Here is a 72,089-nt window from a genome sequence, read left to right on the forward strand (position 1 = left end):
ACTAACCAGGGAGTTTTGGAGAGAGTGGGCCCTGCAGAAAGTAAGGTCTATATTGCTCTAACCTTTCCTCCATAATTCCCTGAAAATGGGAACACTGCTTGATAGAGTGGAGAAGAAAGTAGATAGTGTAATGGGCACAAGGATATAAGGAAAATAGGTGTTTATGGATTATAAAGGAGGTTTATATTGGTTTCCACAACATTGTGGGCTGAAGGGACTGTACTGTTCTGTGTGGCTTGCATTCTTCCAGCAAATAGAGAGCATTCCAACATACTATGAACTTGTAGGTAGCAGAAGGGTTCTTGCATTAGTAACATGATGTCCAAACTCCTATGCTCAATGCCTCAGGCAATGAGGCCAAGCACACTATCTGCTTTTTTTTCTCTACTACATCGACCTGTTTTGCCATTTTCAAGGAATTATGGATTTGTACAACCAGTGTCCTGCTGTTCAATATCACTTTCCAGCACCCTGCTATTGACCGTGGATGTCTGGTCAGGTTTAACTTCCCAAAGTGACTCATTTCATGTTTGTCTGAGTTAAATTCCATTGGTCATTCCCTCGCCCATTCTCCCAGAGTTTATCTAGATCCATATGTAACCTTAGACAACCTTCTTCACTGTCCACAATATCACTTCAAACTTTCTAATCATGCCACCTATATTTTTTTCACATCATTAATCTTGATGACTAACAATAAAGGAACCAGTACTGATTCCTGTGACACACCACTAAAAAGCAATCACCTCTTCCACCCTTCATCTCCTTCCACCAATCCAGTTTTATATCCAATTATCCAACTTTCCATCTACCCCTGATTCTCTGAATGTTCACCTTTAGGAACAGGCTACCACGCAGGATCTTTTTAAAGGCCTTGCTAAAGTTGCAGCAGTAGACAATGTCAACTGCCCTGTCCTCACCAATTCTCAATCACTTACTCCAAAAAAATCTGTAGATGTAACTTCTCCTGTTGCTTTTCAAAATCTCTTATATGTATCACGCTGACTTCCTCTTCTGTGGAACTATTTTCCTCGTACTCTTTTGAAAGAAGAATCCTGTTCGTGAATCTCTCCTTAATAATCTTAAAACCATTCAAAGCAACTTACTTTAGTAATTCCCACAGTCATATGAAGCTATGAAGTAGCTGCTTTATCCCATCAAGCTTATATTGGCGTTGAGCATTGCCATTGAAAATGTCCAATTCCCGCTAATTTCCCTATGATTCATTCTTTCTCTTGTGTTCCCCTCCCTGTAATGGTCTCATCACCCATTTTACACTGGGGGTAATTTTAACGTCTTTGCAATGTGGGAGAGAAAATAAGAGCATGCGGGTTAACCCACGTGGTCACCAGGAGAACTTGTAAACCTAGTCAGATTAACACCCAAGGTCTGGTTTGAATCTCAATTCCTGAAATCATGAGTCAACACCACTGACTGCCCCATCACTGCATTGTCCAATACATCTATTTTTCCTAAGATGGCAATGACCAATAGCAGAGGACATCTTTTTTAGGTAAGTGGAAGAAAGATTAGGGGATCTATCAGACGCTGGGGATAATGGCTGAGGCTGATGTAGTGGTGACATTTAAAAGACTCTTAGATGGGCACAAGGAAAAATAGGTGTTTATGGATTATGGGCTGGAAGGACTGTACTGTTCTGTGAGGCTTGCATTCATCCTGCAAATAGAGAACATTCCATCACGAACTTGTCGGTAACAGAAGGGTTCTGTAAAGGCAAAAAGCAAGTTGCTCTGATAAATCATTGCACATGTACAATGCAGCCAAAGCATATTTATGTGATTGAAACTGTTTAAGTCAGTTGAATAGCTTCATACAGGAATCAAATTACATTAGTAGCAAAAATATTTCGCCCATCATTTGAGAAGTAACAAATGAATCTATATCAGGTCAAGTTAATTTTATTATCATCTGATTGCACAAGTAAAACCTAATACAATGCGTTCTCCAGCCCATGGTCCAAAACTTACAGACACACAACCAGACATAACACACTTACAGACTAACCATGCATATGCAGGGCAAGTATTCACAGATAAAAACAAACAAATAAATAAATAATGGCTTGTAACTATGAGCGTCTCGGCTATTTAGTGTGAGCAGTTCCCTTGGGTCGTTCAGCATTCTCACTGGCCATGGGAAGAAGCAGTTTCTCAGCCTGGTGGTGCTGGCTTCAATACTCCTGCATCTCTTTCCCGACAGGAGTTGCTAAAAGGTGCTGTGTGTTGGGTACAAGCTATCCCACGGATTCTCGCAAGGAGAAAACACTGTACCATGTGCCTTTGGGATCCATTTGCTCTCGTACTTAGAAAACATTTTATGACATTTGCATCTGGGTTTATCCTGCTTATTAATACTGATATATATTTGGCAGAATCCCTGGAGAGGATCCAGTCTAGAATAACTGGGAAAAAAAACATCCAGAAGGTCATGTTGATACAAGAGATTGCAGATACTGGAATGGCCAAATTCTGATGCAGGGTCTCAAGATGAAACACTGACCATCACTTTCTCTCAAAAGATGCTACCTGATCTGCGAGTTCCTCCACGAGTTCAATGTTTGCTGCAAGTTCAAAGAGTAGAACACAAAAATCTGCAGACGCAGTGGTTGAAGTAAAAGCACAAAGCTGGAGAAACTCAGCAGGTCCATCAACGTACTTTATATTGCAAAGATAGATACATAACCAACATTTCAGGTTTGAGCCCTTCATCAAGGTCTGAACAAAATGTAGGCAAGCACTTGAATAAAATGGTGGAGGAGGGCAGTGGGAGGACCACAGACAAGAGGTAGTAGGTGAATAATGGAGGGAGGACACAACAGTAAATGGGGAAAGGGGGGAATGGCTCTGTGAATGGAGAGGGATGGGAGTGTAGAGCTGGAGGAAAGGAGACAGAGGGACAGGGAAGAGAGGGAGAACAGGGAGTGTCCTAGCAGAAACCGAAGAAGTCAATGTTAATGCTATTCAGTTGAGTGCCATAATGGAATATTAGGTGTTGCTCCTCCAATTTAAGTGTGCCCTTGGTTTGGCAGTGCATGAAGCCATGGACAGATATGACAGCATGAGAGTGGGGCAGGGCACAGAATTAAAATAGTTGGTCATTGGGAGATCCCTGTCATTGATACGGACAGAGGGACTGTGATGAGCAATCTCCCAGTCTCTCTCATATAGAGAAGGCCACATTGAGAGCACCCAGATGCAGTAGGTGACTCCCACAGGTTCACGGGTGAACTGTTGCTTCACTCGGAAGGACTGTTTGGGGCCCTTAATACTGGTGAAGGAGGAGGTCTGGGCACAAGGGTGGCACTTCTCATAGTCACAGGGGAAGGTGCCAAGTGGGTGAATAGCAGGAAGGGATGAGTGGACGAGGGAGCAGTTCTTATGAAAGGTGAAGAGGGGAGGAGAGGGGATGATTTGTCTAGTGGTGGGATCATGTGGTAGGTAACAGAAATTGCGAAGGATATGTTGGATGCAGAGGATGGTGGGGTTGGTAGGTGAGGACAAGGGTAATCCTGTTTTTTGTCGTGTCTAGGGGCAGAGGGAGTGGTTTTAATTATATATAGCACTTTAGTTTGTGGTGTACATGAGTCACTCCACAGTGTGTGAAGTCTGCACTAATTGGACTGCTCGAGTGTTGCACGGCAAAACTAGAACTCTTTGTCATTATCCTGTATGAAACTGCAAGTTTTATACACCAAATCTGAATGAGACTCAGCATTGATATTTAGAGTTAAACTTTCAGTTTGTGATATGATATAATGTGGATGTCAGAAGGTCTTAAATTGTGTATTTTCAGTTAGATAAATTTGAACATCAAATCTTATTGCAATCGTGCTATTAATTTTGGAACTTCTGATCTCCACATTATTTCCAAACAATATTTATATTGCTTGGGCATATTTATTTATTTCAAGTATTCCATGATTCAGTTCACATTTATTCAATCCTAATCTCGCCCATCAGTATCTTATTTTCTGAATAGATTTTTGATCCCAAGGCCAGCAAGACTGCAAATGCTGGAAAATGGAAGAAACACAAAATGCTGGAGTAACTCAGAGGTCAGGCAGCATCCAAGGAATGCAACAGACAGTCAATATTTTGGGCCAAAACCCTTAATTGGGATTAGGAAGCGAGCAGAAGTCAAGAGTGGGGGAGGAGAGAGAGAGAGCGAGCAGCACATTGGCAGATGATGGGTAAATAAGGTGCAAAGGGAAGGTGGGTGAAGGAAGAAATGGGAAGAAAATAAAAAGTTTGGTGTCAGAAGGAAGAGGCAGAGGGCTAAGGAAGATGCATCCTGATAGAAAAGTACATTAGGTTATGGAATGAAGGGAAGAGGCAGAGGGCTGAAGGAAAGGTGTAGATTACGGGGCAAGGGTGGGGAAAGACAGATTACAGGAAATTTGAAATGTTGATGACCTCTGGTTGGAATTTGCCAAGACAGAATATAAAGTGTGGTTCTTCTAATTTTCTAAAGTGACTTCCACTTAGCAGTAAAGTAGGCCATGGACAGATATGTTGGTTTGGGAATGGGAAGTGGAATTAAACTTCCTAGCCACCGGGAGATCCTGGCTGTCGTGGTAGATGGCGTGAAGGTGCACAACGCAGCCATCCTCCAAACTGCATCAAGTCTCCCCGAAGGAGAGGAGGCCACACCGGGAGCACCAGACGCCAAAAATTATTCATGTCGCCAGCTTGTTTTACTGTACATTCTTATAACTAAATGATAATTTCAGTGAAAATGGTAAAATTGAAAACAAGACACGAGAAACTGCAGAATCTTCCCTCTTGCTTCTTTATGGGGGTATGCATTCTGAAATAAAAATCAGAAAAATGCCAAACCAAGAATCCCAGAAAGTGTACATCATGGGGCTATGCATTAAGCTGGAAGATGGGATGAAAGTTGCTACTACTGAAGGAGAGTATGTAAAACATGGTAGCTGACCATTGGACTCCATTCCTAATTATATAATCAACAAAAGAGAGAAAACTTGGTTATGGAAATAGATTTGAAATTCTTAGGACTCTGAACCACGTTTTAAATGTAAAAAGTACCATGAAATTAAGTTGTATGAGACACAGAGATTGGCCTTGAGCCATTGTCCTTAAATTATGGAGCTGCTTTTCTGAGAGGGTTTTCATTAGAAGTTTTAAACTAAGCATTTCTTCTTGTGTTCCTTGTATGTGAGTTACAGCAAGGCTGTTGAGTCAGCCTTTCCTCCTCACTGGGGTTTAAAACATTTGGTGCCTGCCACATTGACCAACGCCAGTGGGCTGATATCGCCTCAAACTGTGCATCTTGGCGCCTCACAGTTCGGCGGGCAGCAACCTCCTTTGAAGAAGACCGCAGAGCCCACCTCACTGACAAAAGACAAAGGAGGAAAAACCCAACACCCAACCCCAACCCACCAATTTTCCCCTGCAGCCACTGCAACCGTGTCTGCCTGTCCCGCATCGGACTTGTCAGCCACAAACGAGCCTGCAGCTGACGTGAACTTTTACCCCCTCCATAAATCTTCGTCCGCGAAGCCAAGCCAAAGAAAGAGATTGCATCAAAATGCTTTTAGTTTTGGCCTGTGTGTCAATTTTCTGCTAAAAGCAAATTAGGAGGAGGAACTGCATTTAGATACGTTGACCATTTTCAAGAATTGGTCCAGTGATATGTTGATTGCACAAAGAGTCCTGAGAAGCTGAGTTCCAGCAATTTCTTTCCAAAGTGTGACCTTCAACAATTCTATTCTTAAGTAACTGGCATTTTCTGGTTCGCACTTACCTGCTTACCTGAAATAGTGAGTGGACAAAGCTTAAAGGTTTAAATATTTTTACAATTCTGACAAATCTATGAAAAGCTCTTCCATATTTTATGATATTCTTAGATTATTACACTTAAGTTTCCAGTAGGTTATATAAAGCATTGTATTTCCCATTGGGAGGTCATAGAACTTGGTGCTAGATAGCAAAAGCTTATTGGAGAAAAATATTTGACATATTGCACTCAAATTGCCTGCAATGTGCACTGCCACTCTCTTGCTTTCACACAATTCCTTTCATAAATAAGTTGCTCTCATCAATTCAAAACTGAAATCCCTATGTCCTGCTCAACCATAAACCCTGCATGTCAACCGAACCTTCGGTTATTGATGACATCAATATGAAAACATCTTGATTAGTTGTACCATATTGTGTAATTGACTATATGTTGCATGAGATGTAGGAGTTTATAAAGCTTTCCATCACACTGCTTTGGTGGTCAGCTGCTGCATCAAGAATAGTTGTTAGCCTGTTTTAAGTGGCAAAATTGAGGTCCAGCAGAAAAGCGAAAGCAGAAGAAGGGGAAGTGGAACAGGAATTGTACTCTCAATTGAAAGGGTACAGACACACTTTAAAAAGTTAACCATAAAGCTGTAGCTGACTGAGAAGAGCAGAGTAGAAAAAGATTGAGGTGCAATAAGTCAAAAAATGTAGCTGAAGATGAAGGTTTTTCAGTGGCTTTATATAGTATTGCAAAGAGCAGAGTGTAGTTTTAAATGATCAAATGATGGCTCAGCGGATACAAGCTGGTTATACAATTGGACTCCTTTATTTTGATGGACTTGAAAAGAAAATCCATTCAGCATATCCTCTGGGGATGGGGATTACACAAGGTATCCTCCCTCCCTCAAGAAATGATTTACAAGAGATTGAAATAATGGAAAACCTGTATTGTTGAACATTCAAATTCCAAATTGATTTGTTAATTCTAGTCTAACTATAGCTTTGATTTTTCATTTTATCACTAAAGTTAAAATTTATTTTCTGAAGTTATTTTAAATTTAGACATACAGCATGGTAATAGGCTATTTCGGCCCACGAGTCCGTGCTGCCCAATTTACATCCAATTAACCTACAACCCCTGGTAAATTTTGAATGGTGAAAGGAAACCAGAGCCCTTAGGGAAAACCAATGCAGACATGTGGAGAACGTACAAACTCCTTAGACAGTGCAGGATTCGAACCCTGGTCCGGATCGCTGGAGCAGTAAAGGCATTTAGCTAACTGCTACACCAACTGTCCCACCAACAATTGACAAGATTATCTCTGAATAACAATGTTTAGCATTGCAATTTTCAAATTTTTACTTGCTTTATTACACTTAGTGGCTAGTTCAACTAGGAGCTTTGCCAGCTTGTCCATCCTTGTGAAACTGACAGATTACACCAAGACTGTCAATGCCTTTCATATGTTGGGTGACCTGATACGGCCTTATAGCATCTTCTAATTTAATGCTCACATGATGTTGACATCAGGGGCAAAGATGCAATTTTAACATACAAGAATCCCAGCTAACCATAATCATGTGTGTGCTAGTGAACCATAGAAAGTCTCCTGTTTGAATTCGTCATATCTTTGCACAGAAACAGCTCTACCTAGGACCTCAAGAAATTGCAGTTCAGGCCATTACACAAGCTGACACCACTTTCATTGATTCTGTCTACATTCCCATTGCCTCAAGAAAGCAGCCAACATGTTAAAATACCCATTCCACACTGGTCACATAATCTTCTCCATCCTCTTGTCAGGCAGAAGATACACAAGTTTGAAATGACAAACCATATTCCAGAATTAAATTAGAAAGTCTGCAGACACTTTGATTTCAGTGCAATACACAAAAATGCTAGAGAAACTCAGCAGGTCATGCAGCATCTAGAGAAAGCAAAGGGTCACCAATGTTACAGGCCTGAGCCTTTCATCAAGGTATGAAACCAAATTCAAGAACTGTTTCTTCCCACTCAATGTGTATAAGACAAAGATGATCATGGACTTCAGGAGAGGGTGACGAGACCACTCCCTGACTCCATCAATGCGTTACAGAGTACAGACATGAAGTGCAGTCACTAATGGACTGGTGCATAGCCAATGACCAGAGATGATAAGAGATGTTTGTAAACTTTAGGAGGGCCCGGGAGAACCATGCTCCACTGAACATTGACAGCTCCACCATTGAGTTTGGCAAGAGTATCAAGTTCCTGGAGTGCACTGGGTGGAGAATATCACCTGCTCCTTCAACAGCAGCTCAATAGCCAAAAAAGCCCAAGAGCGCCTCTATTTCCTGAAAAGGCTGAGGAAAGTTCATCTCCCATCACTACATTCTACAGAGGATATATCGAGAGCATCCCGTGCAAGTGCATCACCACCTGGTTTGGAAGCTGTACCTCCTCAGACCACAAGACCCTGCAGAAAATAGTGAAGTCAGCGGAAAAGATCATTGGGGGCTCTCTTCCTACCATGAAGGACATCTACCACACTTCATCCAGGCGAAAGGCAATGAACATTGTGAAGGACTCCACACACGCCTCAAGTAAACTGTTCTCCCTTCTGCCATCTGGTAGGAGGTACTGCAGCACTCGGAGCCTTATGTCCAGATTGGACAGGAGCTTTTTCCCCAAGCCATCCGACTCCTGAATTCACAGAATATTTGTGGATATAGTAATATTGACTATTACGATATATGTCTTAATATTTTAAATGTGTTTAACTTATATTTATGTAAATGTGTTCTGTGGTCCTGGAGAAACACAATCTTGTCTTTACTGTGTAAGCATGGCATAATTGATAAAAAAAAGCTGACAAATTAAAGTTGAAAGAATAAGTAGTTTCAAATTGTTAGGAATAACCATCTTCCATAACCTGATCTTGGGGAAAAATCTGGAGCCGAGACAAAATGGTGCTCCGAAAGATTCATTCTAATGCCGGTACCTCCATGCAGGCATTACAGAGACGACAGTGCTTTTAAACTAAAATCCTGCAACCATGGGTGTGTTCCCAAGATAGCAGCACTTGCGCTTGTCAGTGGCCATAAGGGGTGGCAGACTCCACGGAAGCGGCACAGGGCACCAGAAACACCCTTTTTTGAGAAGGAGAAGCAGAGGTGATGACCCTACAGAACAGTGACAATGGCAGCAGACCAGTGAGAGGTTCAGTGGCTGAGGGACCCAAACAGGCTACTGTTACATTACAATAAAGGTATCTTGAATGTTGTCGCCACAGCCAAAAAAGTGCACCAATCCCTCTAATTTCTTAGAAGACTAAGCAAATTCAACATGTCCCTCAACCTCGGTAGTTGCACCATCAATAGCATTCTTGCTGGATGTATCACAGTGTGGTATGGAATCTGTTCTACTCAAGATCAAAGGAAACTGTAGAAGATAGCAAATCCCTATCCTCTCCATAACTAAGCCCTTTGCCTCTCTTATCTCGTATACCCCAATGTCCCTTTCCCTCGTGAATACGGAGGAGAAAAAATTGTTCAATATTTCTCCCACCTCATACGGTTCCTTACATAGTTCACCGGTTCCATCATCCAGTGGACCTATTCTATCCTTAACCCTCCTTTTATTGTTCACATATCTGTAAAAACCCTTAGGATTCACCTTCACCTTAATAGCTATGGACTCCTCATACCTTCTTTTTGCTTTTCTAATTTCCCTTTTAAGGTTCTTCCTGCAATCTAAGTAATGACCATACATCTCCTCAATTCCTTGTTTTTTTATATTTAGTATAGGCCTCCGTCTTGCCCCTAACCAACTTCTTAATTTCACCAGAAAACCACGGCTCCCTCGAACCTTTAGTCTTCCCTTTCGGCCTGACTGGAACTTAAAGATCCTGTACTCTCAAAATCTCACCCCTAAATGCCCCCCAAATTTCCTCTATATCCTTTCCGGCAAAAAGATCAGCCCACACAACTCTCTGCAAATCCCTTTTCATTTCTCCAAATCTGGCCTTCCTGCTCGGACCCGACCTATCCCATTCCATCATTAAGCTAAAGCTAATGGACCCGTGATCACTGGATCAGAAGTTCACTGGATCAGAAGTTCACTTCAACGCTCACCTCCGTCACCTGCCCCATTTCATTCCCAAACAACAGATCTAACACTGCTCCCCCTCTAGTTGGCGTCTCAACATATTGCTGCAAAAAGAAATCCTGAACACAATGCATAAATACTATGAAGTATTATAAAGACTATGAAGACTCCATGACTTCCCACATGTGACACTGAGAGCAGAAAACTGCCCTCACACTCATCCTTCCTCCTTATTCTCACACCTGAAGGATGAATATCACTCCAGGCACACTCTCTTCTCTCTCCTCCCATAAAGGAGAAGGGTCAATAGTGTGAAGCCACATACGAAGAGACTTAAAGACAGTCATTTCTTAGTAGCCATCAGGTTCCTGAATGAAACCCACAGCTTCTCTTGCTTGGTACTAATTGGTCTTTCTTTTCATTACAACTCTATATTCTGCAAGTTTTGTTCTTAAACAGCATTATAAATGTTAGATCTAACCTATTAGATCATTTGCAGAACTGTTCTTATCATACTAAGTATAATGTGACAAATAGAGAAATATAAAACTATTGAATTGACTTCAACAATTAAAAGATTCTGACCTTGTACTAATTTAACTGAACTCTTTCTCACCAACACTGTACTTTTCACTTTGTTTTCTTCTGCACCATTATACGTCAGTATTGGTTGACTTACCTGGATAATAGACAAACAATGTTTTTCCACAGTATTTTGGTACATGTGAAAATAAACAATTCAAACAATATTCAGACCTGACAATGGTAGATTTTGAGGTTAACATGTTAATTATTACAATGATGCAAAATACGGGCAAGGATTTAGTTTATATATTTACAATTCCTTTGACAATTAATTCAGTAGTAGAGTGAAGAAAATTTAGTGATACATAGGTTTACAAAAAAGCTTGCCCTGTATTTGTACTAATTATTCTGGACCTTAACTATTACAAAAAGAAAGTGACAGTCAAAGTAACTGGCTCTTTTACAATTTAAAATAAAGGTGCAATTTACTATTATGTTTTAAATATTACAAAGAAAACCTGCAAATGTGACGTTGAGGAGCACTAGAGGCAGTTGTCTGCCATTCTGATTATGATCACATATAATGCTAGTTATATAACTGCAAAAATGTTAAAATACATTATATGGAATACATTTTAAAATAGTGTATTTTAAATTACTTATTACATATACAATATTATGTATATAGTAACGAGAATAGTTTGCTGCACTTCCACTTTTTGATCCATCCACACTACATAATGTCAATCAGAGGGTGGCTTCATTTGCTTTGCAGCTTCCAGCTTGGTTAGCATTTCTTCCCATTGAACAAATTGTTTTGAAAGAAGCAAAATCTGAGGAACACAATTAAGGTAAATTAAAGGACAATGTAGAGTATTTTTTCACTCTACATCTGAGTTTTATCACAGAAGCAAAATATATGAAAGGTTGAGAATTTGAAATAAAGAGAATTGAGAAAATGGAAACACTGAGTTACACCCCTCCACCCCCATCTATAGAGAGAAATACAAGTTAATTGGTCAAGCTGACATCTTTTAATCTAACAGAACCAGAAAAAGTTAAAACAAATTTTAAAATGCAGGGAAAGAGGAAAAAAAAAGGGAATAACTGTGAAGGGGCATTAAGACAAGAAAAATCAAGAGAGAAGAAATTAATTATATTCTTTAAATCTAAATTATTAAAATGTTTTATCGCCCATCGTTCCAGCAACTCACAACAGCAACAAAACAAAAATGCTAACTACACGTCATTCATGGAACGAAATTTGCTTCTACAGAATTTCCAAATCATTACCTTAAAATTTCAGCTGTTGAATAAAATTTGCTCTTACAGAATTGATTGTAAAGTAATTTTATGCCATGGAAGATCACAACGTGGGCTATTCCTGAGGAATGAAACCAGAGTCCACCAACTCCCATCCTCTCTTCCAGTAATGCTGGATCATCTGCATAGCGCAATTTTGAAGTTTGCCTTGATCACCCATTTACAAAAACCTGTGTCTCTTCCATAAACACTTGAAATGACATGGGCCCAACAGGTGGACAAAACTCAAGTACAGTTTTCATTTTGTCTTGTGGCCACTGAACGATTAAAGATTAAATGCAATTTCAGGCCACATAGAAAATAGTCTGAAATTCCCCAAAGTTTGCTTCAAACTTTTACCAAACCAGAAAAAAATTTTTGGCAGAGTGTCAGCAATGTACAAAATGCTGGAGGAACTCAGTGGGTTTGAACCCAGACGTGACAATAGTATTTTTATCTGCCTGACCCACCCAACTCCTCAATCATCTTCCTGAGCATCTATTCCTATCATCTATTCAACTTATCTCCCTGTACTCTGATACCACCACATAGTCCCCATGCTAAATATTGTCTTGTTAATAATACTGCTTTTCTCTACTCAGCCCCAAGAGATGCCTTTCATAACTTTGGAGCCTTCAATCTATATTCTTTGTGTCAGAAATGTCAATGAATCTTTTTGCAGGACAAAATGATAAGTGCATTCAAGTTTTATCCACTTCTGCTCATCACGTTTCCCAAGATAAGAATGTCAACAATAGAAGCAACTGTAGGTAATTTGGCCCACTGAGACTGGTCTGCCATAAAAACATATCTGATCTGACTGTGGACTCACCTCTATTTATCTGTCTGTTCCCCACAATCCTAATTCCCTATTCGTCAATAATCTGAAACAAGTACATTCAGTGAGGCAGCCTTGGATAGATAATAGATAATTCCAAGATCCATACTCTCTGGGAGAATTTCCATCTTATCTGAATCCCAACTGCACTCTGACAGAACTCTATTTATCCAAAACCAAATGGAAATACAGATGAAACTCAATTTCATTTACAAATTGAATTGTTTAAATTACACAAGGTTAGAACTTACTAAGTTCAAATGCCACATGGAGAAAGTAAGGGTGTTAAATTACGTAGAAAGATTGTCAGCAGTTTTGGAATATAATTTAAGGTAAAAAGCTTACTAAATAAATTAAAAACATCTATCTTTTACCAACAAATGTTGATTTAAAATGGTAACAGGAAGGAGTGGAATCTGTTTCAACTAAAACGTAAGATTCCAAGCCTCAGCTTGAATTCAAAACTCTGTCACCTTTCCATCATCCTTTCCCAACCCCATCGTACTCAGTACGCACAAGGCAACTTGAAAAGACACAGGCAAGTTTTCAATAAGCTGTCTACTGGAGTGCCAATATTATGGTTCTGAATTAAAAATAATTATACACATGCAACATAATGTGAGGAACCAAATACAATTATCAATGTTATAATATAAAGGATACCATTTTGTTATACTCATCAAGCATCTTGGTTACATCTTCTGTGATTGCATTACATTGATCCTGCAGAAAATATCATGAAGAAAAAAGAATGTAGGACAATGGATTGAAAAACATTTCAAAGCTTATAATAGTAAATTGATAAATACAAATAATTTAAGTACAGACAGATGCTTATTGATAATTTGTTGCATTAATAGTTGGCAAAAAAGTACCTGCTCTTGAATTTGAACTTGGGTCAGTGCTTGCACTCTTGAAGAATAATTAGGCACAGCTGAAAAAATTCAAGCAACAAGTTAAATTTTTATTCAATATACACCAAGGCTACATCCTGTAATATTCTTGGAAGAGGGGAAATGATAGAGAGATCTGAAAGATCTGGAAAAAGTTAAAACCAGTTTTAAGACATAGAGAAAGTGGAGGCAAGACAAAAGTGAAAGACTTAAAACACAAGGGAAGGTAAAAGGGGTAAGGTAAAGCATGGCTTAGGGACATGAGGACAGTAAGGCAATGTACAATGTAAGGCATGATCTAAATAAATAAGGAGTATTGAAATTGAAAACAAAGATGGGGAGAAGTGTGATAAGTTTTCATATTTACCTTTAATGTGCTCGCTCTCAAGATAAGGCTGATGCTTTTTCACCAATTCTAAAAGATGCACTTGGGAATGGATAAATTGCTCCTCTGCAATGGAAGAAAAAAACATTCAAAGCTATTAAGGCTTTGGCACATATTCCATAAATTATGCTCAGAATAACACATCACAAAAATGCCTGCACAGTCACTTGTATACTCCAATAATTCTATACCCTTTTGTTTTTACATCTGAAACCATGTTATCACTTTCAAAAGGAATCCAGATATCTTTCATAATGATCAATGAACTGTATGAGAAGGTAATTTACAATTAAGACTAAATTTTGACTAAATAGATAGGTGAGATATGGAAATTTACAATACATAGAAACTTTCTTGCAGCATTTTTTTGATGAGTATAAACACTAGCCAGATAAGTTTCCATTTAATATTCACAATTAATTATCAGTTCTCCAACCCCTTCAATTTTATAGATGCCCCACATTAATATCTGGCAGTGGAACTGAGGTAATTATGAAACTAAGTTTCCTTTCTGATTACAGTTAATCATCGAGATTTCAGGAATTCAAATATTTTGTTCAATATGCAGTTAATTTTAGCCACATCACAGTACAACAATCAAGCCTTTTGAATAAACATCACTTGGCTATTGAGTTTCCTACATCCATTCTGCCATTCCATCACTTTGCATTCAGTCTGTAATGTAATTCCAACCCCTTTACCCTCTTCCTTTAATAGCCTTGGTTTACAAATTTCAATTTTAAAATAAACAGTTCATTTAGCATCAATTGCTATCTGTAAGAGTATTTGCATTTCTACCACTTTCTGCATTTTCATAAAATAATTTGACAATTTAATGTGTGAACAGGCAACATTTTGAGAGAAAATGTTGCAAACTATAATATGAAAATCAGAACGGCATACTCATTTGTATTGTAACTTCTACCCAGCATATATTACTCTAGTCCTATCAGCTCAAAAAGAAATAGCGTTCCATTAGCCTTTTCTGTATCAAAGGCACAGTGGCATAGCTAGGAGAACTCCTGCCTCAAAGAGACAGAGACTTGGGTTGAATCCTGAGCATGCTAACTGTGTTTGGAGACTACATGTTCTCCCTGTGATTCTGTTTCCTCCCATATCCCAAAGACAAGACTTGTTTGCTTAATAGGTTAATGTAAATTGGCCAAAGTCTGTAGGTGAGTGGTAGAATAATGGGAGAAGGGAAATTGATGAACATATGGGAAGAAAAAAAAGAAAGAATATACATAAAAGGGTTGTCAAGATATACAGTCACATGATCTTTAATCATGAACTTTGATAATTTCCTAAACAGAACATGGACATTCACTATTCCTTAAAAACAGATACAGTAAAATTTCTGCTATCTGGAACTCAAGCAACCAGCAGCCCCAAGCAACTGGCAACAACAACAAAAAAAAGAGGAAAACAAATTTTAAAAATAAAAATAAAATAGTAAGTAAAAAAAAAGTATGTTTAAAATTGTAAATGTTTTTTGAGGTAACAAATAAAACTTTGATGATGATGAGAGCAAATATTCAGCCAACCAATTCAGACAAAGAGTGCTTTGGTCATGCTTTGCTTGTGGCAGCTGTTTGAATAAAGTTACATTTGAATAAAATGACAACGCCCAGGATGAAGAGCTGGTTGATGCCGCTCACCATTGGGGTGACACGCTTAAAGAGTCTCCTTATCCCTTCTTAGTATGAATCACTGTGGTCAGAAACTTTTTTCTGTGAACTTAGGGAGGGGTGGAATAATTATCTATAAAGTTGTTGTCCGTCTTTCTGGCTGTTCCATGGAGGGGGAGGAACCTGTAGCTGCAGCGAAGGTTAAATGTTTTCAAAGAATGTGAATGAAAATAAATTTAAATCCTTTAAGGTTTATATATTCATGCAGGTGAAGTTTGTTCAGTGTAAGTGTATAGTAATGTAGTTTTGCCTTTTTACTTTTAAACTTTTTTTATTCTTAATGAAGTTAGACGTTGTAAGAGCAAGTCTCAAGCAACTGGAAAATACATTACCCAGCATCTTCCAATCCCTATACTGGGGGTTTTACTGTAAATATATATTCCGATCTATATAAGAATTAGAAAGGCTCATAAAATTGCATTGCTTTTCTACATACATTTCTATGAGAAACATCTCCAAACCAACATCTGAAAGCTTTAAAAGCAATTAAAGAAATGCATTGGTCTTAATTTCCCCAAAACGTCCAAGATTAAAGGATGGTATTATTTGATTGATTTGATCACCTGCCTGATTTGCTTATACCTGATGAAGGGCCTAGGCTCAAAATGTTGGTCAGCCTTTACTTCATATAGATGCTACATGACCTGCTGAGTTTCTCCAGCACATTTGTGTATTGCCCTCGACCCCAGCATTTGCAGACTTTCTTCTTCAACTCAAGTAAAATTAATATGGTTTTACAAACAGAAAATCACGTCTGATCAGTTTATTGAAATCCTTTATTCTATGGATAAAGCAGAAATGGTTGATATACTACAGTTAGATTACTAGAATATATTGCAGAATCAGAGTTCATTGTCATGAACAAGTCACGATATTCGGTGTTTGCGTCAACATCATAGTGCAAACATTCATATTATAAAACATCTTACAACAATAAATATATTCTTTAAAAGTATCTTTGGTTCATTGATTATTCAGGAATCTGATGGCAGCAGGGAAGAAGCTGTTCTTGTGCCGCTGAGTGTTATTCTTTTGGCTCCTGCACCTATTTCCCCAATGGTAGCAGAGTGAAGAGGACATGGCCTGAGTGGTGAGGGTCTTTGATAATAGAGGCTGCTTTTTTAAGACAATGCCTCATGTAGTTGTCCTTGATGGAGTGAAGTCTGGTACCTGTGATGTTGCAGGCTGAGTTAACAACCCTTTGGATTTTTTTTTCTCGTCCTGAGATTTGGTGCCTCCATACCAGCCAGTGATGCAACCAACCAGAATTCTCTCTACGGTATATGTGTAGAAGTTTTTGAGAGTCTTTGGTGACATACCTAATCTCCAGGTCAGATGTTCGGAGATGTTGACACCCAGGAATTTGAAGTTCTTGACCCGTTCCACTAAAGAACCTTTGATGAGGACTGGGTTATGTTCCCCCGACTTCCTCCTGAAGTCCACAATCATATCCTTGGTTTTGGCTAACATTCAGCGCAAGGTTTTTGGTGTGGTGTCACTCAAAGAGCTGATCTATCTCCCTCCTGTACACTTCCTCATTATCGTTTGTGATTCTGCAAACAACTGTGGTGTTATCGGCAAATTTGTAGATAGCATTGGAATTGTGCCTGGCCACACAGTGAAGGTTGTATAATGAGTAGAGCAGTGGGCTAAGCACTCATCCTTGGGGTGCGGCTACGTTGATAATTAGTGAGGAGGAGACATTGTTTCCAATTCATACTGACTGTGGTCTTCCGATGAGAAAGTCAAGGATCCGTTACAAAGGGTGAGACAGAGGCCCAGAGTTTGCAGCTTCTTGACTAGTACTGAGGGAATAATGGAATTGAAGGCTGAGCTGTAGTTGATGAAAAGTAGCCGTATGTATGAGTTGTAGTTTTCGAGGTGATCCAGAGCTGAGTGGAGAGCCAGTGATATTGCATTTGCTGCAGAGCAAAAGTGTTGATAAGCAAATTGCAGTGTGAATTCCAGATCTTTGGTTAGGTACATGTTAATTCTGGGCATGCACAGCCTCTCAAAGCATTACATCATGGTAGAAGTTAGTGCGACTGGGCAATAGTCATTGAGGAAGCTCACACTCCTCTTTTTGGGGACCAAGATGATTGATGCCCTTATAAAGCAGCAGATGGGAACCTCTGACTGCAGCAGAGAGGTTGAAAATGTCTGTCAACACTCCGGCTACTTGATTGGTTCATATTTTCAGTACCCTGCCAGGTGCGCCATCAGGGCCTGACGCCTTGTGAGGGGTCACCCTCTCGAATGATCTTCTGACGTCGCCCTCAAAGGGTCCTCAGCTTTTGCAGAGATTCTAGTGGGCATTGTTTGGTTCTTATTCTCAAAGTGAGAATCACATTGGTAGTGAAGCATCACAGCTATCTATAGTGTTCCCCCTCACTTTGTAGGCTGTAATGGCCTGTAATGTATCTGTCTCTGTCTCTAGCTTCCTCCAGAATTGCCACTTTGCTTCAGAGACGGCCTTCTGCAGGTTGTACCTGGTCTTCTTGAAGAGATTTAGATCCTCGGCCTTAAATGTTCTGATTCACCCAAGGCCTCTGGCTGGGAAACACCCGGTAGATGTGGGTGGGCACACCCGGTAGATGTGGGTGGGCACACCCGGTAGATGTGGGTGGGCACACCCGGTAGATGTGGGTGGGCACACCCGGTAGATGTGGGTGGGCACACCCGGTAGATGTGGGTGGGCACACCCGGTAGATGTGGGTGGGCACACCCGGTAGATGTGGGTGGGCACACCCGGTAGATGTGGGTGGGCACACCCGGTAGATGTGGGTGGGCACACCCGGTAGATGTGGGTGGGCACACCCGGTAGATGTGGGTGGGCACACCCGCGTCCAAATAGATCTTTATACAGTCAGTGACACCTGTTGCATATGTTTTCAAGACTATTGACATGATATTTGATTAAATACCTACTTCAAAGGCCTGCTGCAGAAAATAAAAGCTCATGATATAGGATAGATCAGCTGTCTTACAAGACCGACAGTAGCATGGATAGTTCTTATCCTGGTTGAAAAGATGTAACAGGTGGTGAATCCCAGAGATCAATGCTAGAACCTCAACATTTTTCAAGTTATATGAATAACTTTGATGAAGGAACTGAAGTTCCCTTGCTAAATTTGCTGATGACAGAGAGGAAGAAAGGAAAGGTCTCAAGGAGTTTTAAAAAAGGGACATTGATAGGTTAGTACATTGACGAAGATCTGGCAATGATGGAAAATGATGTGCCAATTCTGGCAAGAAAAATTTTTAAAAATATTATTGACAAGATTTCAGAGGTCAGATACAGATGGATGTAGACATCCCAATGCATAATGCATAAAAGGTTAGTGTTCAAGATTGAATACACTTATTAGGAAAACTAACAGAATATAATTTATTGTTAGGGAAATCTAAAGGAAATATTTATGTTTTCGTTCAAATAGAATACTGGTGAGACTGCATCTAGAGTACCATACAGAATTGTTGTCTCTGGTTTTAAGAAATAATATTATTTTAAATATTCTACACAAAATCAGGCATTGTCAATGAGAGATCATAAAGGACATGTGGAATACTTTTAGATTTTAGCAATACTTATTGCTTACAATGTTAGTAAGTTGGAGGTAGAAAGTTATCTCACAGCAGTAGACCACTAGTTAAACAAATGAAGGAAAAAAAGTACTAAAAACAGTAAAGCAGGGTAATTTGTGCAGAATAACAAATTGAGCAAATGATAGTTGCATGTAAATTATGTGCATGATCTGTCACTTGTAAGAGAGCAGTCACTAAAGTAAATTGACAGAAAAATATCAACTGGATTTTGAGTTGATATGGCTTGAGCTGAGGAATGGAAAAGTTGTGACCACACTGACAGGGTTTTATTATAGACCGCCCAATAGTCAGAGATAATTGGAGGAGCAAATCTGTAGAGAAATAGCAGACTGATGTAAGAAACAAAATGTTGTGATAGAAGGAGATTTAACTTTCCCCATATAATGACTGGGACTCCCATACTGTAAAAGGGCTGGATGGCTTGGAGTTTTTCAAATGTGCTCAGAAAAGTTTTCTAAGTCTAGAGGTACTGTAGCAATGAGAGAGGATGCCATACTTGATCTCCTACTAGAGAACCAGGCAGGTCAGGTGACAGAAGTATATGTAGACAAACATTTTGAACAGTGACCATAATGTCATTTTTTCAAGTTAATTATAAATTATGGAAAGGTCTGGACCTCAAGTGAGATTTTAAATTGGAGAAAGGCTGATTTTGTAGAAATGAGAAAGGATCTTGGAAGAGTGGTTTGAGTTAAGTTGTTTTCTGGCAAGGATGTGTTCAGTAAGTGAAAGGCCTTCAAAGGTGAAATTTTGAGTGCAGAATTTGCATGTTCCTGTCAGGAAAGGCAAAGTTAACAGGCAAAGGGAACCCTGGTTTTCAAGTAAATACTTAAGAAGGAAATCAGGAAGGCAAAAAGACATGAGGTGGCTTTGGCAGATAATGTGAAGATAAACCCGAAGGGTTTCTACAAATATTTTAAGAGAAAAAGAATAGTAAGGGACAAAATTGGTAACCTAGAACATCAGAGTGGCTGTCTATGCGTAGAGCCTAACAAGATGGGGGGGGAGATCTTAAAGCAATTTTTTTTGCATCAGTATTTACTCAGGAAACTGGCATGGTGTACAAGGAAGGAAGAGAAGCAGTAGTGGCATGGAACATCTAGAGATTGCTGCCTTACTGTGAATAAAAGAAGATAAATTCCCCCGGGCCTGACATGATATTCACTCAGATTGAGCAAGATCAGTGTTGAAATTGTAGGGGTCCTGGCAGACATATTTAAAATGTCCTTAGCCACGAGTGAGATGCTGGAGGATTGCAGCGTAGCTCATGTTGTTCCATTGTTTAAAACAGGTTCCAATAATAAACCAGGAAATTATAGGCCTGGGAGCCTGACATCAGTAATAGGTAAACTATTGGAAGGTGCTCTGAGAGATAGGATATACAACTATTTGGTCAGGCAAGGGCTAATTAAGGATAATCAGCATGGCTTTGTGAGTGGTAGGTCGTGTTTAATGAATTTCATAGTTTTTTTTGAGAAGGTTACCAAGAAGAGTTGAAGGAAAGGTCCTACATGGGAGGTTCAGATACTAGGTATCCATGGAGTGGTATGGACGATTGCTTCTCAGTCTGGAGGCCTGTGATTAATGGTATACCTCAGGGATCAGTGCTGGAACCATTATTGTTTGTTGTCTATATCAATGATCTGGATGATAATGTGGGAAATTGGATCAGAAAGTTTGCTGATGACACTAAGATTGGAGATGTTGTAGACAGCGAAGTAGGCTTTCAAAGCTTGCAGAGGGATCTGGACCAACTGGAAAAATTAGTCAGAAAATGGGAGATGGAATTTAATGCAGACAATTGTGAGGTGTTGCACTTTGGAAGGACAAACCAAGAAAGGACAAACATGGTAAATGGAAGGGCACTGAGGAGTGCAGTAGAACAGAGAGCTTTGGGAATACAGGTGCATAATTCCCTGTAAGTGACATTCAGGTAGATAGAGTTGTAAAGAGAGCTTTTGGCATATTGGCCTTAATAAATCAAAGTATTGTGTAGAATTGGGATGTTATGGTAAAGTTGTATAAGACTAAATTTGGAGTATTGTGTGCAGTTCCGATAACCAAACCACAGGAAGGATACAAGTAAGATCAAAACAGTGCAGAGAAGAGTTACTATGATGTTGCCGGGTCTTCAGGAGTTGAGTTACAGGGAAAGATTAAACCGGATAGGATTTTATTCCTTAAGAGTGTAGAAGAATGAGGGGAGATATGATAGAGGTTTACAAAATTATGAGGGGAATAGACAGAGTAAATTCGAATAGACCCTTTACACTTAGATTGGGAGAGATAAATACATGGCTTTAGGGTGAAAAGTGAAAGGATTAGGGGCAACTTTTTCATTCAGAGATGTGGTAAATGCGGGCTCACTCTTAAGTTTTAAGAATAAATTGGATGGATACATGGATGGGAGAGATCTGGAATGTTATGGAATGGCTGAAGGTCAGTGGGACTAGCAGAATTATGTTTCAACACAGATGAGAAGGGCCACATGGCCTGTTTTGTGTGCTGTAGTTTTCTATGATTTCTAAGGTAATTGAAGATTTTAAGTAATTGATTCATACCTGCTAGAATGAACTCTAGTTTCATTGCATCTGGAACATCAATTCTGTCTATGTACTGAGGGTCCAAGAACTTTAGGAGATCATCAACTGCGAAAATTGATATCACAAGTGTTAAACATGTAATTAAAAAGGAACATACCTTACAAAGCCATCAAAATTGCTTTTGAAGAAAAAAAAATGGACTATTTATTGAAGAATAGCACGATCTTGAAACGAGCCCTTAATTTCATCTGATCTTGAGGAACTTGGACAACTACAAAATTTCTAAGTGAACATCAACACCATTCAGTCACTTGAGCTTATTAAAACTAGAATATATTTGCTGCAATAATCAGACCTAAACCTCACCTACATAATCCAAGCAAAATAATAAAAAATTAGAAATATGAAATAAAAAGAGAAAATGCTGTAAATTTTTAGCCAATCACATTGGATCTGTAGAAATGGAAACAGAGTTAACATTTCAAGTTTCATTTTGGAACTGGGAGAGGTTCAATGGGATACAAGTTTTAATTTCCAGTGAAGGGTTGGGGAAAAAAAAAGAGATCAGGCTAAACGAGACAAAAACATGCAGCGCAGTTGGCATAGCAGGTAGCACGGATGGTGTAATGGTTAGCGGAACACCTTTTCTACACCAGTGATGAGGACCAGACAAGGGTTCGAATCCTGCACTGTTTGTAAGGAGTTTGTATGTTCTCCCCACGTCTGTGTGGATTTTCTCCGGGGTCTCCGGTTTCCTCCCACCCTTCAAAAACGTACTGGGGTGCAGGTTAATGGGGTGTAAAATGGGAGGCACAGATTCGTAGGCCGAATTAGAATGTTACATTGCTATATGTCTAACTAAATTTAAATTTAAATGAAGACCAGGAGAGACAGTACCACATCAATGATGGCACTGGCTGAAAGACGAAGACAAAGGAATCTGAAAGAGATATGAATGGAATGAGTCAAATAAAATCTGAACAAAAAGAAAAAATGCTGAATGCTGAAAATTGGAGGCTGTGATGAGCTATTAGCTGCAGGGGTTGAATTTAAAATAGTCCTGAAAGCTGAAACATACCAATGGGAAATGGGATACTATTCTTTTCAACTTATATCGAGTTTACTTGTCATGGTGTACGAAGCTAAAAAGAGGTCCAGTTTGGAAGTGGATGGATGATCAAGGTGTCAGAATCACCCCTTCATAATAAATAGAGGTGTTCCACCAAGTAGTGATTCTTCTAGCTCTCCACAAATGCTAGATCAACTGCAACACTAACTGTGCCACACCTTGCTGTGCAATTTCAGCAATTTCTATTTTATTTCAGATCTCAAGCATCTGCAGTTGATTTTGATTTTCTGTTATTCAAGAGCAGCATCCTGAAGATCATATTTCCGTTAGCAATACATCAGGGCTTCCAGCAGTTAAACTGGTGATTCATGCTCTCTCCAATGGGCCAGTAAATACTTGGATAACATTGATACAGCCTTGTAAGTTTAATCAACAGCAAACTTTTTTTTTAATCAATCTTAATCAATCTGTTGCTCTTTGCCAATATAAACCTCCAGCTATAAATAGACAGCTAAATGATCTCATCCACTTATCTAACAAAGCTGTTCATTCTCATTCAGTCACAATACAACTCAAATTGTAGCTTTATCAGATTTGTGCTTTAGATGTGGTAATACAGTTGGAACTTTTTTTCATGCTGTTTGGTCATGTATAATCTTTTTAGAAGAAAATTCAATTGTTTTTAGAATACCTGCATAACATTTAAATACTTCTAGATCCGACAGTATTTTTACTGGGTAGTTTGCAACCTCTGAAAAGTTTGGGATTACATACGTTTCAGCTTGCTTTTGTACATTTAGCTTTATCAGTAGCGAAAAAATGTATTGCTAGTACGTGGAAAGATACAAATATGATTGTTATTAATAGATGGCATAATGAATGAAATATTGTTTAATAATGGAAAAAATTATGTATGTTTCGTGTGATAATTATAGTTTTTTATTAATAAGTGGTTGTTATATTCAGAATATTTACATTTCAATTTACATTGATTAGATCTTAATATGTATATTTAATTTTTCTTTAATATTTTTTCTTTCTTTATGGCTCTCCTTAGTAGAGTTGGCTGAAGGGGGGGGTTGGGGGGTCTTTTCTTTTCTTTTTTTTCTATATATAAAAAATAACATTCATGTTTATGGTTAATTGTTGTATATATCATGTACTATTTGTTTTTTGAACGAATAAATAAAGTTTTTAAAAAAATTGTAGCTTTGATCTAATATTTGAGGAAATGAACATTATTCCTTCAATTACAACAAGTCCTTTACAAATGATTCCTCTCAATTCTAGAAATAAATCATTTGCTCAAATCAGATTCGCAGCAAGGTCACAATGTTAAAGAATAATTGTATAAACTGCCAAGTTAATATTATTTCTTGAATCTCAAAACTCCTCTTTCTCTTTTACTCAAATAATCCTCATACATCTATATATGGTGATGCTTGATTGTTACTTCCTGATTTATTTTCTATCTCGATTTTTATTTCTATTTTATTTACACTTCAAACTGCATAATTATTGCTTTTCTTATCAACTTTAAGACTGCAATGTACATATATTTTTTCTTGTATAAAATCTGGCAGTTAAAATTGAAAAACTTTGGAATCAAGAGATGTAGAAAAGATAAGTATATTAGCAAAAAGGTTCTCTCAAAATGAATGCAATATATAGTTCAATCTTTGCATTTATACTTACTTTTCTTGTATAATGATTTTATCCTCTCTCTTTTGCTGGCAATATTCCCCAAAGAGGCCTGGATTTTCACAACAGCATCAGTGAACTAGAAAACAATGAAGTCACTTGATAAATGACCATCAAAATATCATTTTGCTATAATATTGCCCCCTGGTACTTACCCCTCTGACTTCACGAAGTCCTACACTTGCACCTACACCTCACCACTCACAGCTATTCAGGGCCCCAAACATTCCTTCCAAATGAAGCTGTAGGTGCCATTTACTGCATCTGGTATGGCCTCTTCAACATTGGGGAAACTGAATGCTGATTAAAGCAAATGATTTCATTAAGCACCTTTGGTCTGTTTGCTCCAACAGCAAGGACCTCCCAGTGACCAATCACTTCAATTCCACAGCCCCTTGCCATTGAACCTGGTCAGGTGAAACCTCTCCGGGATGGGAGGGCGGGGGGCAACATTTCAGAGACAGTGACCACAATGATGTGATTAGGCAGAAACTTTGGAGAGAAAATGGGAATAGATGTTCTCAGGGAAATGCACAGCAGAAATACAAAGGGTGTTTAGGGTCAACTAGCACAAAGTTGATGATAGATTTGTCCAGCTGAGACATGCGAGGGTAAAGGTATCATGGTTGACAAAAGTGGTGAGAGGGTAATTCAAGAGGAATGGAGAAGCATACACAAAATGTGAGGTCTACGCAGAATAGACTAATGCCGAAGTTAAGAAAGAAAAAGTGCCGGATCTTCTTAAAAATATTCAGATAGTCTTTGTAACTGGACGTGATATATCCCAGGATGCAAGGGAAGAGATTGCTGGGGTGTTGTCAATAATCTTTGTGTTCTTCCTGGCCACAGGAGAGGTACTGGAGACTGAAGAATGGCAAATATAGTCCCCTTGTTTAAGAAAGCCAAAAGGGAGAATCCTGGGAACTAGAAATTATAGATCAGTGAGTCTTACATCAGTTGTGGGCAACCTAATGAAGAGTATTCTTAGGGTCAGGGTTCATGAGAATTTAAAGAAACATCATTTAGAGATAGTCAACATGGTTTTGTGAGTGGTAGACCATTCACACATGAAACTGATGAAGGTAAGGCTGTTGATGTGCTGTGTATGGATCTTAGAAAGGCATTTGACAAGTTTCCCACGGTAGGTTCATTCAGAAAGTCTTGAAGCATGGGATCCATAGAACCTTAGCTGCTTGGAGTGGAATTGGCTTGCCTGCAGAAGGCAGAGGGTGGTAGTAGATGGAATATATTGTGCCTCAAGGTCAAAATTGTAGCTAGTGGAGTTCTGAAGGGATCTGTTTTGGGACCCCTGCTCTTTGTGATATTTATAAATAACATGACAAAGAAGTGGCAGATAGAGTTCAATCTGATTAAGTATGAAGTGATGGACTTTGGAAGATTGAACCCGAAGGCAGGGTATGTGGTTAATGATAGGAAGAACAGAAGAATATTGTGGGACCAGGTACACGACTCCCTCAAGGTTGCTGAGCAAGTTGATCAGGTGGTTAAGAAGAAATATGGTACGCTGGCCTTCATTAGTTTGGGGACTAAGTTCAAGAGCTGTGAGGTAATGTTGCAGCTCGATAAAACTCTGGTCCAACCACATTTGGAATATTGTGTTCGGTTCAGGGAGGATCTAGAATCTTTGGAGAGGGTGCAGGAGAGATTTAATAGGATATTGCCCACATTGGAAAACCTGTGTTTTGAAGCAAAGATGACAGAACTCAGGCTTTTCTCTTTAGGGTGGTGAGAAATGAAGAGGTGACTTAATAGATGCATACAAAGTTATGAGAGTCATAAATAGGGTGGACAGAACTCGGGCTTTTCTCTTTGGGGTGATGAGAAATGAAGAGGTGACTTAATAGATGCATACAAGGTTATAAGGGTCATAAATAGGGTGGATAGGCCAGCACTTTTTTATTTCCTGGGCCTCAGAGGTGGTAATATTAGAGGACATCACTTTATGCTATATTTATGGTAGGAGAAATATCAGAGATAAGTGTCCCCCCCCCCCCCCCCCATCAGAGAGTAGTTGAGCTTGGAATGCATTTGCCAAGGGTGGTGGTGGAGGCTGGCACACAATATGGACATTTAAAATACTTGCTTTAAAGAATTAAGGTGTTTGGATGCTCCAGAGCAGTGCTGTCTGGTTTCCAAATGTTATTTTTCATTTCCTAAGCATTTTATACTTACAAGTAAACCTTGTTTACAGGGAGGTTAAAAATTTTTAAAAATAAAAAGAGAAATGACTTAGGAACATGAATGAAAGAAAAATAGAGGGGTATGGTGTGAGATAGGGAAGGATTAGATTGTTCTGGAATAGCTTTACATAGGTCGGCACAACATTGTGAACTGAAGAGCCTGCGTGGTGCTGTAATGTTCTATGTTCTGTTCCCACACTTATATGTACTCCATGGCTTTATGTACTGTGTGGCAAGATTAGGACCACACACAAATTGGTGGAACAACACCTTATATTCCATCTTGGCAGTCTCCAGCAAGATGGCATCAATATCGATCTCCAATTCCAGTAACCCCCTCCTCCTGTTCTCTCTTTTTCCCCCTCACCCCTCGGACACCCAACCCCTTTCCCTTCTTCTCTCCAATCAGAGCACATCCTTCTTAGATCTTTGCCCCACCTTCCTATCAATTTTCAACTTCTTTTGCCTTGCTCCATACAGCATAACACAGGCTCTTCAGTCCACAATGTTGTGCCGATCTATGTAAAGCTATTCCAGAACAATCCTTCCCTACCTCACACCATACACCTCTATTTTTCTTAGATCCATGTTCCTATCTAAGTCTTTTATTTTTTTTTTAATTTTTAACCTCCCTGATAGCCTGTGTTCATCTCCAAGCCCCCGCTTTCTTATTTGGGCTCCCATCTGATTTTCAGCATACCTGAAAAATACTCAGGCCTATAGCATGAAACCTGGGTCTTTTTCCATTTTTAATCAATGGCTGGCAATGTGTTTTGACCACAAATGATACCCACATGCACACAAGATATTCTTACATCTATATTTTACAGAAAGTAATTTTTAAAAATGAAACATCTTAATACTGAAAAGGAATAGGGCACTTTTTTTTATTTCAAATGGTATTGTCGATAAAAAAATGTCTCCAATTTAAATCAAATTCCCTTTAAAAACAGTTCAGTTTTTGCCAATATCACAAATCTCGCAACCTTTTTAAAGATGAGACATTTATGGTATTGTTTTAATTTTAGTTAAAAAAAATTCACAAATTTTAATTAAAAAAAAACTTTAAAGTGGTATAGCCCATCAATTGGTGACCCAGACATCCCTTTATGTTTGAGTAATTTTTTAAAATTCTTTTCAGTTATGTCGACATTTTGGTCTTGGATGTATAATTGACAAGAAGGATGTAAACTGGAAAATGCATTAACAGTACATCTTAAATTGGTGCAACACTTTGGTTTTGCCACTAGAGACTGCAAGTGATCTGAAAACAAGTCAAATAAGATTCCTTTCCCATGATTCAGTATCATTCTGATATTTCACCAGCCAAAAATCTGTGCAATGATTTTTTTTCCTTCAAAAATTAGAATCCAACCATTATTGGGTAATATTAATATTTATTATTTGTAGTATAAATAAAAGGAAAATTTAAGAACACAACTCATTTAATTCATTTAAATTGCAAAATATCAGTTTGCTTAAATTTTTTCACACACAAATTATGATTTTCTTTGGCTTGGCTTCGTGGACGAAGATTTATGGAGGGGTATGTCCACGTCTGCTGCAGGCTCGTTGGTGACTGACAAGTCCGATTCAGGACAGGCAGGCACGGTTGCAGCGGTTGCAAGGGAAAATTGGTTGGTTGGGATTGGGTGTTGGGTTTTTCCTCCTTTGTCTTTTGTCAGTGAGGTGGGCTCTGCGGTCTTCTTCAAAGGAGGTTGATGCCCGCCAAACTATGAGGCGCCAAGATGCACGGTTGGAGGCGATATCAGCCCACTGGCGGTGGTCAATGTGGCAGGCACCAAGAGATTTCTTTAAACAGTCCTTGTACCTCTTCTTTGGTCCGCTTCTGTCTCGGTGGCCAATGGAGAGCTCGCCATAGAACACGATCTTGGGAAGGCAATGGTCCTCCATTCTGGAGACGTGACCCACCCAGCGCAGTTGGGTCTTCATCAGCATGGATTCAATGCTTGCGGACTCTGCCAGCTCGAGTACTTCGATGTTGGTGATGAAGTCATTCCAATGAATGTTGAGGATGGAGAGGAGATAGTGCTGGTGGAAGCGTTCTAGGAGCCGTAGGTGATGCCGGTAGAGGACCCATGATTCGGAGCCGAACAGGAGTGTGAGTATGACAATGGCTCTGTACACGTTGATCTTTGTGTGTTTCTTCAGGTGGTTGTTTTTCCAGACTCTTTTGTGTAGTCTTCCAAAGGCGCTATTTGCCTTGGCGAGTCTGTTGTCTATCTCGTTGTCGATCCTTGCATCAGATGAAATGGTGCAGCCGAGGTAGGTAAACTGGTTGACCGTTTTGAGTTTTGTGTGCCCGATGGAGATGTGGGGGGGCTGGTAGTCATGGTGGGGAGCTGGCTGATGGAGGACCTCAGTTTTCTTCAGGCTGACTTCCAAGCCAAACATTTTGGCAGTTTCCACAAAACAGGACGTCATGCGCTGGAGAGCTGGCTCTGAACGGGCAACTAAAGCGGCATCGTCTGCAAAGAGTAGTTCACGGACAAGTTGCTATGCATTCCTATACATAAGGCTATACATAAGTTGCTACACAAATTATGATACATTCCGTGAAAATGGTTAACACAGTATTACATTTATGCCATATGAATCAACTTCAATAGAAAATTTCAAAAATGAAATCACGTGTATACCTCACACTCAGAGCACTGAAAGAAGCCATTAAACTCTTCTTGGCAATAAAAAAGCTAGACAAGACGAGATTTGTCTCAAATACACAGCCTGGCAAACTTTTTCATAACTCCTCTAATTCTTCCACTTCAGACTGACACACCTGATCCTTTGTAACCTTCACGGATTAATAACTCTTAAGAACACAATATTACCACATCTTTGGAAAAACTGACAATTTCCACCATCCAGTCTAGCTGCAGATCAACTCTCCCACTGACCCTCTCTCCACCCGTTCAGCTGCTGACACATCCTTCTCAGCCCATAGACCAACCATTCCGGTGTCCTTGGGCTGACTCTTTGCCAGTCTATGAACCTAGGATTAGGTCATGCTTTAGTACAATTGTACACTGTTGCTAGCACATCACCTGGAGCACACATGTTAAACTCTGGCCCGCGGGCCAAATTTGGCCCGCGATATAATTATATTTGGCCCGCAAGATCATTTCAAAAATGTATTAGAGGTGGTCCGCTGGTCGCCGTGCCAGTATAGCGCATGCACAGCTAATACTATAAATCCCAGAATGCATTGGCGTCAGCCCGCTAATCGCCCCCACCTCCTCTGTTTACGTTGCAGGGTCTCACCGTGGACTCTGGTTTTGGGGCCTGGCCGATGTCAGGGGAAGCCAAGGCCGCTTCCCAGCGCCCGGAACCGGAGGCCTCGGGCCTGACCTCGCCAGGCCCGTTGCCCACTCCCCCTCCCTGCCGCAGGCCAACCCGCGACTCACGGTGACGGGGCCGCTGATCCGCCGAGATGCCGCCCTGCAGCGAGAGCCGATGCCCCCGCACTGTCGTTGTCCAACCCGATCGCCCGCAAACCCCGCCCTCCCGCACACAGGCCTGAGTAAGTATTGTGAACTTTAATCTCAGGATAAAACGATCTTCCAATAGTTTCATGTCACAGTGATAAATATATTCCTGGTTAAAAATGGTCCAGCACCTGGATACAAGCTCATTAGGCATAAAACTTGAAAAGTGTGTCAATCAAAGGATATCTGTACCAATGGAAAAAGGGCATGGCAAATAACCCTGCTAGAGTTCATGCCCACAATCAGTCACCCATTTGATTGTTTCAGGAATCATGTTATTCTCCCACATTCTCAATAGCCCTCAGATTTTACTATTCGACAGCACACTAGCAACATTTGACAAATCCTCTATAGAGAAATATTATTTATTGAATATTTTATTTCTCATTTGTTAATGCTTCTGGAAAGAGTTTATCCAAAACTATTATTAAACATTTATTTTAATAAGAAAAAGTTTAACATTACATATGTTGAAAGAAGAGAAAACATGCAGATGTTGTTGAAAATTTTCAATAAACATTTAGTTCGGCCCTCGACTTAGTCCAAGTTTTTAATTTTGGCCCTCCGTGAATTTGAATTTGACACCCCTGACCTGGAGTGTTCGGCACAATTATTATCCCTTTGCCCAAGAAAGGATGTACAGTTGCATTGAAGGAAGCACAAAGGAAATTCACTGCTGTATTTCCTGTGTTGAGAGAATTGTGCTATCAAAAGAAGGTTTCAAAGCTTGGATCTATATTTTTAAGAAGAGTATGTTCAAGATCCTGAAGGAAAAACACAAAATGCTGAAGAAACTCAGCCAATCAAACAGTGTCCTTTATGTAGCAAAGACAGAGATATATAACTGATGTTTCGGGCTTGAGGCCTTCATCATGGTATGAGAAAACGCTGGTGAGCGTCAGAATAAAAGAGTGAGAGGGGGAGGGGGTGGCAGGGCAAGAGATGATAGGTAGAGAAGGGAGGGAGGAGAAAGCAGCACTGAGGGAGAAGGGGGGAGAAGCCAGGGCTGTGTAGGTGAAAAATCGGAAAGGCAGGAAACGACAAAAAGGTTTAATGGAAAGCACTGATGTCAATGTTCATGCCATCTGGCTGGATGGTGCCCAGATGGAAAATAAGGTGTTGTTCCTCCAATCTGCAGGTTGTCAGGATGGGACAAACATGTGAGCACAGGACAGTGACTCGGAATTGAAATGGTTAGCTATTGGGAGGTTGTTGTGGTTGCGAACAGAGCACAGGTGCTGAGTGAACTGATCCCCCAGCTTGTGACCGGTCTCTCCGATGTAGAGAATGCCACAAAGTGTGTACCAAATGCAGTAAATAAGTCCTCGGGATATACAAGTGAAGTGGTGCTTCACATGAAAGGCCTGTTTGGGGCCTCAGACCGTGGTGAGGGAGGAAGTGTGGGCGCAAGTGTTTCCCCCCCTGCAGGCACAGGGGAAGGTGTCTGAGATGCGATGGGTGGGGAGGGATGAGTGCACAAGGGAATGGCAGAGGGAGCAGCCCCTGCAGAAGGCCGAGAGAGGAAGGGTGGGAAAGATGTGTCTGGTGGTGGGGTCCTGTGGTAAGTGCCAGAAATTTCGACAGATTATGTGTTAGACGTGGAGGCTGGTGGAGTGGTAGGTTAGGATGAGGGGTATTTTATGTTGGTTGTATCTCAGGGGAAAGGGGGCCAGGGCAGATGAGCATGAAATGGAGGAGATACAGTTGATAGTGGTGGAGAGGAAGCCACGTTTGTGTTTTTACAAGTGAAGTGTTGCTTTTTGTGAAAGGTCTGTTTGTGATTTTACAAGTGAAGTGTTGCTTGCAAGATCCTGAAGGACAGGAGGGTAGATGTTGACATATTTTCTCATGTGATTGTCAAATGAATGAACATGTTTCAAGGGGCTATCATTTTTAACAAGGGTACACTGAAATATGTTTCCTGAGGGCAGTAAATCTCTGGAATGCTCCACTTCAGTGAGTTGTGGCCAGATCACTGGAATTATTTAAAGAGGAGGAAGGGGAGTATTTGATAGATCAGGAATTGAAGGTTGTGGGGAACTGGCACAGAACAGACGTTAAGTCCAGCATTGATCAGACAGAATGGCAGGACTAAAGGGGGCGAATGGCCTCTCCCGCTGCAATTTTCCTGATTTCCACCCGGCCTCAGACGCTCCGGCACTCACTCCCTTCCCTCCAGCCCCGGATCGACCCTCCTTCTACCTGGCCTGCTTGGACCGGTCTCTCTCCGTACAACCGAGTCTCCAGTTTCTCCAGGCGATTCTGCAAGCGCTTCAGCTCCGCCATTGTCATCGGTCGCTCAACCCCACCCGCCGTCGCGCAGGAAGTGACGTCAGGGAGACACGCCGGCGTCGGGGGTGAAGCGAGTTTGTCCGCCGCCTTGTTGCTCATCCAGGTCCAGGTCCAGGTCCAGGTACTTATTACACCGGGCAGTGGAAAGAGGGAGAGGTAAGGAGGCGTAGTTCTGGTTCAACTGGCTCGAAAACTCTGGGAAGAATGTAAGAGTAATTCAGGGAAAGTTAATTAAACTCCTCTGTAGGCATGGTGGTATGGTGCAGTCAATAGGATTTGATGGAAACGAAAACTTCAGGAGTGCTGACATGCTAGTTGTGGAGGAGGTGGTTCCTTTTGTGAAACAAAAATGGACGTGGTCAATGATTGTGTATTTTTCTCTCTCAATGGGGTATGAATCTTTTGCAGGAATGGTAATGCAATTGGAAGAGTGGTTTCCTCACAGATCCATGGACCAGAATTCAGTTTAGATCTTTAATGCAGGTTGCCTGCTCTGTGATTGTGTTTCCTCCTGGTGCATCAATTCCCACTCATCCCCAGAACATACAGATTGGTCTTTTGTAAAAACACAAAATGCTGGTCACTTATGTAACAAAGATGTTTTGGGTTTGAACCCTCCCTCCAGGTTGGTATTGTAGTGGTGGCTACACTGCTCCTGTGATAACACACACAACCAGACGGGTTGAGCTGAGTGAGCAGACTAGTTTATTGCAGGTTGCTGGGCTGCACTTATACTCCCAGCTGGACCTGGCTGAGAACCGGGCTGGAGGGCGCTGACATCATCCGGGCATCACGTAGTCCCCAAGCGCGTGTTTCTGAGCCCCGAGCTGGAGGAAGAGAAACCCCACCCCCCGAGGGCGCCATTTTGGCCAGCTGCCCTGCCGCGTGGCTTACAAGCGGGGCCGGTTCGCCTGCCTTGTGTTGAACCGCCACACAGGCCCCCCAGAACTGGCACAAATGTTCTTTTTTGTCGGACGGCCTCGCTTCTTGAGCTGGGCAATGGCCGTGGGCTCGGTGGGATCGTGGTGCGCTGGCTTCAGCCTGTCCGTGGTAAACAGCTCATGCCTGCCGCCCAAATCCACCATGTACGTCAAGCCGGAACGCTGTATAACCCTGTCCGGCCCCTTGTATGGTTGCTGCAGAGGTGCCGTGGTCAGGCCCCACCGAGCGAAAATGAACTCTTGTGGAAAGCAGCTCGCCAGGAATGTGGGCCGGGTGGGTGCCATGCCTTGGCGACAGTGAGGGTTCGAGGGAGTCCAAGCGTGCCCTGAGGTGAGGAAGTAGTTCATGTGGTGACCACTGAGGATTGTGAGGTGTGTTGACGAACTCACCAGGTAGTGCCAGTGGTGCACCGTAGACCAGCTCAGCTGAAGACGCCTGCAGATCTTCCTTGGGAGTGGAGCAGATGCCCAGGAACACCCAAGGCAGTTCGTCCGTCCAGTTGGGACCAGTGAGGCAGGCCATGAGTGCCAACTTAAGGTGGCGTTGCACACGTTCGACCAGTCCATTGGCCTGCGGGTGGTAGGCCGTGATGCAGTGTAGCTGTATCCCCAGCCTGTTGGCGAGCTGTGCCTAGAGCGCAGATGTGAACTGGGTGCCTCAAGTGCTGGTGAAGTGAGCTGGGACGCCAAACCGGGTGACCCAACCATGCAACAGGGCTCAGGAGCAGGAGTCGGTGGAGGCGTCTGGCATCAGGATCGCCTCAGGCCAGCGAGTGGTGCGGTCCACCACCGTAAACAGGTAACGGTTGCCCCAGGAAATGGGTAAGGGCACGTGAACATGGCTGAACCATTCCAGGACGTGCTCGAACTCCTGTACAAGCACCCTGGTGTGCCTGTGCACCTTGGACGCCTGGCAATGAGTGCATGTTCTGGCCCAGCCCGCGATCTGCTTCCGCAGCCCATGCCATACGAACCGTTCTGCCACCATCCGGACCGTGGACCTGATGGACGGATGTGAAAGGTGGATGTGACGGAAGACCTCCTTGCACCACTGCTGGGGAACCACTGGCCACGGGATGCCCAAGGAGATATCGCACAGGATGGTGCCTTCGCCGCTCGGAGTCGGGAGGTCTCAGAACCGCAGGCTGGTGATGGTGGTCTTGAAGGTCCTCATCTCCTCATCAGCTTCCTGGTCCCGGGCAAGCTGGTTGAAGTTGAGGCCGGGCATCAGCGCGCAGATGGCTGGTTGCGAGAGTGCATCGGCAACCATATTGTCCTTCCCCGCCTTGTAGCAAATGTCAGTGGTAAACTCCGACACAAAAGAGAGGTGATGCTGCTGACGGGCCGACCAGGGATCCTTTGCCATCGCATGTGCCTGGATGAGGAGTTTGTGGTGAGGGGTTTTCAAAAAAGAGCGGAAATGCTGCACTGCCAGGTACATGCCCAGTAACTCGCGGTTGAAGGCACTATACTTGTGTTCTGGAGCGGGCGAAGCAGGCGGCTGAAGAATGCCAGTGGTTTACAATGTCCATTCACCTGCTGCTCCAGGATGGCACCGATGGCTGTGGCAAAGGTATCGACAGAGAGTGCCACATGCAGGTCGGAGTGTGGGTAGGTGAGCATGGCGGCCTTCACCAGGGCCTCCTTGGTGGCCTCGAATGTAGTGCGTTTCTCGGTTCCAAACGAACGTCTTGTGCTTGGCTGCAATGAGGGCGAACAGCAGCTGCATGATGCGCGCAGCTCCCGGGATGAAGCGGTTGTAAAAGTTGACCATACTTGCGAACTCCTGCAGCCCCTTGAGGCTGTCCGGGCATGGGAACTCCCTGATACTGGCGAACTTCGCAGCGGCGGGCGTGGGTCTTTCGGCCATGATGGTATGGCCCAGGAACTGCATGGACTCTTTCCCGAACTGGCACTAAGCAGGGTTGATGGTAAGGTCAAAGTTGGCCAGCTGGGAGAAACGGGAATGCAGGTGGGCCTTGTGTTGCATCCGATCCGTGCTGGTGACGAGGATGTCGTCCAAATAAATAAAGACAAAATCCAAGTCACTGCCCACAGAGTCCATGAGGCACTGGAAGGTCTGTGTAGCGTTCTTGAGCCCGAACGGCATGCGCAGGAATTCAAACAAACCAAAGGGGGTGGTGATGGCCGTCTTGGGTATGTCCTAAGAGCGCATTGGTATCTAGTGATACCCGCGCACCAGGTCAACCTTGGAGAAGACCCTCGCGCCGTGCAGGTTGGCCGTAAAGTCCTGGATGTGAGGCATGGGGTAACAGTCAGGAATGGTTGCCTCGTTGAGCCGTCGATAGTCTTCGCAGGGACGCCAGGCACTGGAGGCTTTCTGGACCAGGTGGAGCGGTGAGGCCCACGGGCTGTCGGACCGGCGAATAATCCCCAACTCCAACAGGTGCAAAAACTCCTCCTTCGCTACCTGGAACTTGTCAGGCAGGAGTCGGCGTGCCTTGGCGTGAACCCGTGGTGGAACACCCCGTGGTGTGGCGAGGCAGCGGAGAACTGTGGCTTGAGGATTGTCGGGAACTCATCCAGGCGTGAACCGGTGGTGGAACACCCCGTGGCGTGGCGAGGCAGCGGAGAACTGTGGCTTGAGGATTGTCGGGAACTCATCCAGGATCTGCTGGAACTCATCTCTGGGCGTGCTGATCGTGGCCATCTGCGGTTGCTACAAGCAGGCAGCGTCGAGGCGAATGGCCTGGAAGGTATGGGCGTCTACCAGTCGCCCACCTCGATTGTCCACCAGAAGCCCGTGTGCGAGGAGGAATTCAGCACCCAGGATGGCAGTCAGGAGGGACGAGTCAGTGAACCTCCACGCGAAATTCTGTTGGCCGATCTGGAAGTGGACTGTCTTGTCTCCATACGTCCAGATTGCTGTTGCATTGGCCAATCGGAGGGGAGGACCACGAGGTCGGTTCCTGGATTTGATGGCTGGGATGACGCTGATCTGGGCTCCAGTGTCAACGAGCAAATGCAGGCTGCTCACTGAGTCCAGCAGGTAGTGGAGGCTATGTCCTTGGCCAGCCGCAGCAGCCATTAACAGCGGCCAGCTTGGTCGTTTCCCTGGAACGAGCAGGGCTGATGACACTTCCAGGCCTTGGCTGGTTGTAAAAGCAGAGGCCTGAAGCAGATGCTGTGGCCTTGGTTATGCTCTTGGGGGCCCCTGCAGGGGCCGGGTGCTCTACTGCAGCGCTAGGGGCGGTCTTGGCATGGTCGTGCTCGTAACCTGCTGGACCACTGAGCCTTTCGAGAATTGTGCGAGCCATAGGTCTTGGGCCTTCTGGGTGACCTTCCATCGGGTCAATGAAGCTCTCCTGAGCCAACAGCGGGCGGAAGTCCCCGGGCATATGTTCGAGGAAGATGCCCTCGAAAAGTGGGCAGTTGGTGTGCTCACCCATGTGCACGAGCATCTCGTCCATCAGTTCCATTGGGGACCAGTCCCCCAGAGCGTCGAGGTGCAGCACCCGAGCGGCCTGCTGCTGTCTGGATAGTCTGAGGGACCTGGTAAGCACTCGCTTGATGGTCTCATACTTGTCCTCGGTGTGTGGGTGCTGAACAAGGTGCAGCACGTGTCTGGTGGTGGCCTGGTCCAGGGCAGCGACCACATGGTAGAATTTGGTCATGTCGGACGAAATCTGCTGGAGGTGAAACTGGACCTCCGCATGGCCAAACCAGGTCTCCGGCTCCTGAACCCAGAATTCAGGCAGTTTTACGGCTGTAGCGCTGATCCCTGGCTCGCTCATGATGGGTTCAAAGATGTTTGAACCAGTCGGGGTCATCAATTGTAACGGCGGCTACACTGCTCCTGCAATAACACACACAACCAGATGGGTTGAGCTCAGTGAGCAGACTTGTTTATTGCAGGCTTCTGGGCTGCACTTATACTTCCAACCTGGACCTGGCTGATGAGAACTGGGCTGGAGGGCCTGACGTCACCCGGGCATCACGTGGTCCCCAAGCGCGTGTTTCTGAGCCCCGAGCTGGAAGGAAGGGAAATCCCCGACGGCGCCATTTTGGCCCGCCATGAGGCTTACAAGCGGGGCCGGTTCGCCTGCCTCATGGTGAGCTGCCTCAGTATGTTAATTGACTGCAGTAAGTTTTCCCTTTGTTACACAGGCCAATTGAGTGGAAATGAGGGAGAGATGAGGTGGCAGTTGAATGAAAGGAATTTGTAAAGATAGGAGCCATAGGTAGTTCAGGTCCATCTGGCCAAAAAAAATACACATCTTCATCAGCCTTCAGAATTGGTATCTTTCTCTGAGGAAGAATTTTAATATCTTGATGGTAGTTCAGGGAAGGTTTATTAAACCTTAAATGGATTGTAAAATATGGGGGAATTGATGGGAATATGGGGAGAACAAAATGGATTAATGTAGGATCTGTGTAATAATTGGTGCATGATGCATTGGTGAGTATTTGATGAACTATGTGCCCTGTTTTTTTTTTGTCTTTCTGACTGTACCTCAAAGGCCATTGGAAGCAGAGTCAAAATTAATTTGTTTTTTTTAGGCCAGAAATATGTCCTGCATCCCACAACAGAATTATGTTTCATTCAGATGGCTTCATTGGTTAATAAGTTGTCACGTTGTTTCTGAAATGAGTTATTGGAACATTCTCAATGTCTGTAGTTAGAAACATTAGCACTCTTTGGAAAAAGGAAAATATAACAAGCACTTTTAATAATTTTAAAATAACTTTAAGGATGTATGGAGTTGAAGGTAAAGGATGAACATGGATAGAGGATTAGTTAACCAATAGAAGGGAGAGAGTAGGGATAATTGGATGTTTGGCAGTTTATGCTAAGCAGAGTGCGAGGTCTGCAATGTTCATGGTCTACATCAATGATTTGCCAGGCGTGCTGAATGCTGCGTGTCTATGTTTTCCTGGTGACACTAAATCGAGGAAAAGCAAATTGTGTCGAGTCTGTGGAGAGGTTATATAGATAGGTTGAGCAAGAGAGCGAGCAGGGATCTGGCAGATATGTGCAGTTTTGGTCACCTTATCTAAGGAAGGATGTTCTTGCAATGGAGAGAGTGCAGAGGCGATTCACCGGGCTGATACCTGGAATGGCAGGAATGACTTATGAGGAAAGATTGCGCCAATTGGGATTGTACTCGCTGGAGTTTAGAAGATTGAGAGGGGATCTCATAGAGACCTATAAAATTCTGGCACGACTGGACAGAATGGATGCAGATGGGATATTTTCAATGATGGGAAAATCCAGAACCTGGGGCCATGCTTTGAGGATAATAGGCAAATCATTTAGGACCGAGATGAGGAGGAATTTCTTGACCCAGAGGGTGGTGAATCTGTGGAATTCATTGTCACAGAGGGCAGTAGAGGAAGGTTCATTAAATATATTTAAGAGGGAATTAGATATATTTCTTCAGTTTAAGGGTATTAAAGGTTACGGAGAGAAGGCGAGGTCGGGGTACTGAACTTTAAGATCAGCCATGATCTCGTTGAATGGCGGAGCAGACTTGAAGGGTCGAATGACCTACTCCTGCTCCTATCTTCTATGTTTCTAGTACAATGTTGATTAATGTGAGGCATCCACTTTGGAAGAAAAAGTAGTAGGTAAATTTATTATTTTAAAGATTGAAGCGTGCTGTTGTTCAAAGGAACTTGGGAGTACTTGTGCAGGAAGGTTGGCTTGCAAGTGCCACGGGTAATCAAGATGTAAAATAGATTCTCGTTGCTCGAGAGACTAAATTTAAAGAGCAGTGAGGCTCGACTGCAGCTGTTCAGGTATTTTGTGAAGCTGCACCAAGAATACTGCATGTATTTCTGATCTCCTTATTTGAGAAGGATACATTGACTTTGGAGATGGTGCAATGAGGTTCACCAGGTTGATTTTGGGAAAAGAGGGGGTTAATCTGTGAGAAGAGCCTGAATTGCTTTGGACTATATGCTGGAAATATGAAGAATGAGAAAGCATCTTGAAGAAACAAAATTATAAAAAGGATTGGTAAGAAAGTTATTTCCACGGGTGGATGAAACGAGAACTAGGGGACATAATCCTCAAGATTTGGGTGGGGGTGGGGAAAGGAGGGAGTAGATTTTGGTTGAGGTAGGACTGCTTTTGCAGTATGCTATGAATCTTTAGAATTCACTAATCAGGGAAGCAATAGAAGCTACCTCATAAAATGTACACAAGGCACAGAGATTTTTGCAGTGGGGGAGATGAGGGTTTTGTCAGAAAAGCAAGATCCTCTGCCAGATTAGCCAAGATCTTACAGAACATAGAACACTTTGGCCCTCATTGTTGTGCCAACCCATACATTTCTTAAAAATAAGCCCACCCTCTCCTGTAACAACTTTTATGTCCTGTCTAAAAGTCTCTTAAATACCCCTAATGTTTCAGCCTCCACCACCAGCCCTGGCAAGGTATTCCAGGCAACCACAACTTTATTTTAAAAAAAAAACTTAGCCCTGATGTCTCACCTAAACTTAACCTCCCTTCACTTTGTCCATATGTCCTTTGGTGTTTGTTGTTCCTGCCCTGGGAAACGGGTGCTGCCTGTTTATGCCTTTCAATCTTGTAGACTTGTATTCAATCTCTTCCCATCCTTCTATTCTCTAAAGACGAAAGTCGAGATTTGTTGAGTTGCAACAACACCACTCTACTCTTGAACTCAATCCCCCTATTAATGAAGCCTAGCATCCCATAGGCCTTCTTAACTATCCTATCAACTTGTGCAGTGATCTTGAGGGAATGTATGGATTTGGACCCCAAGGTTCCTCTGTTCCTCCATGCTCTAAGTAACCAACCATATATCCTCTCCAGTAGTTTGCACAATACTGATGTAAGACTCACTGGTCTATAATTCCAAGGATTCTTTCTATTAGCTTTTCAAACAAGGTGATTACATTTACATTCTCCAATCCTCTGGCATCTCCCCTGTAGCCAAAAAGGACTCTAAGATCATTGCCACTGCTCCAGGTGTCACTTCCCTCATTTCCCACAGAAATCTGAGGTATTTTGCATCCGACCCAGGGACTTGTCAGTCTTGATGTTTTTAAGACCCAATATTTCCTCTTCCTTAATCTCCACATTATCCAGCACACAGGCCTGTTCTATTCTGACCTCACCCTGATCAATGTCCTTTTTTCTTGGGAATACTGAAGCGAAGTATTCATTTAGGACCTCCCCCACTTCCAGGCATATGTTGTCTCCTTTATCTGTTAGCAGCCCCATCTTCATTCTCGTCATCCTTCTGTACTTTACATACACATAGAATGCCTTGGGTTTCTTAATCCTACATGTCAAGGCCTTCTCATGCCCCTTCCTGGCTAACATATACTTTTCATGAACCCATCCTGTTTCCTTAATCTAATGTGTGCTTCCCTTTTCCTCTTAACTCGCTGCCTCACCTGCTTTATCAACCATGGTTCACTTTTCCTACCATCATTTCTCTGCTCCAGTTGGAAAAACCTATCCTGAATACAGCGCAAGAAGTCCATAAACTTCCTCCACATTAGTTCTATGCTTTCACTCTTGAACATCTGTTTCCATTTTACTCTCACTAGTTCCTGCCTCATCCCATCATAATTAGCTCTTCCCCAATTAAACAATTCTGTCTGATTTTATCCTCATCCATAGCTATGCTAAAGCTCAGGGATTTGTCACTTTCACCAAAGTGCTCCCTCACTGAAAGGTCCACTACCTGACCAGGTTCATTACCCAGAATTAGATCCCGTATGGCCTCTCCTCTTGTCGGCTGGTCCACATACTGTGTCAGGAATCTATCTTGAACACACCTGACAAATTCAGCCCCATCTATCCCTCTTGCAGTCATGAGTTGCCAGTCAATATTAGGGAAGTTGAAATCACCCATAACTACAACCCTCTATTTCCTGCATCATTCCAAACTCTGCCTGGTTATCTGCTTGTCTGTGTCCCGAGGGCCATTTGGAAGCCTAGTGAATACTCCTAATGCACTGGTTGTTCCATTCCTATTTCTGACTTCGAACCTCACTGTCTCAGTAGGCAGTCCCTCTGCAGTGTCTTCCCTGCAGTGCCATCCTTGATCAGTAATGCTACTTCTCCTCCCTCCCTCCTCCGCTCCCCCACTCTCGCTTATCTCCCATCCTATTCCTTTTAAAACACCTAAACCCTGGTACGTGCATCAACCAATCTTTCCCTTCTTCCAGCCAAGCCTCTGTAATGGCCACAACATTGTAGTTCCATGTACTGATCCAAGCTCTGAGTTCATCCCCTTTATTCCTAATACTCATAGTATTGACATACTTCAAGCCATCTAACTACCTAAATTTATGTTTTGTTCCCTGCCTGTCCTTCCTCACAAACTCAGAACACATGGCATCGTGCTTTTAACCTTCGACCCTATTCTCTGCACTCACATTCTGATTCCCACCCCCGTGGCAAACTAGTTTAAACCCTCCCAACAGTTCAAGCAAACCTTGCCGCCATGATATTAGTCCCTTTCCAGTTCAAGTGCAGCCTGTCCTTTTTGTACAGATCAGAACTTTCCCAGAAGAGATCCCAATGATCCACAAATCTGAAGCACTATCCCCTGCACCAACTCTTCAGTCACACAATCATCTGCCACAACTTCCTATTCCTACCCTCTCTGGCATATGGCACAGGTAGCAGTCCTGAGATTACCACCCCTGAGGTCCTGCTTTTAACTTCTTTCCTAACTCCCTATATTCTCTTTTCAGGATCTCCTCATGACTCCTATCTATGTCATTGGTTCCCTCATGGATCATGACATTTGGCTGCTCATCAGATCAGAGACATCCCTGAGCCTGGCACCTGGGAGGCAACACACCATTTGGGAGTCTCAATCCCATTCACAGAACCTCCTATCTGCTCTCCTAGCCAATGAGTTCCCAATCACCATAGCTCTCCTCTTCTCCACCTTCCTTTCTGAGCCAAGGGGTCAGGCTCTGTACTGGATTCATGACCACTATAATTTGTCCCTAGTAGCTCATTCTCCCTCCCCAACAATATCCAAAACAGTGTATTTATTGTTATGGGGAACAGCCACAGGGGTGCTCTGCACTGTATGCCTAGTCTCCTTCCCTCTCTAACAGTCACCCAGCTACCTGCCTCCTGATTTTGAGGGTGATAGTTCCTCTCTTTCATTGTCTCTGCCTCCCAAATCATCCGGAGTTCATCCAGCTCCAGTTCCCTAATTCGGTCTCCCAGAAGCTTCAGCTGGACACACCTCTTGCAGGTGTAGTCATCAGGGACAATTGTGCTGTCCTAGATTTCCCACATGCTGCACTCAGAGTATTCCACTGACCTAGCTGCTGTCTCTATTAACTCTATCGAATTTAAATACAAAGATCCTACCTGGCTTTACCTTGCTGGAAACAAGCTCGTCCTCAATCTCTTTTTGCTAAAGCCTCTATATCCCACTTCTATCTTGAGCTACCCATCTTTTTATTTGACACTGCCCCTTATCTTTATTGCTCCTCCCACCAACCACCGTTCTGTTTAACCTTTAGTTTGCCATCCACTCCCCTCAAGCTGGTTCCAGCATTCACAGCTCTCCCAAGTCCCTCGCTGCACCTCTTCCAGCAACGGTTCCGTGAGGACTATAAAATGGCAGATAATGCTCAACATGCCAGATGACCTACTCCTGCTCGTATTTTTTTTGTGTTTTAACTTAGATTGTCAAGGGCATTGATTTTTACAGACTTCTCCTTTGATACAATCCTAAATATAAGTTCTTTACAAGTTCTGATTTTCATCTGTTTGGAATTACAGAAAGTTTCTTGAGATGGAAAACTATCACAAAACAAAAATCACAGAGCTGGCTTGTCCACACCCAATTGCCAATCTTCCAAAAGATACAATTGAGATGAAAGTGAAGGAAAGCAGCAAAATAAGAAATCTCATGGGGTTCGCCATTGGCAAGATGGAATCAGACAATACCAGAGAAATCCTCTTCACAGGCACTGGGAAAGCTGTCAGCAAAGCCATCAGCTGTGTGGAAATTATGAAAAGAAGATTGAAAGGTCTCCATCAAATTACCAAATTATTTTATAAACAGGTTGAAGAACTCTGGGAACCCATCGTTTCTGAGGCAGGGTTAGACAGTTTAACAGTAAAAAGAAACATTCCTGCTATTTGCATTCTCTTGTCAAAAGATAATCTGTCTACAAATGAGCTGGGTTACCAGCCTCCTGGATCCTTTGATGCTTTCTGGGTACACTCTTTGAAAGAGGAGGCACAGAAGAAGAAACGGCGAGGTGGAGCAGGGATAGGCAGAGGTGGCAAGCAACATGTATCTGGAAGAGGAGAGAGGCCCAAGAAATCCCGAAGTTGAGAGTGAACATATATTAAACTGTTTTTTGAATATTATTATTTAATTTTGTGTTTTAAAATATAAGAAACTTTCACCAAATAACTTGTGTAATTCATTTTTCCAATCTATTATTATTTTTTCTAAAAACATAAAGATTCTTTGTTTGGTACAGTCAATCTCTGTGGCAAGTAAATTTGACCTGGGTGTGGCAATGGAGTTTTGCATCAGATTTTTGCACTGGATCTGGTCCTATTCTTTGCTTGTATTCAGATGTGTTGTTATTCCAGTACAATATACTGTATGGCAAATCGGATTGCAGCATTTAAATTGATTCTCCTCCACTTCTTATGTAATCTAAGACTGCTATTACCAATTGTAGCACCTGTACTGTTGACGGGTTAAGCTCATCTGAAACCAGTGAATGAAATCTATAATGTTCATAAGCTTTATGGCTCAGCTGGGTTTAGTATTATTGTCACCTGAGCCTTTCTATTTCCAGGGTCCCAAATTTTTGTAGTCAAATGCAGGCTCTTTTGCTATTGGACAATTTGTTATTTTCTAAATTCTGTGCTGCTGTGTAAGTTTGCAGTGATTACAGTAAATTGCAGTATTGCCAGATATTGTTTGGTGAACTATTTGCGAATGAAACTATTTTCAAATTTTGGAGCACCAAGTCCCTTTATAATTCCTAAAGATAGTTTCAAAATATATGCAGCAAAATTATTCACTTTCATACTGTTACAAAACATCTTTGTATATCGCGAAATAATAAAAATAATTCTCAGGGTTCTAAAAGTGCATTATTGGAACTAATTGGCATTTTTTGGAGCAAATTATTATAGCTCTTAAGCATGTTTATTTTTGACATTTTATCTTTAGACTAATAGATAACGTGTTGTATTTCTATCACATTTAATGTTTTCTAATTTACATTAAGGTCCATTTAAATATAAATGGAACAGTATTTTTCTCATCCCTTAATAGAATACAGCATGAGCAAATTACAAGGAATAAAATATGAGCAGAGATTAAATAAAATAGTGTTTATAGTTTCATTTTAATGAAAGCATTTGTAGTACAGAGGTGGCTCGCTGAGCTAAATATTAGTATTTCTGAGATACAGTGCAATGAAAAATGATCAATTTGAGTCTTTAGTAGCTATGAGATCCTTCTGGATTGTACTCTTTCATTATATTTATATGACCTTGGTCATTTGTAAAAATGACAGCAATCTATTCAGCCTTAAACATAATTAGAAACTATAGAGATGGAAATATTATTAGTTGAGTGGCAGAATGAGATTCTCCATTGTCCTTTTTCTGTTTCATTTAATATTTGGGACACATCAATATCACAGGCAAAATTGACTTTTATTTAATTATTTGAGGTACTAATGCTCTGGATGTTGCAAACCAACAAAAAAAAACTAAATTAAAAAAAAATGTGAAGTAAAGACATATTGTGGTGGTGAGCCGGCCAAGCTTGTCACATGCGATCAGCGGGGCAGCCACGGCAAAGATATCATTGCGGGTCTCCTTCTCTTCCAGTACAGTCTGGAAATATGCGTATGTGCTTACGTCAACATGATGTGAGTTCTAGGATGCGAGGAGTGGAGTCCAGATGTCCTTAAAGGCAGCAGCATGAACTTCAAAATAAATCAGTTGTGCTTGACGAGCTCACAGCCTGCTGTGTCAGATCTTTTTGCTGCGCTTGCGCACAACCCACTACAATATAACTCATCAGTCAGCAGTGTTGGAAAGAGAAAATGAGTTCATGTTTCAGTTCAATTACCTGTCAACAGAATTTTGTGAGGATGTTTACTGAGAGTATATATTTATATAAAACAATAAACTGCATCAGCAAATTCTGATTCTTGCATATTAACCATATAACAATTACAGCACGGAAACAGGCCAATTTGGCCCTTCTAGTCTGCTCTGATCCAAGTACCCTCCTCTAATCCCACTTACTAGCACTCTGCCCATATCCCTCCATCCCCCTCCCATCCATATACTTAACCAAATTACAAAATTGACCCTGCCTCAACCACCTTTCCCAGAAGCCCATTCCACACAGTAACCACTCTCTGAGTAAAGAAGTTCCCCTCATGTTACTCCTAAACCTTTGCCCGTCAACTCTCAACCCATGACCTCTTGTATCCATCTCTCTTACTCTCAGTGGGGAAAAGCCTTTCCACATCAACTCTATCTATCCCTCTCATTATCTTAAACATCTCTATCAAATCCCCTCTCAGCCTTCTACGTTCTAAGGAATAAAGACCTAATTAGCTCAATCTTTCCTTGTATTCCAGATGCTGAAACCCAGGCAACATTTTTGTAAATCTTCTTTGCACTCTCTCTATCTTGTTAATATCCTTCCTATTAATCGGTGACCAGAACTACACACAGTACTCTAAATTTGGCCTCACCAATGCCTTGTACAGTTTCATCATTACTTCCCAACTCCTATATTCTATGCAGTGATTTATATAGGCAAACATACTAAAGGCCTTCTTCGCCACCCTATCCACATACGCTCCTACCTTCAGGGAACAATGCACCGTTATTCCTAGATCTTTCTGCTCTACTGCATTCTTCAATGCCCTCCCATTTACCACATATGTCTTGCTTTGATTATTCTTTCCAAAATGAAGCACCTCACACTTATCAGCATTAAACTCCATCTGCCATCTTTCTGCCCACTCCTCTAAGCAGTTTAAATCCCTCTGCAATCTTTGAAAACCCTCTTCATCATCCACAATTCCCCCTATTTTAGTATCATCTTCATATTTACTAATCCAGTTTACCGCTCCATCCTCCAGATCATTAATATATATGACAAACAGCAATGGTCCCAATACCGAACCCTGAGGTACACTGCTTGTCACCAGCCTCCATCCTGACAAACAATTGTCTACTACTACCCTCTAGCAACCTTCCTTCCAGCCATTTGACTATCTCCAAATTATCTCCAAACTATCTCCAAAAATACCCAAGGACTTGGCCTTCCTAACTAACCTCCCATGCGGAAACTTATCGAAGGCCTTGCTGGTCCACATAGACAACATCCATTGCTCTCTACTTTCATCAACATTCCTAGTCACCTCTTCAAAAAATTCAACAAGATTGCTCAAACACGACCTTCCACGCACAAATCCATGTTGAGTGTCCCTGATCAGACCCAGTCCCTCCATATACTTATATATACTATCTCTAAGAAGGCTTTCAATCAATTTACCTACCACAGACGTCAAACTTGCAGGCCAATAATTGCTAGGCTTGCTCCTCCAACCCTTTTTAAACAAAGGAACCACATGTGCAACATGCCAATGCTACAGCACTATACCTAGCTCTAATGACATTTGAAAAATCACTTCCAGAGCCTCCACTATTTCCTCACTAACTTCTCTCAAGGTCCTGGGGAAAATCCTGTCAGGACCTGGAGACTTATCCACCTTTATATGTTTCAAAACCTCCAGTACTACCTCTTTCTTAATTTTTATAGTCTCCATATATACCCCCTTTGCTTCCTTTACTCTGCACAGTTCAATATCATTCTCTTCAGTAAATACTGAGGAAAATAAATTGTTCAAGACCTCCCCCATCTCTTGGCTCCACACATATTTGTCTTTTCTGATTCCCTATTGGACCAATTTTATCTCTCACTTTCCTTTTTCTATTTACATATTTGTAGAAACGCTTATTTTCACCATGCTTGCTATAGCCACCTCATACCTTTTTTTAGCTTTTCTAATTTCTTTCTTAAGATTCTTTTTACATTCTTTTTTTTTAAACTTTATTTAAAATTTTATGACATGAATAAAATAAAAATTACATTTAAAGAAATAATAAAAAATAAGATAATAAAAATTAGAATACTACATCATTAAACTACACAAATTAACCCCCCAATAATTATCTTCTTTGGCTTGGCTTCGCGGACGAAGATTTATGGAGGGGGTAAAAAGTCCACGTCAGCTGCAGGCTCGTTTGTGGCTGACAAGTCCGATGCGGGACAGGCAGACACAGTTGCAGCGGTTGCAGGGGAAAATTGGTTGGTTGGGGTTGGGTGTTGGGTTTTTCCTCCTTTGCCTTTTGTCAGTGAGGTGGGCTCTGCGGTCTTCTTCAAAGGAGGTTGCTGCCCGCCAAACTGTGAGGCGCCAAGATGCACGGTTTGAGGCGTTATCAGCCCACTGGCGGTGGTCAATGTGGCAGGCACCAAGAGATTTCTTTAGGCAGTCCTTGTACCTTTTCTTTGGTGCACCTCTGTCACGGTGGCCAGTGGAGAGCTCGCCATATAACACGATCTTGGGAAGGCGATGGTCCTCCATTCTGGAGACGTGACCCATCCAGCGCAGCTGGATCTTCAGCAGCGTGGACTCGATGCTGTCGACCTCTGCCATCTCGAGTACTTCGACGTTAGGGATGAAAGCGCTCCAATGGATGTTGAGGATGGAGCGGAGACAACGCTGGTGGAAGCGTTCTAGGAGCCGTAGGTGGTGCCGGTAGAGGACCCATGATTCGGAGCCGAACAGGAGTGTGGGTATGACAACGGCTCTGTATACGCTTATCTTTGTGAGGTTTTTCAGTTGGTTGTTTTTCCAGACTCTTTTGTGTAGTCTTCCAAAGGCGCTATTTGCCTTGGCAAGTCTGTTGTCTATCTCATTGTCGATCCTTGCATCTGATGAAATGGTGCAGCCGAGATAGGTAAACTGGTTGACCGTTTTGAGTTTTGTGTGCCCGATGGAGATGTGGGGGGGCTGGTAGTCATGGTGGGGAGCTGGCTGATGGAGGACCTCAGTTTTCTTCAGGCTGACTTCCAGGCCAAACATTTTGGCAGTTTCCGCAAAGCAGGACGTCAAGCGCTGAAGAGCTGGCTCTGAATGGGCAACTAAAGCGGCATCGTCTGCAAAGAGTAGTTCACGGACAAGTTTCTCTTGTGTCTTGGTGTGAGCTTGCAGGCACCTCAGATTGAAGAGACTGCCATCCGTGCGGTACCGGATGTAAACAGCGTCTTCATTGCTGAGGTCTTTCATGGCTTGGTTCAGCATCATGCTGAAGAAGATTGAAAAGAGGGTTGGTGCGAGAACACAGCCTTGCTTCACGCCATTGTTAATGGAGAAGGGTTCAGAGAGCTCATTGCTGTATCTGACCCGACCTTGTTGGTTTTTGTGCAGTTGGATAATCATGTTGAGGAACTTTGGGGGACATCCGATGCGCTCTAGTATTTTCCAAAGCCCTTTCCTGCTCACGGTGTTGAAGGCTTTGGTGAGGTCAACAAAGGTGATGTAGAGTCCTTTGTTTTGTTCTCTGCACTTTTCTTGGAGCTGTCTGAGGGCAAAGACCATGTCAGTAGTTCCTCTGTTTGCGCGAAAGCCGCACTGTGATTCTGGGAGAATATTCTCGGCGACACTAGGTATTATTCTATTTAGTAGAATCCTAGCGAAGATTTTGCCTGCAATGGAGAGCAACGTGATTCCCCTGTAGTTTGAGCAGTCTGATTTCTCGCCTTTGTTTTTGTACAGGGTGATGATGGTGGCATCACGAAGATCCTGAGGCAGTTTTCCTTGGTCCCAACAAAGCTTGAAAAACTCATGCAGTTTGGCATGCAGAGTTTTGCCGCCAGCCTTCCAGACCTCTGGGGGGATTCCATCCATACCTGCTGCTTTGCCACTTTTCAGTTGTTCGATTGCCTTATATGTCTCATCCAGGGTGAGAACCTCATCCAGCTCTAGCCTTAGGGGCTGTTGAGGGAGCTGGAGCAGGGCGGAATCTTTGACTGAGCGGTTGGCACTGAAAAGAGATTGGAAGTGTTCTGACCATCGGTTGAGGATGGAGATCTTGTCGCTGAGGAGGACTTTGCCGTCTGAGCTGCGCAGCGGGCTTTGGACTTGGGGTGAGGGGCCGTACACAGCCTTTAGAGCCTCGTAGAAACCCCTGAAGTCGCCAATGTCCGCGCTGAGCTGGGTTCGTTTGGTGAGTCTGGTCCACCACTCATTTTGGATCTCCCGGAGTTTGCGCTGAAGATGGCTGCATGCGCGACGGAAGGCTTGTTTCTTCTCTGGACAGGACGGCTTTGTAAGGTGAGCCTGGTGGGCAGCTCGCTTCTTTGCCAGCAGCTCCTGGATTTCCTGGTTGTTTTCGTCAAACCAGTCCTTGTTTTTCCTGGAGGAGAAGCCCAGTACCTCTTCAGTGGATTGCAGTATGGTAGTCTTCAACTGATCCCAGAGGGTTTCAGGGGACGGGTCCGTGAGGCGGGTTGCATCGTCGAGCTTTGCTTTGAGGTTTGCCTGGAAGTTTCCTCTCGCTTCGTCTGACTGCAGGTTTCCAACATTGAACCTCTTTCTGGGGTTAATCATCTAATTTAAAATTAGTCCAACCCTCCCCCCAAAATAAAGAGTGAAGAATTAATTAACAATGTTGTAAATAAAATAGAAAAAAACCCACTTACAAAAAAAGATAAAACTTAACAACAAAAAAAAATTACTAACAACAAAAAAAATCAATACTAAAATAATACCCTTAAACATATATTTAAATCAAACATAATACTTGTATTTAACAAATGAAATCCACTTTAAAACTAAATTCAAATATTAAAATCATATATCAACCACATATCTGTTATACAAAAAATCATAATTAATAATACATAAATACAGAATTTCCATTAATACCAAGTTTCCTTTATAATTCACGAAAGAACAAAAACATCCCTTAGAAAACAATCAGATAAACTTTTTATTCCCTTCCCCTCCCCTTATATAAAATTTTTTTTTTAAAAAGTTCAAACTCTTATAAAATTCTCCATTTTCTTCATTTATAACATCTTCAAAATTCTCTATCGAAATTAACTTAATTTTATTAAACTCTTCTCCCTCAATGTATTTGTACTTGGTTTTCTTCTTTTTCTTCTTATCACCTTTCCCCTCATCTTCCTCTTCATCTAATTCAACATCCTCAATTTTTGACTTATTATCTTCTGTGACATCATCCTCTTAAAAAAGAGTGAAAAAAATAGAAAAAAAGACCCCCCCAAAAAAAGAGAGAAAAAAAGGAGAGAAAAAAACCTCCTAATTCCCTCTCAATTACAATCAGAAAACAAAAAGAGTTAAAAAAAATATTTATTTTAAAAAAATAATAAAAAAAACCTTCATTTCTTAACACAAAAATTAAAAAGAAAAAAAAACCAGGTCGGAGTTCACGACTACCTCCTCCTGTTTAAACCGCCCAAAGCGGTAACTCCCCCAAAATATTAGGTGTGAGATAACACAGGTAGCTGATGACTTCTGGAAACTAGTGCCCACCCAGTTCCTTCTCCCAACTCCCATTTCATTAAACTATCATCATTATTTAAACTATTTAAACTCTTCTCAAATAAAAAGATAAAAGATTTATTTTTTAAAATCAACGTTACCACTTCGATCACCATTGCTTCCATTTCTTTTAAAAATCTGGACCCCACCTTACATCTCTACTCTCTTTGGAGACCTTGAAGGACTACATCGTTCCTGAAACTGCATGATTGGTAGAGACTGAACAAAGTCCATAACCTCTTTAGGATTGTCAAAGAACTTTGGCTGATTTCCATCCTGAAAAATCTTCAGTACCGCAGGATACCTGAATGTTGCCTTATGTCTTTTTTTTCCACAACCGTTCTTTCACAGAATTAAATTTGCGTCGTTGAAACATAATTTCTTGACTCAAATCTTGATAGAAGAAAACAGGATTATTCTGAACCATCAAAGGAGATCTATTTTGCTGGGCATTTCTAATAGCCGTACGTAAAATTGTCTCTCTGTCACAATAGTTTAAACAACAGATCAGAACAGGTCTTGGATTCTGTCCTGAAAAAGATTTTCTTCTTAAAACTCTATGAGCAAATTCCAGTATTAAACCTTCAGGGAATTTATCCTGTCCTAACACTCATGGAATCCATTCAGTAAAAAATTTTCTTGGATCTGGTCCTTCTATGCCTTCTGGCAAACCAACAATTTTCACGTTGTTCCGTCTAGATTTGCTAAATTTTTATTTTGGATCTGCAATGTTTCAATTATTCTATTTTCATCTTGCAGTTGATCCTGTACATCGACTAAACCTTGATCACATATTTCAAATCTTTCAATGGTTTCAAGCTTAAAAGCTCCATTAATCGCTTCCGCTATCGCATTAATCTTGGAAATAAATGGGTTCACAAAATTAGCTAAGTGACTCAATACAGAATATATCCTATCTTCAAGATCCTTAACAAACATTTCAACAGAAGTAGATTCAGGCATAATGGGGTCTTGCTGTAGCTTAGAGACCACGAGATCTTCTGACCCTTCCCTTAATTTAGTATCTTTTCTAGCAGTTTGACTTCATATAAAGATCCCTCTCAAAGTCCCCCCAGCAATGCCAGGAGACTGAAGATCAAGGTTATCTTTAAGCCAAATGTCTTTAATCATCTTCACTGAATCGATGTCTGGGAAAACCGTTGTAATTGAAGATGCATTTTGCAGTGCCACCACTGTAGCAGTCGAATGACAGCTCTTTAACTCTCCAGCTGGTGGCGCCCCAGCTGATTCAACTGTCAAAGTCAGTGACAGCACTCACAGTGGCCGTTGTGTGAAATACTGGCACCCGACCAGCTCTTTGTTCTGAAAGCTGCCGAGTGCGACCTTCAGAGAGCCTCACCGGCTTAAAACGGAGTTTCAATGCCGAATTCTGTACGTCTTCTTCTGGATCCATTCTACTTTGAGTCCTGGCTTCTTGTAAACAAGTAGGCTCAGATAATTTCGAAAAATGTAGTTTATTAACAGTCCGTTGATGTTTTATTTTACCTTTTTTTGCATATAAACCATTAGGTATTAATCCAGCACCTCTTATTATTTATAAACTTTTAAAAGAACTTTAACGGGCACTTAAAGACAAAACAATAAATCAGAGTCAGGAGAGGTCTGGAAGGCATGTCTGTCCCCTACGCCATCTTGGCACGCCCCCCCAGATTCTTTTTACATTCAATATAGTACCCAAACATCTCCTTTATTCCCTGTTTCTTATATTTATTGTAGTACTCCTTTTTTCAAACCAAGTTTCCAATATCCCTTGAGAACCATGGCTCTCTCAAACTTTTGACCTTACCTTTCAACCTAATAGGTATCTAAAGATTTAGTACTCTTAAAATCTCTCCTTTAAAAGACCACCATTTCTCTATTACATCCATCCCAGAAAACAAATTGGCCAAATCCTTTCGCATCTCCTCAAACCTAGCTTTTCCCCACTCAAAAGCCTCAACTCTGGGCCCAGACCTATCCTTTTCCATAATTACCTTGAAGCTAATGGCACTATGATCACTGGACCCGAAGTGCTCCCCTACACATACCTCTGTCACCTGACCCATCTCATTCCCCAACAGTAAATCCAACACAGCTCCCTCTCTAGTTGGTACCTCCACATATTGATGTAAAAAGCTATCCTGCACACATTTTACAAATTCCAACCCATCCAGCCCTTTCATGGAATGGGTTTCCCAATCAATATTCAGAAAATTTAAATCCCCCACAATCACTACCCTGTGCTTATTACAGATATCTGCTATCTCCCTACTAATTTGATCCTCTAATTTGAGCTCCCCATTCAGTGGTCTATAATACACCCCTATAATTGTAACTTCCCCTTTCCCATTCCTCAATTCCACCCAAATAGCCTCCCTGGACGAGCTTTCTATTCTATCGCACCTAAGCACCGCTGTAATATTTTCTCTAACAAGTAGTGAAGCTCCACCCACTTTTGCCCCTCACACCCAGTTCTATCACACTGCAAGGAACTAAATCCAGGAATATTTAGCTGCCAGTCACATCCTTCCTGTAATCATGTTTCACTAATCGCTACCACATCATACTTCCAAGTGTCAATCCATACCTTCAGCTCATCCACCTTCCTTACAATGCTCCTAGCATTAAAATATATGCATTTTAGAGATTTCCCACTTTTTACTTCCTATATGCCCCTATCTTTACCAACACCTCTCTTATGATCTTTTGCAATCGACCTATGTCCATCTTTGTTTTGAGCATCCCCCTTTTCTATCACCTGCTTTCCCCTCTCAAACACTGTCTACAAGCTTTCTCTGATTGCACTCTAACCTTCTCCTTGCTGTTCTCCTTCATTTAGTTCCCTCCCCCCAGCCATTCTAGTTTAAAGTCTCCTGAGTAACCCTAGCAAACGTTCCCGCCAGAATCCTGGTCCCCCTGAGGTTCAAATGCAACCCGTCCTTTTTGTACAGGTCACACCTACTGCAAAAATGGTCCCAGTGATCCACTAACTTGAATCCCTGCCCTTTGCTCCACCTCTTCAGTCACACGTTCATCCTCCATCTCATTCCATTCCTGCTCTCACTGTTGTGTGGCACAGGCAGTAATCCTGGGATTACTCCCTTTGCGGTCCTTTTTAACTCTCTACCTAACTCCCTGTACTCACTTTTCAGGACCTCTTCACTATTCCTCCCTATGTTGTTGGTACCTACATGTACCACGACTTCTGTCTCATCCCCCTCCCCCTTTAGGATGTCCTGGACTTGAGCAGCAACATCCCAGAACCCTGGCACCAGGGAGGCAAACCACCATCCGGTTCACCTTACTCTGTCCACAGAATCTTTACTCCTGACTATCGATTCCCCAATGACTATTGCCCTCCTCTTCCTTTCCCTACCCTTCTGAGCCTCAGAGGCCAACCCAGTGGCAGAGGCACAGCCACTGACGCTTTCCCCAGCTGGGCTGTTTCCCCGAACAGTACCTGTTGTTAAGGGCCACAGCTTTTTAATTATCTGGCAGAATTTCAGATTACGTGCACGGCCATTCATTTCATGGAAATTTGCCCTGACAGAATTCACAAATTACTGCCCAAAATTTAGAGATACAAAATTTGTTGTCATGGAGTTGATGAAAAATAAATAATTTTTTTTCAATGTGTGCCTTGATTCATGAATTCAAGTGGTGTGCACTATTTCTACTGAGCTTGGTCAATGAAACATTGCTATTCGTGGTTTATCCATTTATGCATCTTAATAATGTTGCTGGTGTTTTCAAAAAAGATCTTAAAATTTAAAATTAGAAGTAAAAGTAGAAAGTATAGTCTGTGAATGAAAAAGTTATTTTGTATCTTGCAACTGCCTACCTACCAGAACAGACAATTTTCCTTTCACTGAAAAAAAATCAGATTTTCCTTGCTGCTAAACAAATTGCTTATGTATCTAATTTCCTTGCAATGGAAGCATCCTGTAATGTAAAGTTCAAATTTTTACATAAATGTGTTGTCCATGGAGATCCTAAATTTCTACCAAGAAAATAGTTTACTGACCATATAACATTGAAGACATTACTGGAGTGGAGATGAAATCTGGTGGTTGGTTTCAGAGATTGCATGCTCATTACAAGGCTGAGTGACATCAGAGGGCATTAAATAAAGGTAAATAGTGGCCTTAATCAGATATTAAGCTTATTATTTACCTCTGAAATTGGGTCTTGATTCATGCAGCATTGAAATAGGACAGTTTCCTGATCCATCCCTGCAACTATTTCCTTATATCCCCTAAAACCTTTGTTGATAGATATATCTGCTATGGGGAAAAGTTTGATTGTCTACCAGATACTACAAGAATTCTCCATTTACTGTACCATATTTCAATATAGCTTTCGTGACAAATAGCCAATTGATTTTGAAAAGATGGCTTCAAAGGCATCTGTTTGGCATAAAACTGCCAATGGAATTATACACCTGCTTGAACAAATCTGGTGATCTTTCATGAAGATTAGTCCTTGTACCTGTTCTTTGGTGCACCTCTGTCTCAGTGGCCAGTGGAGAGCTCGCCATAGAACACGATCTTGGGAAGGCGATGGACCTCCATTCTGGAGACGTGACCCACCCAGCGCAGTTGGGTCTTCAGCAGCATGGATTCGATGCTTGCAGACTCTGCCAGCTCGAGTACTTCGATGTTGGTGATGAAGTCATTCCAATGAATGTTGAGGATGGAGCAGAGACAGCGCTGATGGAAGCGTTCTAGGAGCCGTAGGTGATGCCAGTAGAGGTCCCATGATTCGGAGCCGAACAGGAGCGTGCGTATGACAATGACTCTGTACACATTGATCTTTGTGTGTTTCTTCAGGTGGTTGTTTTTCCAAACTCTTTATGTGTAGTCTTCCAAAGGCGCTATTTGCCGTGGCGAGTCTGTCGTCTATCTCTTTGTCGATCCTTGCATCCGATGAAATGGTGCAGCCGAGGTAGGTAAACTGGTTGACCGTTTTGAGTTCAGTGTGCCCGATGGAGATGTGGGGGGGCTGGTGGTCATGGTGGGGAGCTGGCTGATGGAGGACCTCAGTTTTCTTCAGGCCGACTTCCATGCCAAACATTTTGGCAAAATGTTTCCGCAAAACAGGACATCATGCACTGGAGAGCTGAATGAGCTGAATGAGCAACTAAAGCGGCATCGTCTGCAAAGAGTAGTTCACGGACAAGTTGCTCTTGTGTCTTGGTGTGAGCTTGCAGGCGCCTCAGATTGAAGAGACTGCCATCCGTGCGGTACCGGATGTAAACACCGTCTTCATTGTTGAGGTCTTTATTGGCTTGTTTCAGCATCATGCTGAAGAAGATAGTAAAGAGGGTTGGTGCGAGGATACAGCCTTGCTTCACGCTGTTGTCAAACTGCATGAGTTTTTCATGCTCTGCTGGGACCAAGGAAAGCTGCCTCAGGACCTTCGTGATGCCATCATCATCACCCTGTACAAAAATAAAGGCGAGAAATCAGACTGCTCAAACTACAGGGGAATCATGCTGCTCTCCATTGCAGGCAAAATCTTCGTTAGGATTCTCCTTAATAGACTAATACCTAGTGTCGCCGAAAATGTCCTCCCAGAATCACAGTGTGGCTTTCGTGTAAACAGAGGAACTACTGACATGGACTTTGCCCTCAAACAGCTCCAAGAAAAGTGCAGAGAACAAAACAAAGGACTCTACATCACCTTTGTTGACCTCACCAAAGCCTTTGACACCGTGAGCAGGAAAGGGCTTTGGCAAATACTAGAGCGCCTTGGATACACCCCGAAGTTCCTCAACATTGTTATCCAACTGCATGAAAACCCACAAGGACAGGTCAGATACAGCAATGAGCTCTCCGAACCCTTCTCCATTCACCTTTATTGGATACCATTCACCTTTAATGGTGGCCATCCACCTATAATGGTGGCCATCCACCTATAATGGTGGCCACCCACCGTTAATTGTGGCCATCCACCTATAATGGTGGCTATCCACCTATAATGGTGGCCATCCACCTATAATGGTGGCCATCCACCTTTGATGGTGCCATCCACCTTTAATGGTGGCCATCCACCTATAATGGTGGCCATTCACCTTTAATGGTGGCCATCACCTTTAATGGTGGCCATTCACCTTTAATGCACCTCCTGTATCTTAGTCTGAAATAAAGTTTTTGTATTACATGTATTTTATGATGCTAAAAGAATGATACCAATGTAAAAATACTTTGTGGGAGCTTCTTGGATAATATGAAAATGTGGATGTTTTGTAGAATATTTTAATATTTCAGATTTTTAAACCATAAGGAGAAGCAGAGAAACACTATTGGACAGGACTTGCTGCTCTTTATAAAGCTGCATGTAGATCAGAACATAATCTGACCACTACCAAATTCATTTGTCAAGATAGGCAAGGAGATGATGGAGGTCTGATATTGACTTAACTGCGTTTATTTAAATGCAAGAAGCCTGAAAACTAAAGCATGCAATCTTGGGTTCTTTAGCTTCAAGTTCCAGGAATATATATCTCCCATAACCTATGTGAGTCAGGAATATTCACACATTGGTCAAAAACATGCATCAAAGTCTCTAAATTCTTAGAAGATGAAACAAGTTAGCACGTTTCCCCTTTTTCACTCAACAACTTCCATGGTGCATTGTCAACAATATTTGGTAGATGCATCACAGCATGGTATGGGAACTACACTGCTCAACATCAGAAGAGGTTGTAAAGTGGTGAAAGCAGTTCAGAACATCATACAAACTTCCCTTCATGGACTCCATCCCTCACTACCTAGGAAAGGCAGCCAATATACCAAAAGATTCACCCATACCAGACACATTCTTCCACCTATCAGAACAAAAGTGTAAGAGTGAAAATGAGTGCCAACAGGCTTTTTAAAATTTTTTTTAAAAATTTTCACACTATGAACCATACTGACCAAAATACATAGAGACATTTTTCTCTTGAATATATAGTGTCATTTTCTCCCCTTTTTCCCCCTCCCTTCCCTCCCTCTCTCACCCACCCTTCCCATTTATTCAAAGTTCAATCTATAAGATACATTAAACCCGTTAAACAATGTCTCACTTAATAAAAATAAACAAGAAATTTTTGTCTTTTACTTTTACATACTGGGTCAGTTCATTTCGTTGTCTTCTCCTCCTGTCATTTTAGGTGGTGGAGGTCCATGGTAGGATTTCTCTATTGTGTTTCATGTATGGTTCCCATATTTGTTCGAATATTGTGATGTTATTTCTAATGGAATACATTTATTTATTTCTATGTACCATTGTTGTATTCTCAAGTTGTCTTCTGATTTCCAGGTTGACATAATACATTTTTTTGCTACAGCTAAGGCTATCATAATAAATCTTTTTTGTGCTCCATCCAAATCGAGTCCAAATTCTCTATTTCTTATATTACTTAGAAGGAAGATCTCTGGGTTTTTTGGTATGTTGCTTTTTGTGATTTTATTTAATATCTGGTTTAGATCTTCCCAAATTTTTTTCACTTTCTCACATGCCCAAATTGCATGTATTGTTGTTCCCATTTCCTTTTTACAGCGAAAACATCTGTCTGATACTGTTGGGTCCCATTTATTTAACTTTTGGGGTGTGATGTATAGTCTGTGTAACCAATTATAGTGTATCATGCGTAACCTCGTGTTTATTGTATTTTTCATAGTTCCGGAGCATAGCTTTTCCCATCTTTCATTCTTTATCTTTATGTTTAGATCTTGTTCCCATTTTTGTTTAGGTTTACAGCTTGTTTCGTCGTTCTCCTTTTCTTGCAGTTTGATGTACATGTTTGTTATAAATTTTTTAATTATCATTGTGTCTGTAATCACATATTCAAAATTGCTTCCTTCTGGTAATCGCAGACTGTTTCCCAATTTGTCCTTCAAGTAGGTTTTCAGTTGGCGGTATGCAAACATTGTATCGTGAGTTATATTATGTTTGTCCTTCATTTGTTCAAAAGATAATAATTTATTTCCCGAAAAACAATTTTCTATTCTTTTGATCCCTTTTCTCTCCCATTCTCTGAAGGAAAGGTTATTTATTGTGAAAGGGATTAGTTGATTTTGTGTCAATATTAATTTTGGTAGTTGATAATTTATTTTATTCCTTTCTTCGTGAATCTTCTTCCAAATGTTGAGCAGATGGTGCAATACTGGTGAATTCCTATGTTGCACCAATTTTTCATCCCATTTATATAGTGTATGTTCAGGTAACTTCTCCCCTATTTTATCTAGCTCTAATCTGGTCCAAACTGGTTTTTCCTTTGTTTGATAAAAATCTGATAGATATCTTAAATGTCCTGCTCTATAATAACTCGTAAAGTTTGGTAGTTGTAAGCCTCCTTGTTTGTACCATTCTGTTAATTTATCTAGCGCTATCCTTGGTTTCCCCCCTTTCCATAAGAATTTCCTTATTATTTTCTTTAGCTCCTTGAAGAATTGCTCTGTTAGGTGAATTGGTAATGATTGAAATAGGTATTGTATCCTTGGGAAGATGTTCATTTTAATACAGTTTATCCTTCCTATCAGTGTTAGTCTTTCCAGTGCTCTAAGTTGTCTTGTAATTTTTTCATTAATGGCTGATAATTTAGTTTATATAGATGGCCGAGATTATTATTTAGTTGTATACCTAGGTATCGAATTGCTTGTGTTTGCCATCTAAATGGTGATTCTTTCTTAAACTTTGTGAAATCCACATTATTCATTGGCATTGCTTCACTTTTATTTGCGTTGATCTTGTACCCAGATACTTCTCCATATTCCTTCAATTTCTTATGTAATTCTTTTATTGATATTTCTGGTTCTGTTAAGTATATTCTTTCTTTGGCTTGGCTTCGCGGACGAAGATTTATGGAGGGGGTAAAAAAGTCCACGTCAGCTGCAGGCTCGTTTGTGGCTGACCTGTCCGATGCGGGACAGGCAGACACGATTGCAGCGGTTGCAAGGGAAAATTGGTTGGTTGGGGTTGGGTGTTGGGTTTTTCCTCCTTTGCCTTTTGTCAGTGAGGTGGGCTCTGCGGTCTTCTTCAAAGGAGGCTGCTGCCCGCCAAACTGTGAGGCGCCAAGATGCACGGTTTGAGGCGTTATCAGCCCACTGGCGGTGGTCAATGTGGCAGGCACCAAGAGATTTCTTTAGGCAGTCCTTGTACCTTTTCTTTGGTGCACCTCTGTCACGGTGGCCAGTGGAGAGCTCGCCATATAATACGATCTTGGGAAGGCGATGGTCCTCCATTCTGGAGACGTGACCCATCCAGCGCAGCTGGATCTTCAGCAGCGTGGACTCGATGCTGTCGACCTCTGCCATCTCGAGTACCTCGACGTTAGGGGTGTGAGCGCTCCAATGGATGTTGAGGATGGAGCGGAGACAACGCTGGTGGAAGCGTTCTAGGAAACGTAGGTGGTGCCGGTAGAGGACCCATGATTCGGAGCCGAACAGGAGTGTGGGTATGACAACGGCTCTGTATACGCTTATCTTTGTGAGGTTTTTCAGTTGGTTGTTTTTCCAGACTCTTTTGTGTAGTCTTCCAAAGGCGCTATTTGCCTTGGCGAGTCTGTTGTCTATCTCATTGTCGATCCTTGCATCTGATGAAATGGTGCAGCCGAGATAGGTAAACTGGTTGACCGTTTTGAGTTTTGTGTGCCCGATGGAGATGTGGGGGGGCTGGTAGTCATGGTGGGGAGCTGGCTGATGGAGGACCTCAGTTTTCTTCAGGCTGACTTCCAGGCCAAACATTTTGGCAGTTTCCGCAAAGCAGGACGTCAAGCGCTGAAGAGCTGGCTCTGAATGGGCAACTAAAGCGGCATCATCTGCAAAGAGTAGTTCACGGACAAGTTTCTCTTGTGTCTTGGTGTGAGCTTGCAGGCGCCTCAGATTGAAGAGACTGCCATCCGTGCGGTACCGGATGTAAACAGCGTCTTCATTGTTGGGGTCTTTCATGGCTTGGTTCAGCATCATGCTGAAGAAGATTGAAAAGAGGGTTGGTGCGAGAACACAGCCTTGCTTCACGCCATTGTTAATGGAGAAGGGTTCAGAGAGCTCATTGCTGTATCTGACCCGACCTTGTTGGTTTTCGTGCAGTTGGATAATCATGTTGAGGAACTTTGGGGGACATCCGATGCGCTCTAGTATTTGGCAAAGCCCTTTCCTGCTCACGGTGTCGAAGGCTTTGGTGAGGTCAACAAAGGTGATGTAGAGTCCTTTGTTTTGTTCTCTGCACTTTTCTTGGAGCTGTCTGAGGGCAAAGACCATGTCAGTGGTTCCTCTGTTTGCGCGAAAGCCGCACTGTGATTCTGGGGAGACGGCGGCCCCAGTCCGGGCACAGGGAGAGCAGCAGCGGCCCCGGCCCCGGTCCGGGCGAAGGGTAGACGGCGGCGGTCCCGATCCGGGCAGGAGCAAGGGGGAGACGGCGGCCCCAGTCCGGGCACAGGGAGAGCAGCAGCGGCCCCGGCCCCGGTCCGGGCGAAGGGTAGACGGCGCGGCCCCGATACGGGCAGGAGCAAGGGGGAGACGGCGGCCCCGGCCTCGGTCGAGTGAGGCAGGCGGAGGCCCCGGTCCGGGCAGGGAGTGGGAGGCGGTGGCCCCAGTCCAGGCACAGGGTGAACTGCGGCGGCCTCGGCCCCGGTCCGGGCAGTATGGACCGACCTAGGAGGGGAGGCAGGCCCCTCCAGCCCTTAAGTATATTATATCATTTGCAAATAGACTGATTTTATATTCCTTCTCTTATTTTTATCCCTCTTATTTTATTTTCTGTTCTTACCAGTTCTGCTAGTGGTTCTATAGCTAACGCGAACAGTGAGGGAGATAGTGGACATCCCTGCCTTGTTGATCTGCTTAATTTAAATTGGTTTGATATATATCCATTTACTGTCACTTTCACCAATGGTCCCTTATATAATGCTTTAATCTAATTAATATATTTCTCTGGTAGGTTGAAATTTTGTAGTACTTTGAATAAATAATTCCATTCTACTCTGTCAAAGGCTTTCTCTGCATCTAAAGCAATCGCTACTGTTGGAGTTTTATTTCCTTGTACTGCATGGATTAAGTTAATGAATTTACAGATATTGTTCGTTGTTCATCTTTTTTAATAAATCCAGTTTGGTCTAGTTTTACTATTTTTGGTACACAGTCGACCAATCTGTTTGCTAATAGTTTAGCTATTATCTTATAATCTGTGTTAAGTAGAGATATTGGTCTATATGATGCTGGTGTTAGTGGATCTTTCCCCATCTTTGGTATTACTGTAATTATTGCTGTTTTGTGTTTTTACAATCTGGTTCATTACTTCCAGGAGAGGAGGAATTAATAAGTCTTTAAATGTTTTATAGAATTCTGTTGGGAGTCCATCCTCTCCCGGTGTTTTATTGTTTGGTAGTTTTTTTTAATATCTCCTGTATTTCTTCTATTTCAAATGGTTTTATTAATTTATTTTGCTCCTCTGTTTGTAATTTCGGTAGTTCAATTTTAGTTAGAAATTCATCTATTTTGTCTTCTTTCACTTCGTTTTCAGTTTGATGTAGTTGTTCGTAGAATTCTCTGAAGTTTTTGTTGATCTCCATTGGGTTATATATAATTTGTTTGTCCTTTTTCCTTGATGCCAATACCGTTCTTTTAGATTGTTCTGTCTTAAGCTGCCACGCTAGTATTTTGTGCGTTTTTTCTCCTAGCTCATAATATTTCTGTTTTGTCTTCATTGTGTTCTTCTCCCCTTATATGTTTGTAGTGTTTCATATTTTCTTTTCTTGTCTGTCAATTCTCTTCTTTTAGTTGTATCTTCCTTTATTGCTAATTCTTTTTCTGTATTTGTTATTTCCCTTTCCAACTGTTCTATTTCTCGATTGTAGTCCTTCTTCATCTTAGTTACATAACTTATTATCTGTCCTCTGATGAATGCTTTCATTGCGTCCCATAGTATAAATTTATTTTTCACTGATTCTGTATTTATTTCAAAGTACATTTTAATTTGTCGCTCAATGAGTTCTCTAAAATCCTGTATTTTAAGTAGCATGGAGTTTAATCTCCATCTATACATTCTTGGTGGGATGTCCTCCAGCAATATTGCCAATAACAGGGGTGAGTGATCCAATAACAATCTAGCTTTATATTCCGTTTTCCTAACTCTTCCTTGAATGTGGGCTGATAACAGGGATAGGTTTATCCTTGAGTATGTTTTATGTCTACCCGAATAATATGAATATTCCTTTTTCTTTGGGTGTTGTTTCCTCCATATATCCAAAAGTTGCATTTCCTGCATCGATTTATTTATACATTTGGTTACTTTGTTCTTTCTGTTTGTCTTTTTTCCAGTTTTATACATGTTTGAGTCCAAATTAAGGTTAAAATCCCCTCCTATTAGTATATTCCCTTGCGTATCTGCGATCTTCAAAAAGATATCTTGCATAAATTTTTGATTTTCTTCATTAGGTGCGTATACATTGAGTAAATTCCAAAATTTTGAATATATCTGAGATTTTATCATTACATACCTCCCTGCTGGATGTATTATTTCCTCTTCTATTTTGATTGGTACATTTTTATTGATTAATATAGCTACTCCTCTGGCTTTTGAATTTTTTCTTTCTTCAGTAAATTTAACAGCTTCTTCCTTTTGATTTGGTTATATATTCCATTAATATTGTTTATTTTATTTTGTTGGGTATTTTGTTTTTATTATTTTTATTAAAGGTGTCTTGGTGTTGGTCGTCTTCCTCTGGGTTGGTCATCTGTTGTTTCTCTGATTTCCTTTTTTTATTCTCTTCCTTCTTGTTCCTGTTATTTTCTATGTTTTCCTGTTGAGAGTCTTGCTCTCGTGTTATACTTGTCTGTTTCAGCTGTGAAGATTTACTCCTCAGCTGGTCCCCCCTCCCGTCGGTGTTGTTTTTATCTTGTGCATCGCACATTTGTTTGGCTCCGTGAGCCATCTTTGTAGTCCTGAGTTCAGTGTTTCCACTGACCTCAGGGAGCGGGCTTTTCTCTCCACGGCGAGCCTCCTCGTACAGGTAAGGCCTTCACCTTTCTCTTCCGACGTCTTTTCTTCTTCTTTTCTTCCCGTTGTTTTTGGTTTTTCTTTCTTTGCTGCCATTTTCTCCACACTTTTATTTTTTAATTTGTTATGGTTTCTGTGTTTGTGGCTTTGCTTTTTTTTTTACTTTTTTTTACTTTTCTGGAGAGGGCTGGTATTTTCTCCATCATATGACTCCATCACATGACTTCCTCTAATCGGCATTAATTGTTCTTCTATTTTATTGTAGTTATATACTTTGTAATTTAGAACGTACAGCACCATATGGGCCCTTTGGCCCATGATATTGTGCCAACCTATATAAACCCACTCCACGATCAATCTAATCCTTTCCAACCTCACAGCCCCTAACTATTATTCTTACATGTGCTTGTCAGAGTCTTTAAAATCTACCTATTGTATCAGCATCTACCACCACCCTGACAATGCATTCCAAGCACCCATCACACTAGGTGTAAAATCCTTCTGATGTCTCCCCCTAACTTTACTCACGTTCGACTTATGAAAACTGCACTTCTACATTATACAGCTGTATAAATGTTACAGCTAACCTTGCAGAAGAAACCTTCTTACTGTACGAGATATAATATGATAAATACAATTAAACTTAATTAATATTACATGGAATAGCAATACAAAAGTCATAACAGAAGCATTGTTGTCGGAGAGATAGGGCTTACTGCTGAGTTCTGTTAGGTAGAGAAAACTACAAGCATCAGACGAAGTAGTATGGGAGGGTTGTACTTTACCATATCAGTAAATAAGGAGGATATTCTTGGAGGAATGTCCAGTGAGGCAAGATGAGTGGAACTTTGAATCCCTTGGGAATAGAAGAGATGCAGAGCTCACAAGAGGGAAATCGGGAGAGTAGATATGCAAAGGAGGATCTTCGGAGATTCTCCAAGTATATTAATAGCAAAAGGATAACTAAGGAGAGAATAGGTTGCCTTAATGATCAATGTGTTCATCTATAGAGCCACAAAAAAAAATGGGTGAGGTCTTAAATGAATATTTTACATCTTCATTTTTCATCAGATCATGGCAACTAAGGAATTAAGAGAAATGAGTGATGTCTTGGAATATATCCATATCACAAAAGAGGAGATACTGGAAGTTTTAAAGTGCATAAAGGTAGATAATTCTCAGAGGCTTATGAAATGTATCTATGACATTGTTTCAAACTCGGGAAGTGATTGCAATCCTCTAGCAGAGATGTTTACAACATCTGTAGACATAGGTGATGTATGAGAAGATTGGAGGGTGGCTAAAGTTGTGCCTTTACTTAAGAAAGGTTGCAATGACTAACTAGGGAACCACAGGACAGTAGACCTGACATCAGTGCCGTGAAAGTTATTGGAGGAGATTCTGAGAGATAGGATCGATCAGCATTTGGAAAAGCAATGAGTGATTAGGGTTAATCATTATGCCTTGTGCATGGGAAATTGTATCTTGCAAATTTGATATTTTTGATGAGATTTGATGAGGGCCGGACAATGTTCATCTACATGGACTTTAGTAAGGCCAGATGGTAATCTAGTCTGGAAAGTCAGATCCAGGGTGAATGGATATTTAAATACTATACAGTTTTGGCTTGATGGTAGGAGTCTGTAAGTGATATTGCAGGGCTGTTATTTAGATTGGAGGCCTGAGAACAGTGGTGCACCACAGGGGTGGGGGACCTTTTAGATTTGTGTTGTGGAGAGGGTTTCAATCTATATTACATGGATACATGCAGAAATATAGACGAAAGCAGAGAAGAGACCAAAGCAAAAGTTGGAAAAAAATAAATCAAATGCAAAAGACAAAGATTCTAAAAGGACAGTAAGTGTAAGGGATCTTTTTCTGAAAAAAAGGAAGCATTAGAAACAAGGTCAATGAACTTGTGGCACAAATCCGTACAAATGGGAATGATTTAGTGGCCGTACAGAAATGAGGCTCCAGAGTCGAGATTATTGGGAATTAAATATCAAAGGATATCAGATAATATGGAAGGATGGGCAAAAAGGTATGAGAGATGGGGTAGCACTCTTAATTAAGGGTGAGTTCAGGGTGAGAGTGAAGGACGATATAAAATCTAAGGAACAGATGTTGAATCTATCTGGGTAGATGTTAGGAATAGTAAAGGGTAAAAATAACATTGGTGGGAATTGTCTATAGGCCACCAGATAATAACATTACCGTGGCACAAGCAAAAAACCAAGAAATATGCATGCAAGAATGGAACAACAGTTGTTATAGGGTTCCATACCTGATGAGTGGCCTATTCCTGAAACATTAGTTACCCTTTACTTCCAATGGAAGTACACATTTGTGTATGACTATTTTGTGTTAGCCTTTACGATGTAAGACACCACTAACGGTGGTGTTAAAGGATACAATGAGAGATGAGGATCTTGATACAATTGTTAATTATAAAGAGTTAGTGCTGAGCAAACCAATGGGCCTAAAGGAAGATAAATCCCCCTGGTTCTGACGAAATGCATATCAGAGTACTGAAATGGTAAAAGTTATAGTAGAAGCCTTTATGATGAATTACCAAAATTCTCGACTCTGGCAGAGAACATATAAAATATACAGAGTTTGTAGTGAATTGGTGTTTTGGGTGACATGTACCCATGGGGCAGAATGGCCTGTTACAGTGCTATATTCCTAAATTTGATTCAAATTTAAATCCCAGTGGATTAGAAGAGAGAAAATGTCACTCCACTGTTTTTTTTTAAACTATAGCGTAAAATAAGGTGCTGCATAAAGGTCTTATCATTGAGATAAAAATATATGGAGTTAGTGGTAATGTATTAGCATGGATACAGTTATTGGTTAACCGATAGAAGGCAGAGTTGCAATAAATAGATGTTTCTCTATTGTCAATCTGTAGTGCTTGGAGTGTCACAGGGATCGGAACTGTTCATGATAGACAATGATAATTTGGTTAGGAGACTGGCGTAGTGTATTAAAGTTTCCTTAATGACACTAAGTTCCAAGTTCAAAATTCAAAATTCAGATTTATTGTCAAAATATACACATGACCTTGCATACAACCCAGATTCTTTTTCCTGCTTGTCAGTTAGAATTTATACTAATTAGTAGTGACAAAAAAAACTACTCGAGAAAAGAAATGTATACAAAAGACAGAAATGTAAACAAAAAGGCAGTGCAAATATACTGTGCAATACAGAAATTCAATATTCAATCATAAATAATTTGCAAAGCAAGAATCCTTAAATGAGTCTCTGAGTTTGAAGTAAATCATGCAAGTCTGTAGACTCTGAGGTACCTTGATGAAGGGCAGAAACATTGGTTATATATATTTATCTTTGCTATATAAAGGAGACTGTTTGACCTGAGTTTCTCCTGCATTGTGTTTTTACCTCTGATTGAGTTTGTTGTTCAGGAGTCTGATGGTGGAGAGGTAGCAACTGTTAATGAACCTGGTGGTACGGGTGTTGTGGCACCTATATTCTCTTTCCTGATGGCAGCAGTGAGAACAGAGCATGTTCTAGCTGATGTATATCCTTGATAATTGCTCCTCTTGCCTGACGGCAGCATCCAATGTAGATTTTCTGGCTGGTGGGGAGAGTTCTACCTGCAATGTACTGGACATTGTCCAGTATCTTTTGCAGGTCTTTCCACTCAGAGGTGTTGGTGGCCCCATACCAGGTCGTGATGCAGCCAGTCAGCGCACTTTCCACTACATATCTGTAGAGGTTTGCCAAGGTTTTCCATGTCATGCCAACCCTTTGCAAACTCTGAGAAAGTAGAGGTGTTTACATGCTTTCTTCATGGAATGGTTGGTGTAGAAGTTAGCGCAACATCTTTACTGCGCCATTAATCGGGACTAGGGTTCGAATCCTGGGCTGTCTGTAAAGAGTTTGCTTGTTCTCTGTGGATTTATGGATTTTCCCCAGGGGCTCCAGTTTCCTTCCACCATTCAAAACATACCGGGAGTTTGGGTTAATTGGGTGTAAATTGGGCAGCAGGGACACGTGGGCCGAATTGGCCTGTTACCGTGCTGCATGTCTAAATTAAAATTTACAATAACATTTGTGTGTTGGGTCCAGAAAAGGTCCTTTTAGATAATGACTCCCAGGAATTTAAATTTGCTCCTCCTCTCGTTCTCTGATCCTCCAATGAAGTCCACAATCAACTCCATGGTTTTGGTGACAATGAGTGTGAGGTTGTTGTTAGTACATCATTCAACCAAGTTTACAATTTCCCTCCTGTCTCCTGACTTATTGTCCCCTTTTATTTCAACCCACCTGTGGTGCACTGTTAGCCAGAATCAGACACACACAAAGATAAAGACTGTACAGCAGGCTTTAATCCACAAAGACTTCCACAGACCCAGGCTGGCTGTGGCAGCAGCAACTCTGAGTAAGGCCTCGGCAGGCCGGCACAGGCTTTTATCCCGGAGGGTGATTGACACCCGACTGGGTGGGGCTTGATTCATTCAGGCTGACTGATTGACAGCCGGCCAGGTGTTGTCCTGTCCCCTTATACTCCTGCAGGTACAGAGGTTGCCCCCTGCAGTAGGCCAGTGCTGTACCACCACACCACCACCATGGTATTGTCATAAAATTTATCACTGGGATATTGTGGCCCAGGTCTAGGAGTTTGCTGATCAGTTTTTAGGGGATGATGGGGTTAAATGCCGAACTGTAGCGGTAAAGAGCATCCCAATGTTTGCATCTTTGCTGCCCAGGTGTTCCAGGGCTTTGGGTGGAATCAGTGAGATGGCATCTGCTGTTGACCTGTTGCTACAGAGGGCAAATTGGAACGGATTCTTCTCACTGTTCAGACAAGAGCTGATATACTTCAACACCAGCCTCTCAAAACCTTCATCACTGAGCTTGTGAGTGCCTCTGGTAGGTAATCATGTAGGCAGGTTACCATATTCTTCTTGGACACAAGTACAGTTTTGGCCAGTCGAAATAGGTGGGTACCACACCTTGCTGGAATGAAATGTTGAAGATATTGATAAACACATTGGAAAGTTTGTCAGCGCAGGTTTTCAATACTCGGCCAGGTACTCCGTCCGGGCTGGATGCTTTCCTTGGATTCACTGTCCTGAAGGAGCCCACACGTCATCAGAGAATATGGAAGTGTGCAGTGACTCTTCCTTGTTCTGGTGGTTAAATTGGCCATAGAAGGCATTGATTTGGTTTTGTAGCAGGTTAGGTAATCAAGGCCCTTCAACAGCTGTCAGACGTCCTTTATTGTTTCTATTTTGTCTGGAATCTCCACCCAAGAGGTGGCTTTTAGTAGGTGGTATCTGCTTCTTGTATAGTGTTCTGATTTCCAGATATAAATGCCTGTGAACTGGCTCTCTGCAGGTTCCAGATTTCATTTTTCATCCATAGCTTTTGATTAGGGCAAACCCCTGAATGATATGCTGGGAACACAGTTGCTTTGATAACGTCTTTACGACTGGTGTAACCATTCAGATACTCAGCTGAGTTCTTGAACACCACCCAATGCACTGACACAAATTGAGTGGAAAAACAAATTGTGCAGATGATGTGTGGAATCTGCTGAGAGATATAAAGAGATTAATGAGTGGGAAAGTGTCTGGCAGATGAAGTACAATGTTGGTAAATGTGATATCATCCACTTTGGAAGGAAAATTATAAATAGGCTATAATTTAAATGAATGATTACAGCATGTTGTACAGAGGGACGAGAGTGCTCATGCATGAAGGTTATTTTTTTGCAAGTGCAACAGGCAATCAAGAAGGAAAATGGAATTATGGCTTTCATTTCTGGAGGGCTTCGAGAGCAGGGAGGTTCTACTGCAACTGCATTGGGTACTGATGAAGTTTCACCTGGAGTACTGTGTGCAGTTCTGGTCTCCTTACTTGAGTAAGTGTATACTTAGTCTGGAGGCAGTGCAGAGGAGATTTCACAGGCTGATTTCAAAAGGGAGTAGCCTACGAGGAGAGACTGGGTTACCTGGGTCTATTCACACTCAGTTTTGTTTTAACCAAATATAGACTTTATTCATGATAAATTATTTATAAAAGAAAAACCATTCAAACTCTCTTCCCACCCTTAGTTTCATATCCATATATTTTCTTCATTGTACATTGTTACATTCATTTATATTTACACTATTACGACCACTGTGGCATCTTGTCATTACTCACCACTTTGTGTTTGAGGGGCTCCTCCTTAGTCTCAGCCCCTCAATATCCTTGTAACGGACTCTAGACTGTGGTCCTTCCCCACAGCGTGTTCGCATTGGCTGCCCCAAGTCTCAGTGCATCCCTCAATACATGGTCCTGCAGCCTGGAATGTGCCAGTCTTTAGCATTCCAACATGACATCTCTGTGTACTGAAAGTAACATGTTTCGGCAGATCAAAATGCATCTTTCATGGTCTTCCAGCAGTTCTGGATGTCTGATTCTACATGCATCCCTGGGAACAGAATGCAAATCAGAAAGTCCTCTGTCACATTGCTGCTAGGGATGATCTGCGACAAGCATGCTTCTCCACACAATCTAGGGGATGAGGTTGACGAACAGTGGTGGGGTGGGGGGGGGGGTGTCAGCTGTGAGGGTCGAAAAGCCACAGGTTGCACGCAGAGGGCCGTCTGTATATTGTTTATTGCAAATAGTGAGGGGAGCATGGGGCCCATCAAATTTGAATATAGCTTTCCGAATTTGGCACTGGAAATCCAGCCCCAGTAGCAAGGGAGCACAGAGTTATGGCTTGACGAGTAGCCTGAAATGTTTGTAAATTATGCCTCCAACAGTCAGGGTTATTAAGCAGGACCCATGGATGGCTGCCATGTGTGATTTGCACATGAGTGATACCTTGTTTTTGGCGGGCAATACTTTAAGGAATAGACGCTTAGCAGTACTGGGGTGGATAAAACTTTCTGTACTCCCGCTATTGAATAAACAGTTGGTAATGCGTCTGTTTACCTAGACGTTCATTGTGGACCTGGTGAATTTGTGTGGTGCCTCTTGGTTCAGGATGATGGAGGGCAGTATAGACTCACTGTCTGAGTCCAATGAGTGCTCATGATCCCGAGATAGCCGCAGTTCCCTTGTGGTGTCATATGTCTGATGGCATTATTTGCATGGTCCAAGATTGCAGTCCATATGACTCGAACATGGCTTCACTGGTTTGTAGAGGAGATGGCGCTGGTCACTCTGTTCAGAATGGCGAATGTCTTCACGCGGCACTGCTAGGTTTCACAGATGGTTTGGACTGGCAAACTTTAGCATAATGTCCCTTTTTCCTGCACCTAGCTCATACCACATCCTAGGCAGGGCACTTACCCTGCCTGCAGAAGTAGCAATCGAGGAGATCATCCGCAACAGTGGCCGAGATCAGGTCACTAGAGGAGTGGGACTAATCGTTCAGAGCGTGGAATGATCCCCTGTCCCAGGATAGTGGTGCCGTGGTGACCAAGTGGCGGCTGAGTAATCATCCGAATTTTGGAGGGCCACTTCCAGTGTCTCTGTCAGCTCAACTGCCCTCTGAAGAACAAATACCTTTTGTTCCAGGAATCTCTTTCTTATGTACCCTGAGTGGATACTGGTCACATAATCATCTTGGATGAGGTCCTCAGCATTCTGGGTGGCCATCACTGCCTTACAGTCGCATGCTCTGCATAGGCTCTGGAAGGCCTGCTGGTACTCGGAGCTTGATTCCCCAGGTCGCTACTTTCTGGAGGCCAGGAGGTGCCTGGCATAGACCTCATTTATTTTCTACAGTACTGGGCCTTCAGGATCACCGTAGCCACTGGGTATGAGCTGACATTGGTGATCATTGGAAATACTTTGGGTCAAACTCATAATTTCAGTCAGTTAGCATCTGTGGTGATAAAGTCCGCAGCCACTGCCAGCAAGTCTTCAAAACAACATCGCTAGAGTTTGAATGTGTTCGGGATGTCTGGCGATCGAGGGTCAATGTCAAGCTTTTTAGGTTTCAGGTACTGTTCCATGCTTTTTTTTGAGAAATATAGTTATAAAGTTGATGCACCATCAATAATTAGAGAAAAAAACGGAAGTTGTGAAACAGACAGGCTTTTATTGACTATAGACTGGAATAGCTGTCAACCTCATTGACTGATCAAGACAGAGTGGAATTGGGAGCATGCAAAGGGCTATGGG

General features: G+C 41.9%; 2 protein-coding genes across 3 annotated transcripts; one reads left to right on the forward strand and one right to left on the reverse strand.

The window, feature by feature from the left end:
- Positions 1-10,608: 10,608 nt before the first annotated feature.
- On the reverse strand, positions 10,609-32,445 carry dctn3 (dynactin 3 (p22)). The gene is made up of 7 exons (XM_069922760.1): positions 32,315-32,445; positions 24,400-24,484; positions 21,654-21,740; positions 13,781-13,864; positions 13,396-13,454; positions 13,184-13,243; positions 10,609-11,213 (listed from the first exon to the last, which is right to left on the reverse strand). Exons 1-7 carry the CDS (start codon positions 32,402-32,404, stop codon positions 11,124-11,126), a joined length of 555 nt encoding a protein of 184 aa, XP_069778861.1. The 5' UTR covers positions 32,405-32,445; the 3' UTR covers positions 10,609-11,123.
- A 14-nt stretch (positions 32,446-32,459) lies between these two features.
- LOC138756108 (ribonuclease P protein subunit p25-like protein) lies at positions 32,460-45,311 on the forward strand. 2 transcript variants are annotated; one of them, XM_069922761.1, is made up of 2 exons: positions 32,460-32,560; positions 43,097-45,311. In XM_069922761.1, exon 2 carries the CDS (start codon positions 43,110-43,112, stop codon positions 43,656-43,658), a length of 549 nt encoding a protein of 182 aa, XP_069778862.1. In that variant the 5' UTR covers positions 32,460-32,560; positions 43,097-43,109; the 3' UTR covers positions 43,659-45,311. The 2 variants fall into 2 exon arrangements, with proteins under 2 accessions (XP_069778862.1, XP_069778863.1); XM_069922762.1 differs by having other exon boundaries at positions 32,460-32,525.
- Positions 45,312-72,089: the final 26,778 nt, after the last annotated feature.

This window comes from Narcine bancroftii, chromosome 3 (genome assembly GCF_036971445.1).
Source record: "Narcine bancroftii isolate sNarBan1 chromosome 3, sNarBan1.hap1, whole genome shotgun sequence".
Taxonomy (NCBI): domain Eukaryota; kingdom Metazoa; phylum Chordata; class Chondrichthyes; order Torpediniformes; family Narcinidae; genus Narcine; species Narcine bancroftii.

Bases quoted from the DNA above. Each gene is read 5' to 3' on its own strand.
- dctn3 (XM_069922760.1), bottom strand. From the start codon at position 32,404: ATGACAATGGCGGAGCTGAAGCGCTTGCAGAATCGCCTGGAGAAACTG. The intron at 13,244-13,395 runs GTACTTTTTTGC...TATTTTCTGCAG, and splicing joins AAGTTCAAATTCAAGAGCAG to GATCAATGTAATGCAATCAC. The intron at 11,214-13,183 runs GTATCCTTTATA...TGTGTTCCTCAG, and splicing joins TTGATGAGTATAACAAAATG to ATTTTGCTTCTTTCAAAACA.
- LOC138756108 (XM_069922761.1), top strand. From the start codon at position 43,110: ATGGAAAACTATCACAAAACAAAAATCACAGAGCTGGCTTGTCCACAC.